The following is a 69,974-nucleotide window of genomic DNA, read 5'->3' as shown; positions in this document are numbered from 1 at the left end:
AGCACCAAGTCCTAATCACTGGACCACCAGGGAAGTCTCCTATGTTACATAGTATAGAGAAGATCAGACTTGGTGTTCCAATTACTACGACCATAAACGTTGTACCAAACTTGGCTGGGTGGGGGGTAGGAATGGAGACAGCACAGAACGGGGTGGTGGGGATGGCCGCCCTCCGCTGTGGGGAGTCTGGGCCTCAGGCTCATCTGAAGGCTGGTTCTCTTGAGCATCTGGTACCTGATGCTGGCTGTCACCTGGGGCCTGGATTCCCCTTCCCGCGGGGGTCTCATCATCTCTGCGGGTTTCCTCTGACGTGGTGGGTTCCTAGGAAATGTTGAGCATCAGGCTGCTGTCTCCTGTGAGGAGGCTGCCTCCAGAGTCCTGCTGGGTCACTTCTGCCACATTTTCTGTCAGAGGCAAGTCCCTAAGGCTGGCCCACATTGAGAGGAGGGAAATGAGTCTTCCCCTTTGGTGGGAGGATGGTTCTAGATGAGCTAATGAGAACCATTCATGTCTCTGTGGCCCTTTTTGGGCAACGAAATCTGCCGTCTACAGCAAGGACGGTGGGACAAGGGAAGAGTGAGGCATGAGGGAAGACAGAAAAGGTGGGAGTTTTGGTGTTTTGTGTTGGGGAGGTGGGTGGGGACATGTGGCCTAGAGAAAGTGAGGGCAGAGAGGAGAGCCAAGGCCGAGGCTGGGACAAGCATGTGCTCAGTTCAGCATGTCTGAGAGCAGGGGCTGAGGAGAGCTGGGCGAGTATAGACAGGTCAGTGAGGTGGGGCAGCAGAAGGCCGCTGCAGACCGTTGCAAAGACGGCAGCTTTTCTTTTGAATGAATTGGGAGACCATTGAGAGTTCTGAGCCGAAGAGAAAAGTGATCTCACCGAGGTTGGAGCAGGCTGGTTGTGGCTGCTGTGGGAACAGATTTGGAGGCGGGAGGCTTGGGTGGAGGTGGGGAGACCAGCTCGGAGGCCACTGCAGAAATAAAGGCAAGACACGAGGAATGTTTGAACCAGGCTGATGGTGGAGGAGGTGGCGAGAATGTCCAGATGCCGGGTTATGTTTTTCAGAGTTGAGCTAACTGGGTTTGTTGATGAAATGGATGTGGGTTATTGTCAGACCATACATCTTTCTTTGTCTGGGGCAGTTCCATTTTAAATATGAATGACACGATCATCACCCTGGAGTCAAGAATGATTCCAGAGCTTTTGTGCAAGAGTCAAAATGCCGTTTACTGATCTGGGGATGACCAAGCATGAGGAGTTGGCTCCGGGGAGGTCTGGAGTCAGGAGTTCCGGTTTGGATCTTTTCAAGTTGATGAGATGTCCAGGAGTCTGGGAAGGTGAGAGCTCTGGCTCGAGATTGGAGTTGGATACGGGAGCCTGAGCCCTGCTAGAGCAGAGAGAGCATGAAGACATGAGGCTAGATGCCAGCGTTCCAGGGAGGAGAAGTGTTATAGGTTCATGGGCATGTTGGCAGGCCAGCATGGTGGTAGGGAGTGAAGGAGGGCCCAGCGACAGGGAATACGAAGGAGCTGCTATCGGAAAGGAGGGACGCGGTGGGGTGGGCACAGCTTCACAGGTATTTTCTGTCACAAGCAGGTGAGCACCTGTTTGTCCCTTCAAATGAAAATCTTTCCCAGATGTGTGTACTTCCTCATCTTAAACAGAAGATGGTGAACACAGTCTGATCTGTTATGAGTGACCCGGTCCACACCGTTTGTGGGCAAGGCTTCCCGAGACACCATGGCCCACAGGCTGCTTGTCTCCATGCCCTGCAGCTCAGGAGGCCACACCTGCGCTGGCCTCACTTTCTTCATGTCCTCTCACCGCCCCTCTGCCTTTAACCCAGGACTCTCTAGGCTGTGATGGTTGGTCTGAGGACTGGCTTGTGGGGCACACTGGGGTCACAGGTGAAGTGGAGGCTGTCCTGTGACCTGCAGTCTTCATTGAGGCTGTTTCCAAGGCTATCTTCTTTACTTCTTCTTTCTCCCTGGATAATTGCTTACTGGAAGGTGACTGAGATAAACAGAGTGAACTATTAATATAAGAGCTATTCTGTTGCCAAGTTAATTTAGTTGTTCATTATTTACTAGGCAGTCCCGCCCCATATGTCCCAAACATTGTTAGATCAGGACAGGGGTAGGGGCGCTGCAGGGAGTGACTGATTAATTTGCTCACACAACAAGTATTATTCATGGGCCTGCACACATAGCCGACCCAAATCCCTGCCCGTCTGTTCACAGTACATTTTAATTTACAGAAGGTCAGAAAGATCCCCTGGAGGAGAGCATGGCAGCCCACTCCAGTATTCTCGCTTGGAGAATCCCAATGGACAGAGGAGCCTGGTGGGCTACAGTCCATTGGGTCGCAAAGAGTCGGACATGACTGAGTGCACATGCACACAGGACAGAGGTAAGATAAATGAGTAAAACTTGGGAGTGTGTAGGTGGTGCTCAGAGCTGTGGAGACATCATCCAGCAGAGGTGGTACATGCAGAGCTATGGAGGGGAGGCTGCAGGTGAAACAGGGTGGTCCTGGGGCCTCGGTGAGAGCGATAGGGAGTCTGGACCCAAAAGCCCAGGATCCAGCAGCACTGAGACCAGAGGACTGTTGTGGGTCCTGGCAGGTCACAACTCCCCTACCCCCTACCCTGGCCTGCAGACACGGCCCAGAGCTTAGCTCCAGCCACAGTGGACTCTGCTTTCCTCTCACAACCCAAGCACATCCCTGCCTCAGGGTCTTTGCACGCCCTGGATAGCTGCATGCTCACCTCTTCACTTTATTCTGGTCTCTGCCCAAATGTCACACCATCATCAAGGCCTCTGGGTGACCAGTGCCCAGCGAGCCATGCCCCTCAGTGCTCTGTCCCATCAGCCTGCCTCCTACGTGGAATCTGAGTTGGGCCTGTGACTTACTTTAATCGACATGATGTGTCAGAGGTGATGCTGTGCCAACTCTGGACCTAAGCCTTAATGTGGCCTGGCAGCTTCTGCCTTTTTTTTTTTTTTAAAATAAAAGTTTATTTATTTTTAAAATTTATTTTGTTATTTTTTGGCTGTGCTGGGTCTTCATTGCTGTGAGGGCTTTCTCTAGTTGTGGTGAGTGGGGTCTCCTCTCTAGTGGCAGTGTGAAGGCTTTTCATTGCAGTGGCTTCTCTTGTGGTGGAGCATGGACTCTAGGGAGCTGGCTTCAGTAATTGTGGCACACAAGCTTAGTTGCTCCATGGCATGTGGGAACTTCTCAGACCAGAGATTGAACCTGTGTCCCCCTGCACTGGCAGGCGATTCCTAACCCCTGAACCATCAGGGAAGTCCTGGCACCTTCTGCTTTTGAATTTGGGGAGCCTTGAGCTGCCACATAAGAAGTCTGACCACCCTGCTGGAAAGGCCTGCAGGAAAGGACAGGCCAAGCGAAGAGGGAACAGCCCTGAGACTGCAGGCAGAGGGGGCTCAGCCTTTTTGACATCCCAGCAGGGCCTGGGCTTCTCACCATCCAGCTGAGATACATGTGTGTGAATGAATCACCCTGAATGTTCCCACCCAGCGAAGCCTCATACAACAGCAGCCCCAGGAAAACTCTACAGGGAGCAGAAGAGCCACCCAGCTGAACTCAGTCAGTCCACAGAATCTTGAACAATAATGAAGTGATTGTTGTTGCCATTACTCAGATTTGAGGAGGTTTGTCATGTGGCCCCGTGGAACTGGAGCACTGGAACACTGCCTGATTACCACTCAAGATGTAGCCTCTATCTCTGTTTCCTTTCCTCTAGGCTGTTTTTCTTCACATCACTTAAAACTTCCTGACATTTATACATACATTTGTTTACTATCTGTCTCTTTCACTGCCCTGCAATCTCCGCGAGGTGGGCACTTTGTTTGTTCTGCTCACTGTGTTATCCCTGGGGATGAGGACACTGCCTGGCTCATGGTAGGCTCTCAGTACATACTTGTTGAATGGATGAATGTGTAAGGACCCACTCTTCTGAGATCAAAACAGCCTAGGTGAGAATGACCCCTTTCCTCTGAGGAAAAAAAATCCAATCTCCAGCTCGCAAGAACACAGAGATCTTAGTTTGGTCCGCCTGCAGCCCACTGCAGTGGAAGCATGGAGTCCTAACCACTGGACCACCAAGGACATTCCAAGAATCCACACATTCTTATTGTACTCCTGCCACATGGAAGATTGATTGGAAAACTAATAGATAAACATATTTAATAGCAGCTTTAAACATATCCAGTTTTATGTCTGGGGGATTGCCTCTGTTCCCAGAGAGGAGACAAGAAGCAGGAGGGAAAGGAAGTTGGAAGAAGGGCGGAGGCACCAGGCACCAGGTAGATGAGTGGAGGGAGATGGCCCAGCTGTTCACACCTCCCAGGGCCTTCCCTGCACCCCACACCATGGAACAGTCCCCCTGGAGAGGCCTCCTGGGCCCCGGAGTCCGGCCTTCTGTGCCGAGGCTTGAGCCCTGCGGCCGCCACGACAGTCCACAGGGTTGCTATTTTGGGTTTCTCCTCGGTTCCATCCGCCTGACGTTTTCTCAACTGGTTCCAAGCCCAGTGCACCATTTTAGCTGACGTGGGGGAGTGTTTCGTGGGGACAGCAGATGGATGGGATGACAAATAGCAGGCTGGTGGGGACAGCTGAGAAGCGCTTTTCCTGTGCACGAGCTGTAGGCTGCGCACGTGCCCCGTGTGGTCTGGACGCGCTGGGAGCAGCAGACTGTGTGGGGTGGTGGGCAGGCTGCACCCCTGTCCTTTGCTGCCAAGCGTCTTGTCCGTTCATCCAGTTGACCAGCTCACGACTGTCCAGGCGGCAGACAGGGCTGTGATGTGGTCCCAGGGAAGTTAAAGGGAAAGAGAAGACAGCCCAGAGTTAACCAGGAGCAGGTTACTCAGGAGCTGGGGATTCAGGACACCCCAAGGGCTGGGAAGCTGGCTCTTCATCCACCGCGTGTGATCTGTTGGTGGAGGGTGGCCCCAGGGGCATTTAGCCCCATGGAGCTTTGGTCCACCTGCAACACCATGAAACCTGCAGGCTGAAGTTCTCAGCTTCTTACTAAGAAGCCTTAGCTCAGGCTGCTATAACAAAGTGCCATAAATGGGGTGGCTTAGAAACAACAGAAATGTATTTCTTCCAGTTCTGGAGGCCACAAGTCCAAGATCAGGGGTCAGCATGTTCTAGTGAAGGTCCTTTTCCAGTTGAAGATGGCCACGACATTCTCATTGTGTCCCTGAGAGGCGGGAGGAGAGCAAGCCAGCTCTCTGGCTGCTTCCTGTAAGGGCACTGATTTCATCACCAGTGTGTCCACGCTTGGTCATCTATCTATACCAGCGGCTAGCAGGCAGGCTCTCCCTTCCTCTAACTTCACCCCTTTGCCCCCACTTCTTCATGCCTGACCTCAGGGACTATCCACACGACCTGCTATGTTTATACAGTAGTTTACAGATTAAGAAGCAAAGTATATTGTAAAGTAATTAGCCTCCAACTAATAAAAATAAATGGAAAAAAAAAAAAGAAGCAAAGTGACATACAGGTTTGTTCACAATTGGGTGTTATGGCCACTCCATGAGGCACGTGAGAAGTTACCAGCTGCATTCTGCCGTTGAGGAAACCAAGGTTTCCTACATACCAATGGATGGGCCCATGGTTACGTGGCTAGGAAGTGATAGGTTCAGGAGGCACACCTGAGACCTTGTCCCACGTGTGTCCCCCATCTTAGAGCCCCTCAGAGGCTCGTGGTCGTCACGAGGGTGGGAGGGGGCCAGACAGGCCATTCTCTCCCTCTGGTCTCTGGTCTGGACTCGGTGTTTTCCTAACGACTCGAGACCATTCTGTGTGCTGCTCCAAATAACCTGAGCGCACTATGAAAAAGGCCTGTTATCTCTCCAATTATACTAAGAAGAAAACCTCTGTAGGCTGTAGATTTTGGTGCTTCTTTAACCAAGAGAAAGTGGGGCTCAGATTTGACCTTCAGAAAGCAAGGGAACTGAGTTAGAACTAACAGCACTGTTTTGTTTCTGTTGTCTTTATTTTACATTGCCTTCTGTTTACAGCAGGTCATAGCTCTTTTTCAGAGTGGTGGTGAGATAGTTTGCTTTTGAAATAAATTTCTTCAAATAAGAAGAGCGAGAGTGTTGAAAGAAAAACATTGTGTAAATAATTGTCTAAGTGGTCCTTGGGTATGGTGAACGTCCTGGTGGTGGTACAGGATTGACAGAAGTTTAGGAAACACTCGTGCCCAATAGAGATGAAACGTCTTCATTACTCACAACAATAACACAGCAACTATTGAGTTTCGGTTATGTGCAAGGGACTTTACATTTGTTATTTCTAATCTCTATAAAAATCCTACGGAGTAGTTATTATCTTGCCCATTTACAAACTGAGGCTCAAAGGCTTTGTGTAACTTGTCTGGGTCATGCCATTAGCATGGTGGATTGTAAAAATAGCCCCATTTCTTCCCTTCCCTGGACTCACGCACCTTTGCAAGGTAACTTTTTGGCCTTTCTTTTCAAGAGGTGGAGTTTAACACTGGTATATTTAGAATGGATACCAAAAACGACCTACTGTACAGCACTGGGAACTCTGTTCAATGTTATGTGGCAGTCTGGATGGAGGGGGAGTTTGGAGAGGAATTGAATACATGCGTATGTATGGCTGTGTCCCTTGCAGTTCACCTGAAACTATCACGATGTTATTAATTAATCGGCTATTTGCCAATACAAAATACAAAGTTTAAAAATTAAAAAGTTTAAAAATAATAATAAATAAAACAGCAACAAGAAAAGAGGTGGAGTTTATTTCTGTAGCTCTAGACTGTAAACTCCATGTCTGTCTTGCGTCCTCGGCGTCTTGCCCAAGTTGTCACAAAACAGACACTCAGTAAACATTTGTTGGGTGAAAGGGTGAATAAACCTCTAACTCACACCCTGTGCTTTTCTTGTCACCCTGTCCTCTATCCTGCCTCACAAAGCCCACTCTACAGGCCTGTCTCTTCTAGCCTAGATCTATAAAATACCTTTCAAATTGCCAAGCTCAGGAGTGAAGCCACAGCCTCTCAGCAAAGAGCTGACCAGAACTAACCAGAATGTCTCTGGGGCCACCCTGACCCCCCAGGTCTTTTCCTGCTCTTCTCGGGCAGGCTAGTTCACTTTTATTGTTTGTCCTTCCACTCATCTCTCTTAAAATTGTTCCGCGTGACTTTTATCAGCCTCTTTCACTTTCTTGACCTTGCATTCAGGATGCACCCAGGTTCACAACTTGTGCCCACCTGGCCCTTGGGTCATGTTCTGTGGTGGTCACCAAGTCTTGGATTTTTAAAAAATTCCCCACCTTGTGTGTAACTGCTGATTGTGGTGATGGATAAATAAGCATTCACACATGGGGCAGTTTGATGAGCACATACACGGATGTACTGAAGACCCCGCATCTGTCCGGCGCTGTTGATGTGTCCTGCGAATGGGGAGGTGACACAAACATCTGGAAGGGGAAGTGAGAGAAACAGTGGGACACGACTAAGCATGCAAACAGGTGGTGACAACAGTGGCCCCAGAGGAGGCCAGAGGAGGGTGGGACCGTCACGTGCTGACCGGTGCCAGCTCCAAGGAGGATGGAACGGATGCTTGTCCAGTACCCCTTCCATCTCCAGCATCATCACACGTTTCCTTGAATTAATTTTCCCGATAGCATGGGGGTCAGAACTGTCCCCAAGTTACCTGATGAGGAGAGAGACACAGGGGAGGGGAGTGACTCGCCTGACACCCGATGCTGAGGCTCCCTGTCTCTGTTCTGTGCTGGTCAGGGCAGGCTGGGGCTCAGGTCCAAGCACTTAAAGAGCCAAGGCTCGGTCAAACAAAGGGATGAAGGGAAGTTGTTTTCAGCAAAGGCTTCGGTGCAAACATCAGCTCAGAGACGCGGGAGCCCATGCTATAGACAGGACTGGCCCGAATGTATGTTTCTAATCACAGTTGACCTTTGCTTGTTGTTTAGACTTTGTTTTCTTTTTCTATCGTTTCCTATCCCATTCATTTAGTGACAGTCCTGACTTACAGACATGTTATATGACATCTCAGCATCATTGCTTTTTTTAAAAAAATCATTTAATTAAAAATTTTATTGGAGTACAGTTTCTTTACAGTGTTATGTTAATATTTGCTTTTTTAAAAAATAATTTTATTTATTTATTTTTGGCTGTGCGGGGTCCTCGTTGCTCTGTGTGGTCTTTCTCTGGTTGCAATGGTTTTGTGTGTTGCTGATCATGGGCTCTAGGGCACATGGGCTTCAGTTGTTGCAGCTCCCAGGTTTCAGAGCACAGGCTCAACAGTTGTGGCGCACAGGCATAGCTGCTCTGTGGCACGTGGAATCTTCAGGGACCGGGGATTGAACTCAGGTCCCCTGCATTGGTATGTGGATTCTTATCCACTGTGCCACCAGAGAAGTCCCAGTCATTGCTTTCTAACACTCTATTGTTCATGGAACATTTTTTTAGAGATCTTTTAATATGTATCTCTAACTTTGATAGTATGGATTAATATTTTCGTGTTGGAAAGTGTCAGATTTCATTTTCTTGGGCTCCAAAATCACTGCAGATGGTGACTGCAGCCACGAAATTAAAAGACACTTGCTCCTTGGAAGAATAGCTATGTCAAACCTAGACAGTGTTTTAAAAAGCAGAGACATCACTTTGACGACAAAGGTCCGTCTAGTCAAAGCTATGGTTTTTCCAGTAGTCATGTATGGATGTGAAAGTTGGAACATGAAGGCTGAGCACCTAAAAATGGATGCTTTTGAACTGTGGTGTTGGTGAAGACTCTTGAGAGTCCCTTGGACTGCAAGGAGATCCAACCAGTCAATCCTAAAGGAAATCAACCCTGAATATTCATTGGAAAGACTGATGCTGAAGCTGAAGCTCCAATACTTTGGCCACCTGATGCAAAGAACTTACTCATTGGAAAAGATCCTGATGCTGGGAAAAATTGAGGGCAAGAGGAGAAGAGGGTAAGAGAGGATGAGATGGTTGGATGGCATCATCGACTCAATGGACATGAGTTTGAGGAAACTCAGGGAGTCGGTGGTGGACAGAGAAGCCTGGTTTGCTGCAGGCCATGGGGTCGCAAAGAGTTGGACATGACTTAGTGACTGAACAACAACAACATTTTCATGCACTCATCTTTCTAAGCTGTGATCTTAGAAGTCTTCACAGCAGACTGTCCAAGGCCCTGGTTTGGAAGGAAATTGACTGGGGCTCAGCTCAGCCCTGGGAGGCAGTTTTTCGGCACAGCCCTGATGACTGCCTGCTCCTGAACCTCCCCCCATGGGACGACGTTTGCTCAGGGAAAGCCTCCCTGGCTGGAGCCTCAGAAGCCTCCGTTCTGTAAACAGCTTTGTTCCTAATCTACCCCACTGCTCTTGTGAGCCAGGGACCCAGAGTCATTGGCTGGAAGAGGCTGCCCAGCACTGGGCAGTCAAGTCTCCACACTGTCATACCAGAAAAAGTGAGGAATCACAAGTTGCCTCAAATGGGAAGAAGAGAAGAGCTCTCACATGGTTTGCTTCAGTTCAGATGTGTGTGAATGACTGAAATGCCCAATGAGGGACGCATGGGTCCACCTGTACTTGGGCTTCTTGCCCTAACTGCAGGCCATCTTCTCCCACCACTAGGTGGCAGTCCCGTTTTAACACAGATTTTAGAGGAGCCTGGCGGGCTCCATTTATTGGGGTTGCAGTCGACACAACTTAGCGACACAAACAACAATTCATGCAATAATGCTTTTGAAGCTATAAAGTAAAAATTTTCACCCCATCATGTTGGCATGTTACACACTCTTAATAGTAAAGATGCAGGAAAGCAGGACATTTCAGCAGCACTGGTGGGAGCAGGAAGGGCTTCCCAGGTGGCGCTAGTCGTAAAGAACCCGCCTGCCAATGCAGGAGACATAAAAGCCAAGGGTTCGATCCCTGGGTCGGGAAGATCCCTGGAGTAGGAAATGGCAACCCACTCCAGTATTCTTGCCTGGAGAATCCCATGGACAGAGGAGCCTGGTGGGCTACAGTTCATGGGGTCGCCACGAGTTGGACACGACTGACAAGACTTAGCATGGTGGGAGCGGGAGCTGACATCACAGTGGTGGGGGGACTGGGCAGTGACGCTTACGCCGGGCACGATGGGGACCTGGCGGACATGGCAGGCCTCATCTCGATGGAGATGAGGATGGCCAACAGGTACTGGTTCCTGCCGTGTGCCAGGCATGCAGCCACATTTAATTTGCACAGCTCAAAGAAATGCTCTCATTTCCCATCAATTTACAAATGAGGAAGCCAGCCACAAAGAGATCAGGTAACCTGCCCAAGGTCACGGAACTGGTAAGTGGGAGGGCCAAGACCCACACCTGCTTCTGCTGCACTGCACGTGCCCTGCGTGTCCTGTGAACAGGCACACGTGGGGTGCTCACTGCAGTGATGTCGGCAAGAGAGAACAGTCGAACAGTCCACAGGTGAGACTGTGAAGCGGGAGGGGACATGCAGAGAGGCAGGGGGTCCTGTGCTGGATTTAGGGGCATCAACCTGGATGGTCTTGAGACTTGTGTTGAGACACAGAGGTAGAAACCAACACAGAAAGCAGAACTGCCTGTTACTCATGGAGACCAGCACATGTGTAAGTTTTAAGACTGTAAAAGGACATGCTAGAAAGAGAACGCACCAAATTTATGATGGTGTTTATTTCAAGGGAGGCTCTCCTGGTAGCTCAGATGGTTAAAGAATCTACCTGCAATGCCTGAGACCCAAGATCTATCCCTGGGTCAGGAAGATCCCCTGGAGAAGGGAATGGCTACCCACTCCAATATTCTTGCCTGGAGAGTCCCCTGGACAGAGGAGCCTGGCGGGCTACAGTCCATAGGGTTGCAAAAAGTCGGACACGACTAAAGTGACTTAGCAGGCACACACACATCTCAAGGGAGAGGGAAACAGGATTAGGGAGAAGGGCTTTTATGTGTAATGCCTATTATTTTTTCTGTCTCCCCATCTTCCTCCCTAAATCTCTTGAGCAAAAAGGAAAAAAATCTCAAACCCCACTCTAACTTCGAATAGCGTTTTATGATTGATCTTCACAAATGCATTTCTTAAATCTGACAGCTGTGATCGTCAAGGCACCAGGGAAGCCTTTGCTCAGGTAAGGCGGTCTCCCTAGGAAGCCTCTTTAGTGTAAATAGCTTTCAAGTTCAGCGGGTTAGATGCCAGCCAGGACATCTTGTTAACCTGGAAGGAAAGGAAGGAGGTGGTGGGAGCCCAGGAGAGTCACTTGTCTTTTACTTAGTAATTAATTGGTTTGGTTTAAGACAGTGTTTCTCCTTAGGCACCAACTCCAAACGACTAAGGTGTTTCTTTAAACATAAAAGTTCCAACCTTCCTTGCTTTAGTTTTTGTGTAGGAGGATGGTAGGGTAGGTTATAATCAAATGTTTAATTGCTCAGGTGGAAAGATTGGTGATTAAAACAAATTACCCCCTCCAACTCCTTCGAAAGCCTGTAGGCAAATTAAGTAAGTAATGAGTTTATGTGCACAGTTGTGTCCGACTCTTTGTGACCCCATGGACTGTAGTCCTCCAGGCTCCTCTGTCTATGGGATTCTCCATGCAAATGGGTTACCTGGAAACACAATGACTTAGGACAAACCCGCTTCCTGTATTCACTAGGGTGAATGCTTACAAAAATCGTATGTTGGATTTTGTTGACAAGCTTTCCTAGAACTGGAAGAGGTTTATAGAGGTTAATGGTCCCAGATTAATGGGGGCTAATGGCTCTGAGCGAGAAGCCAAGTCTGAGGGGGAAAAAACTGAAAATTGGCTTTCAGTGCCACCATGGAGCTTTTGCTAGCTGCTAAATGCATTAATAATAATAATGCATAGGGAGTTTCCTGGTGGTCCAGTGGTAAGGACTCTGCACTTTCAGTGCTGGGGCTTGGGTTCAATCCCTGGTCAGGGAACTAAGATTCCACAAGCCACACTGCCAAAAAAAAAAAAAGGTGTAGGATTGCAGAGGGAAAAGGGGAATAGTTTTTGAGTAGACAGCTTTGCATCTACCGGATGCTCTCAAAGCTCAGGGCAGTTTGGCTGTTCTGCACTTTTGTGAGGAAGTCTCAGTAGAGCCATCTGCACCTCCTTTTCAAAATGTTTGAATTATCCTCAATTAGACTCTCTCCTTGTTGCAAATCCTGCTTCACTTCACTGGAGGTTAATACGCCAAGTCACATACAGGAGCAGGAGGAATCCAAACACTGGTAACAGCCACGGCAACTCTTGAAAAGCTGTGGCTCCTTTAGATGTGCTCTTCTGAGCTTGGCAGTGAAACAACTGCTTTTCGCTTGAGCCCCGCAGACCCCCAGGGCTCAACGTCCATCACTGGGAAAGCTGAGGGGTGGGGGCTGCAGGGAGGCTGTAATTGTCCTTGCTCCAAGCAGGGCTTCCTGGGTGGACTGAGGGTCCTTCATGGAACAACTGGTGCCACCTTAGCTTGGGAGCAAATTGCCAACATCTGCTGGATCATAGAAAAAGCAAGAGAGTTCCAGAAAAACATCTGCTTCATTGACTATGCTAAAGCCTTTGACTGTATGGATCTCAACAAACTGTGGAAAATTCTTCAAGAGATGGGATTACCAGACCACCTTACCTGCCTCCTGAGAAATCTGTATGCAGGTCAAGAAGCAACAGGTAGAACTGGACACGGAACAACGGACTGGTTCCAAATTGAGAAAGGAGTACGTCAAGGCTGTATGTTGTCACCCTGCTTATTTAACTTGTATGCAGAGTACATCATGTGAAATGCTGGACTGGATGAAGCACAAGCTGGAATCAAGATTGCAGGGGGAATATCAGTAACCTCAGATATGCAGATAACACCCCTCTTACGGCAGAAAGCAAAGAGGAACTAAAGAGCCTCCTGATGAAAGTGAAAGAGGCGAGTGAAAAAGCTGGCTTAAAAGTCAACATTCAAAAAACTAAGATCATGGCATCTGGTCCCATCACTTCATGGCAGATAGATGGGGAAACAATGGAAACAGTGACATACTTTATTTTTGGGGGCTCCAAAATCACTGCAGACAGTGGCTGCAGCCATGAAATTAAAAGACGCTTCTCCTTGGGAGAAAAGCTATGACCAACCTAGTCAGTGTATTAAAAAGCAGAGACATTACCTTACCAACAAAGTTCCATATAGTCAAATCTATGGTTTTTCCAGTAGTCATGTATGGATGTGAGAGTTGGACCATAAAGAAAGCTGAGTGCCGAAGAATTGATGCTTTTGAACTGTGGTGTTGCAGAAGACTCTTGAGACTCCCTTAGACAGCAAGATCATACTAGTCTATCCTAAAGGAAATCAGTCCTGAATACTCATTGGAAGGACTGATGCTGAAACTGAAACTTCAATACTTTGGCCACCTGAGGTGAAGAGCTGATTCAGTGAAAAAGACCCTGATGCTGGGAAAGATTGAAAGCGGGAGGACAAGGGGACGACAGAGGATGAGATGGTTGGATGGCATCACCGACCCAATGGACATGAGTTTGAGTAGGCTCTGGGAGTTGGTGATGGACAGGGAGGCCTGGTGTGCTACTTGTCTCAAAGAATCAGACATGGCTGAGCGATTGAACTGAACTAGCTCTGGGTGCAGACTGACAGGTCCAGGGTGTGACTATCTGCACCAGAGAGAACTTGCTGGGTCTGGGCTTCTGAACTCCAGGGTGGTGCTTGGTGGGGCTGGGGCCACACCAGCTGGGACACTCCAAATATTTTCACCTGATCCCTGACTTTGGAAATTACAGGAATATAGGATGCTTGAAAGGGTTCCCTTGTGGCTCAGCTGGTAAAGAATCTGTCTGCAATGTGGGAGACCTGGGTTTGATCCCTGGGTTGGGAAGATCCCCTGGAGAAGGGAAAGGCTACCCATTCCAGTATTCTGGCCTGGAGAATTCCATGGACTCTATAGTCCATGGGGTCACAGAGTTGGACATGACTGAGTGACTTTCACTCACTCACTCACTTACTCACTAGGCTGCTTGAAAAGCACGCGAGGTGTGTGGAGTCATCACAAGGTCTCCCTCAATCCTTCGCCCCACTCAAAGCTCACTTTCCCTGTGAGGTGACCTTGTGTGCATATATGTGTAACACACCCCAAAGCTACTGGGTCAAGATTAAGGTGGGTAAGATACTGAATTTACAAACAAAATCTAAACAATTCCAGGTTTGTGAAATCACCCTGTAAATGCACACATTTAAATAAAAAGCAAAACCAAAAGCCTTTACTTCATCTTTTATTTCTTATAATTAATGGCTAATGAAAGAAAAAAGTGACTGTAGCACCTACTATTTTAAAGATAGCAACTGTAACTTAAGTGCTAACCTACACCATGAAACAGGGAGCCATCCCCCAGGCGGGTAGTGGGCGTTTTATTTAGGTTTCCCAAACCCAGTGACTACTAATCAATTTTATCACTGATCAAACACAGAAAAAAAAAAAACCCAAAGATATTATTGTTCCCCGTAGCTGGAAAATTCCATAAACAATTTTCTCCATGTACACGATTCCTTGACTCAAACCAGAAGATAGCTACCAAAATACCCAGAAGTACAATTCTCAGAGGGGGCCCAGCCGCTTCCAAGGATTATCTGGCGGAAGGCCAAGGGGCAATGCAGCGATACAGGGAGTGTGCACAGTCTTTCCGGAGAGCAATGTTTATTGGAGGCTAAGAGATCACATGTTTATTCTTTAAAAATGGTAAATGGATGCTTTCTCCCTCAAATGAAATACAGGGAACCCCAAAAGCTAAGGCATGATTTAGGAATCTCCACTGGCATGCTCACTGCACACACACCCTGGGGGTATGTGGCCTGCTCCCGCAGTGTGCCCCAGGGAAGCGCTTGGCACACCAAGCCTCACTGCCCTGAATGTCTCAGGGCAAGGACTGAGCGTACTGCCCTGGACACAGAAGGTCCGAGAGTCAGCAACACTGTGGCAGTCCAGTGCTGCCTGCCCCTCATCCAGGGAAATGCCAGCCAAAGGTAGCAGAGCTGGTCTTTCATGGGCGCGAGTCAGATTCTTTGAATTTAACTTTTCTGGCTTCACCTTTTTGGTTGCAGTAATTCCAACAAGTTACTGGTTGTGCCTGTGTTGATGCAGCTCTCAGACCCTGTGACACCTCATCTCAGGTCATAGCAAATAGCGACACGTCTTCCTGACTGTGAACAAGCGCTTCCTGTTCCAATGCGGCTTCCTGCCCCTAATCTAGTTTCTGGATATTCTGGCTCTTTTCCTTCTTTGTATATTCTTCCAGTCGAAGAAGCCACTTTGCCCAGTACTGGGAGCAGAGCTCGGCGTCCATGAAATGTGGGTGGGCGGGGGACCCGTCTTTGTAGGCCACCACGATCAAGCCGCACTGAACCTAGGAAAGAGCAGGGCGATTCCAGAGTTTGCAGCGGCACCAGGACTGAGGCTCGTTCCCTTCTCACTCCAGGGCAAGCCCAAAGCAAAACAATTAGCAGTGAGAGCTCCCACCTCAGTTTCTAAGACGGGCTGATGATACACAAGAACAGAAAGAAGAACATAAAGAACACACTGTGATCATTAAAGAATTATTAACAACAAAAAGCCCAGGAAGTGGGGAAAGTGCTCTGTGAAGTGTAGAAGGACAGAACAGAGGAAGCGGTAGGATACACACAGGATAGAACTTGAAGGAGCTATGACCTGGCATGGGCAAAGCCTGAAGTAAGCCAGGCTCTGCGTCCTGACCTGAAAGCTGTAGTTGGCGTCGTGGTTCACGGCACCAACATACGCCACGACTTGCAGTGGGTTGTCAAACGTGTTTCGGATGAAAGGCTTTGGCTTCTCTGATGTCTTCCAATCAATCACACAAAGCTTGCCCCTAGAGAGAAACCAAAGGAAGCCCTTGAAGGTGACAGCTCAAACTGAGACTCTGTTAGGCTAACCCTCTTCTTACTATAGTTTGCTGCTTGTCACCTGATGACTATGGCTTCCATTCCCCCCAGTTCCAAGCAAGACAGCCCTCCAGAACTTTACTTGGAACTGAAGAGGTGTTGAGCCCCTCATTCAGGTCAGTGACGAGGTGTGAAGGGGTTCACCACAGGGCTACAGTGAGGGGCCAGGTGCCAGGGCTGGGAAACAGTCTCCCCAGAGCAAGCCTCTCAACTTTCTAGGCTTCTCTTTGGACCTCCACGGTTTAACAGTTGACAAGGGAATTGAAACTACATCTGCTAGTATGTTAGTTGATTTTGCTTCAAACGTCTATCAGAATGAACCACAATAGACCAGCAGCAAAGTCCCCATTGTAAGGGACCAAGCATCAGGGCGCCTCAGAAACCAAAGCTGGAGTTCAAGTCCATCAATACTTAAAAGGTAGCAGCAATATGTAGAAAAACAAATGAGAAGACCTGCTTCCTGTCCTAAAAGTTTACACACAGGGCAGGGATATATTACTTTCTATTAGGGATCTTGGGAAAAGAAAAAAGTCCTGCCACATTTTTTTTTTTTTAGTAAAATAACCAGTACATTCCTCCCTCTCCCCCATCCTGGTGGGGTTTTACACGTGCCAACCGCACATGTCAAAAGGACTGCAGGGCGGATGAGTTGAGAACCAGTGACTCTCAAGCGCTCTTACTGCTCTGTCTTGACTTCAGGTTCAAAACCAGCTGTTCAGAGGGAGATCTTCCTGTTAACATAACCCTGAAGTTAGAACCTATGCGAGGTATTTATAAAACCAGGCTAGAGGAACACTGTCTAAAAGAAAGAAAATGTGAGCTATACACACCATTTAAAATTTTCCAGTAGCTACATCCAAAAAGAAACTGGTGAAATTTTAACATTTTATTTAACCCAATATGTCCAAAATATGATCATTTCAGTATATAATTAACATTAAAAAGTTGTTAATGAGATATTTTACATTCTTTTTTGTGCAAACTCACTGTTATCTAGTTTGTGTATTTACAGCACACGTCAGTTTGGACCAGTCCCAGTCAAGTGCTTAGTGGCCTGTAGGGCCCACTGCTACCCTACTGGATGGTGCAGATGTAGAGGTAGTATATCATCTTTGTAACTGTTTTCCATCCCATAAAGCTTGACAATCTCTGCAAATGAAGAGAGGCCTCAGCATCCCCAGGGGGCTACCATTCCCAGTTCTCTCCCTTGATAAAATAAAAATATCCTACAGTATCAAGTTCTGCCACGTACCACTGTTTCCAGAAATGTACTATAACTTATAGAACTTAATACTATGGAAAAAAAAATCTTAATAGTATAAACCCAAATTAAAATTGCAATAAGACAGTCCACAAATAGCTCTTTAACAAATGAAAAGGTGCTTAACCTAATTTATTTTGAAACGCAGACTGAAATGACGAGACACAGTCTTAAAATACCCATTCCCTGTGACCCCACAATTTCCCTTTCAGGTCTGTACCATACAGCAATGGTTTGATATCCTGGGTGCAAGTGACAAGTGCCTGGAGAATTTAAGAACCATTCATGCCCAGGCCTACTTCAGATTGACTGGATTTATTCGTATCTCACAGGTCACTCACCAAAACAAACCGATGACCCTGGGCACCTGCCGAAAGAAACTGTCAGGACAGGACACGAGGAGACCTGGTCACTGCTGGTTTGTGACTGCGAAACTCTAGAAATAACCTGAGAGCGCCTAACATGGAAGTGGATACACTTCATTCACACTAAACAGCAGTTAAAAAGAGAAGAGGGTCAAAATAACAAGGCTAGCACTTTCTGAGCAGATAGTATGCATTTTAAGCACTGTACCAGGAATGTCTCATTTAACCTCTGTAACAAACCTGTGAGGTAGGTACTATTATTTGCCCTATTTTACAGACGAACAAATGGAGGTACAGAGAAGCTAAGTAAGTAGCCCATAGTTAAGAAGAAAAACCCAGAAACCAAACTCAGGCAGCGTGTCTCCAGAGCCCAGTATCTTTTAACTAGAGTTCCATGGGTTATACTGACAGATTTTGCCCCCACCCTCTTTATTGCTCGCATGCTTTTTTGGGGAATACGGATATCTGCAGGTTATATCTACCCTTGAAATCTGGAGTAAGTGGGGAAAACAGTAACAGCAGCAACTTAAAGATCACAGGAAGTTTTAGTGAGCTCAGCATTTCTCTGCATGTCAAACACTGCATGGAAGCCTTGAAGAAAGTTGATTTTCAGGGCCAATAGACCAAGGTGTCATTTTTAACAAAATAGGAAAAACAATGCAGGAATCAAATTGGATCTTATGGCTGGTACCTTGCCTGAGGGTGGGGAGCGGGGGGACATGCTGGAAAACAGGCCATCCTAGCCATACTGGACAGTTACACCTTTCTTCTGCCAAACACCCTGACTTGGGCACATAGATTGACAAGGATGACGTGGCTCTCACCTGATGTGACTTTGCACAAGCTCTACCTTGAAGCAGGAGTTGAGAGGAAAAACTAGTGCTGGATGGGAACCATGCGTCCCATCCACAATTAATTCGTCCCATCCACATTTGATGTGAAAAACCAAATATACTTACTGATAATCAGCCACACAGTCCAGCAGACCCACATACTGTAAGGTCTCATGTTTAACTGCACTTTCCAGGGCCCGCACTCCACTGATGTCTTTCAAAACATGCTGCACACTTTGGACATAGCCAGATTCAAGGAGACTCTCATCTCTCTCTTTTAAGTTCCCCTGGGGTGAAAGTATGCTTTCCAAGGCTCCATGAAACTGCTTCCCTTGTAAAAACATGTCTGAAAAGAAAATCAGAGGAAAGGGATAACAACAAAAAATACCCCAAACAAAGCTAGTACTAAAGAACAAATACTCTATAAGACTCTGAACAGTGAAATTAAAAATCACATGAATTTCCTTTAAGAGATAACCTCTAAGACACCATATTTCAGCCTCCTGTGAAACCTAAGAATGCACTTTGAGAACAAAAGGGACTAGAAGAGTTTAGATAATACAATGGATTAAAATGAAGCATTTCTAGTAGAATTAGGCCAAAGCTAGAATTGAAGATTTGGGGGCTGCAGGATCATACCTAGTGAATTCACATAGCACTGTGAATTTTAGAATTCATTTAATGTAGGTAACCAGTAAGTTAACCAGCTGTGATAGTTGTTAGACATTTAGAGAACTGCACTTGTTTATAGTTCTTTTTACAACCAAATCTGACTTATGAACACTGGTGGAGGCGTCCTTTACCAATAGGCTTAGTGACAGGAAAGGCATGAAAATCAAGGCATGCAGGAATTAACGTTATGGGGCTTGGGGGAGGGGAGGAAAACATGACATTCTGCACCTGCGCTTGCTTTTAGGATGAAGGCAGCCTGAGATAGTGGCTCTGTCCTCATTTTTTTTTTCCTCATACACTTTTAAGTTAAGAAAAGAGAACACAAACATATTCAACAAGTTCGAGATACACTATATATTCACTTGACTCTTGATTAAGGAAGGAAAGACAGAGGGTGTTGCTATACTAAGCGCTAAGTTTGGCACTTTCAAACTGTTAACTTTGAAACACAGCAACCTGGCAAGATAAGGATCTTCTCCCCCATTTTAATGAGGCCTAGGCAGTGCTATTAAATTGCCCAAAGCAAAAAGCGGCATGGGCCTGGCCCCAGAGTCCATGCTCATTCCAGCCCGTCACCCAGTAGAGCAAGAAGAAAACTCAGGGGCCATCAGGTAGAGCGACACACAGAAACAGAGGAGCAAATATATGTGCTTGGAGACACGCCCACAGAAAATGGGGAAAGTCATCTCAGCTAATGAGGCAATGGCAAACCATATTACCTTTGCCAAGTAGTTTTTACAAAGATTTTGAAAGGTCAGTTTTATTACTGGCAAAAAATGGAATTGCTTTGGGGACACGACCTAGAAAGTGAAGTGAAAGTCAGCTGAGGACCTAAGTTATTCCACTCCGAATTTACCTGCCTTAATTGGACTTATCAGTACATAAAAGGCCTACAAATGTTTAAGACTTATGGAATTAAAACCCAGGGAAAAGAAGTGTAGTTTTCATCTACAGATTAGCTTTAATGAAGCAGAACACAAACACGTTAAAAACAGGAAGGAAAAAAACAGCTTTATCAAGAGCCAAGCTAAGAGACAACCCATTCTCCACTGCAGTCTTTACTCCCTGGCGAGCTCTTCACATGTAAGGTGCAAGGCAACAAACATGAGGATCTGGGTTACAGGATCCCTTAGGATTGTAAAGCTAAGAACATTAAACATGATTCAACTTGTGAAAATAAATTCTAAAAGATTTAAGAGTTATTGCAGATAGCAATTAAGTTACAGTGTTCCTTGAATAAATTAAAGGAATAAAAGTGCAGTGTTTTCAAGTCTTATATTAACAACAAAAAAATCATGAATCTCCTATATGCTAACTGACAAGCATGGATATTTTAGAATTAAAAAAAATTCAATGTAGCAAAAAGAAGAAAAAAAAGGAAAATATAAACCCCAGCTTTCCCACTAGGATCAACACAAGTATAAATCAAAGTCAGACCTTCTTATCCTCCACAATCTTCAAAAGGTAAATTGGTGCTTGGGAAACTGACCCTATGTTTTGGGGGTTTTTTTGGTCACACTGTGCAGCATGTGGCATCTTAGTTCCCTGACCAGGGATGGAACTAGCGCTGCTGCAGTGGAGCCACTGGACTGCCAGGGATGTACCTTCCTGCTCTTTTTCTTTCTTCTTTTTTTTGGGCCATGACATGAATCTGTACGTGACTGCCCCATTATTAAAAAAAAAAATTAATTTTGCCTGTTTAAGGTTGATCCTAAATTGACGGAGAAATCATATCATAGTAATCTAGATCTATAAAGTTGATTTCATGGAGTCAACCAGTTTTCTCTCCGCCTGGGATAGTGGGCTGGCTCAAACCAAATAACTCCTCTCCTTTATGAAGGAGCCAGCAAAGTACTTCCTTCCTTTGTGCCAAGAGCTACAGACCTAGGTACGCAACATCCCAGCAGGTTTCTTAGATTCCCACAAGCTGTGATAGTTCTGGTTTAAAGAGAATAAAACAAACCAAACCAAACTTTCCATAGGAAACAATATCCATTTTAAATTCTAGTGTTTCAGATAAAAAACTTAAAATGCCACTAAAATATTTTTTAAAAATGTTGCTCGTTTAACAAGCTGAGAAATTTGGTGGTTGTTACTACTTAACTATATTAAGAGGGCAGTCAGCCCTGGCATGTGGTCCTTGGCTGAGGCAGCTGAGGAATTTATATGGGGCTTGATAATTTTCACCATATCCAAATGCCACCTAAATACTTAACATTTTTCCTTTAAACCACATGTGACCACAGGTTTAATGTGTTACGCATACACATATCTTTGTTCTAAGATGCCTCAAAATAAGTATTACTCCTATATTAAAGTGCTTCTGGACCACTACGGGTGCATGTCCTGCTCTCTGGGAAGTGTGGACTAAAAAGGATGCTCAGTGTAAACTTAGCTTTAACAACTGTGATCCTGCTGGGGAGCAGCGAATTCACCTGTACTAACGGTCTCTTCTTTCATCTTGCTTTTGGGTGGAATCTATTTTATGAAAGCTATTTTCCTTGGTTGTCCAAGTTAGTGAGTTAGGACAGGAGTTGTAGGCTCTGAACATCTACCTCAGTTTACTAAGATCTAAATACAGATCACATGTTCTGACTTATTGCCAGTCTTTAAATTTATGAGTAAGCAGAACAAGGGGGCATTTACTAGATACTGAACAGAATGCCTATCAACAACTAGAACTCCATTATGTGATTATCGACTATTCCATTAAAAAAAAAAAACCCAGGAAATTCTAATACTTAAGTCTATAGCTTATAAAACAATGAATTTTATACATCTTTTAGTCAGAGAATTTGATCTCTCTGCTTTAATTTTATCTGTAAAATGGGGATAATGGTATCTGTGCTTCCTAGGGTTGTCGTGATAATAAGGTGAGTTATAAAAAACGCTGTTAATACTATCATCTGAAAGCAGCTCCTCACTAGCTATAGTGGTGCCTTCTACTCTGGGAAACATAATAACCATAAGAATCAGGATTGAGAAGATTACTTGAAGTATATTCGGCAAAGCCATCCTCTCCCAGTTCCAGAATCATGCGCTGCCTCCACTTCTCCAGGTAGAAAGTCTGTTCTGACGTCATGGTCTGCTGCAGGACTCGGGTCACGCTTGGTATTGCATTCCTTTGAAAAGGGATTTTCAGAGGAACTGAAGGATCCCTTGCTGGGTCTGGTTTTATGCTTTTCTCTGGATTGAACAGAGGAAACCAGTTTTGTGGAACTGCTTCTTCTTCTTGCTTTGGGGCCTTACTCTTACTCACCGGTCCATAGAGTAAAGCGTCTTCCTCGAACAGAGACTGTGGAGTCCGAGCATGGCCTTTGAACGACAAGACAGACCTGACCAAATCAGAGTATTTTTCCTGGTCCACTTGTTCATAAGGGTTCACTCTTTTCTTCCGGCCACACAAATAAGAGGAAGTGGAGAAAACAACACGGGGGGCTGTTTCTACAAAAAGCCTCTTTGAATTTTGAAGCTGCCTGCAGATGGTCTGAAATACCTTCATCTTTAGACTTTTTTTCACTTCCCTCTGGTATACTTGTAATGTTGAAGGCCTTTTTAATTTTTGCTTTCCTATCAAAGAGAAAGTGGTATTAGATATTATGTGTTAAACGTTTGAAGCATCAAAGTGAAAGCTGCAACAGTATGCTATTGCTCTTTAAAATTGTATTCAATAAGCTTTTTCAACATTTTTTTTTTCCCCAACATGTTTAACAGAACAAACCTGACTTTTCTATTCCTTTAATTCTAACCTTAGTTCCCTGCCAGGGCTTAATGCGGGCTTTGCACCTTTTGTAGGAGAATGTTATGCCTACAGCCTGGAATATACAGGAGGGCCCATTCTCAGAATTCTGATCTTTAAAGGTACTAACACTTTTCCAAGCATAAAAAGTTACAGAACAGAAAATAATTGTCTTGTTTGAGGTTTTTAGGAGCATTGTGACCAGACCTCCCTGGGCAGCTACAAGAACAAAGGATTCCTGCACCAAGAAGTTTGCAACAACCAGCAACACTCCCTCTTCTTTTAGGATAAAAGAAGTCTCAATTCTAACTCTGGAAAAATGGCTCTTTGGGGCACTAGTCCACCATCCTCTGGGTCTGCTGGCTTTCCAAATAAAGTTGCTATTCCTTGTCCCAAAAGCTTATCAGTCAATCTCTTGTCTTGTCCTGCAGCTGAGCTTGGAATTGGTACTATTTGTACAAAACTACTTCTGAAGAACCAGCATTTGTTAAATGTGAAATAGTAGACAGCATAGCACAAGGTGTCCCTAACATTCACTATGGTGCCAACTGCCGCCTGTGAAGGGAGCTCTGTGTGATACAAAGAAACACAGGACAGGAGGCTACAGGAGCCTGGTGGTCACACTTAGCAGTTTAACCACTAATCCCTAAACATCAGATTTCTAAAAAAAAATTTTTATTGGAGTATAGCTGATTTACAATGTTATATCAGTTTCAGGTGTAGAGCAAAGTGAGTCAGTTATACATAAACATATATCCCTTATCTTTAAGATTCTTATCCCATAAGGGCCATTGCAGAGTATCGAGTAGTTTTCTGTGCTTTACAGCAGGTCCTTGTTTGCCTATGTGCTGTGGTGTCCGACTCTTTGCGACCCCATCCATGGACTCTCTAGGCAAGAATACTGGAGTGGGTTGCCATTTCCTTCTTCAGAAGTAGTGGGGTATGTGTCACAACCTTTTCAAATTGTGGTGCTGAGAAGACTCTTGAGAGTCCCTTGGACAGCCAAGAGATCAAACCCAGTCAATCCTAAAGGAAATCAACCTTGAATAGTCACTGGAAGAGCTGCTGCTGAAGTTCCAATAGTTTGGCCACCTGATGTGAACAGCGGTCTTTCCAATAAGACCCTGATACTGGGAAAGACTGAGGGCAAAGGAAGCAGGGGGTAACAGAAGATAAGCCGGTGAGATAGCATCACCGTCTGAGCCACCAGGGAAGCTCACGTCACGAACTTGATGGGCATGGATTTGATCAAACGCCAGAAGACGGTGGAGGCCAGAGGAGCCTGGCGTGCTGCAGTCCACCGGCTGGGCTGCAGTCCACGGGTCGCAAAGAGTCGTGCACGACTGAACAACAGCAACAATATGTCACTCCCAAATCTCCCATTTATTCCTCCCCCCTTCTCCCCAGGTAACCATAACATTGAAAACCAGACTCTGAAAGTAGCATGGAGGGAGAGCTCTTATCTAACCCCTCACACCCGCTACAGCGGGAGCCGCTAGGATCCACTCAAGACTGGGCACTCGCGCTCCCGACCGGTCTGAACCACCAGGGGCGGTCAGTAGCGCCCCGCCGCCCTGTACGCGCTTCGGCGGAGCCCCACAGGAACAGGCCGGCGGCGGCCCCTCGCGCGAGAATCATGGTAGGGAACAGCCGGCAGGTAGGTACCTCAGAAACCGGTGCCCTCCGCTAGCTTCAGCGCGCGAACGACCCCGCGGGCCGGTTCTTTCGTCCGTCCCGCGCTTTGCCCTCAGGCTAGGCCCCGCCCAGGCACGGCGGCTCCAGCAAGCATTGCGGCGCTCATGCCCCGCCCCATCCCTGGACCCCCCCAGATCCGTCCATTTTCCAGCGCTCAGTGGGGAAACCCTCCCTCCGGCGGGAGCGCGGGCGCCTCCAAATCGCGCCGTTTCTTTCTCGCGATATCTCGTTGACGTCAGAGCTTGTCGCCATATTGGGCTCTGGCTGAGTAATAAATTCCCCCGGCACAGGCGTGCGCGCCCTTTCTTGAGACGCGCCTCGGTATCAGAGTGTTTGGGCTTCCGCGTCCCCAGGGCGGCCCTGCGGTTGGCGGCTTCCGCGTGGCCCGGAGCGAGGGTAGGCCCCCGCGTCGCTTCTTTGCCCGGCTCCAAGATGGACGGCAGCGGGGACGGGGGAGGCCGCCCTGGGGGAGCACGTGGGGGCGCCGCTCGCCTTTCCCGGGGCTGCTGGGACGGTGGCGGAATCTCGAGGCCTCCCGCAGCCGTCGGGCAGGGAGGCTGGCGGAGGCGGGGCCGCGGCCGCCCCTTCCCCTGAGAGGCGCCCCGGCGGCGGCGGCGGCCCAGCCTCTTCTCTCCTCGCACAGCCAGGCGGCTCCGCTCGAGACCCGCGTCGCCATGGCCGCGGTTCCCGAGGTGTTGCAGCAGCAGGAGGAGGACCGCAGCAAGGTGAGGCCCTGGCCGCGCTCGGGCTCCGAGCCGGGAGGCCCCGCCGGCCCTCTGGGCCCCACGCTCCTTCCCCGGGCCCCCAGGGGACCCCGCTGCCCTCCCTCCGCGTAGTCCGGGGCGCTCCCGCGGGACCCGGGCCGGGGGCGCACGCTGCGCCTTTGTGGTACACAGTTCTCCCACGGGGAGCCCGGCGGCGCACGTGAGCCCCACTTTGCATGGTGCGACGGAGCTCCGAACCGCCCCCACCCCTCCAGAAATTCTGGGGAGATTCCGCCCAGGCCGAAGTCGGACCCGTGTCCCCCCCCCCGCCCCCCCCCCCCGCAACTTCACTAAGCGCTCAGTACGCCGCTGCGGGACTTGTGTCATTTTATGAGGTTCTCAAATAGCTGAACTTTTCGCCCTTTAGACGTGTGTGGATGTTAAATTATCCTTCCCTGCCACCCGAATCTTTAGATCTAAAAGGTAACCAGTGCAATAAATGCGTGTCACCGTAGCCGATCAAAGATAGAATTGGGTCTCCGCTTTTATTGGTCCTGTCTCCAAAGCAAGTTGTTTGGAGAATACAGGGGTTGGTGTGAGCCACCGCGGTTTGTGCAGAACCGTCAACAGAAAAGTTTTTCTAACAAAATTGAAAAATGGTAATCTAGAAACTCGAGGTGCTCTCAGATTTGGTCTGGAAGGCATCGCTTTAGAAACCAAAGCACGTTTTTTGGTCCACAGGTCTTTGGAGAGAGACCTTTTCATCTAGTAAGTGGCGAACCTCCGTACGGCTGGCTGGGTTAGTTACTGAAAGTGTGAGGAGAGGGTTTTCGTTGGCGGGGGGTTTTATTTCTTTCAAAGTTGAAAGAAATTTTTTTTTTCCTCCCTAAAGCCGGAAGTGGGAACTTGAGAAGACTTTTGCTGGAAGATTCCAAAGGTAGTTTTCTCTCTAGAAGTTTAGATGGCCGCATAGAAATTTTGATATCCCCCACCTTGCATCTCCTTTCTCGACCCAGAATTAGTTTTACACTGCTGTTTAAAACTTCACTCGACCTTTCTGTTTCTTAGTATTGTATAGCCCTGCTTGGTTTTAAGTACCTTTACCACCCTCTGACCCTCCAGCACGATAGGATTGTGAAGGCTACTTCCTTCTGGTTTTAGTGACTACAGGAAAGGACTATATAGAATTATTTCCCCGATTTTCTTTTAATTGCAGAAGTAAGGAAATAGGAAACTTAAATGTTACTCTTAACACATAGCTTCATTTTTCTTCCTCATCTCTCATATTGGTCCTGTGATGTGGATTAAAATGGTTTTTTGAAGTGAAAGTTCAGGCTTGTTGGACTCTTTGACCCCATGGACAGTATAGTTCACGGAATTCTCCAGGCCAGAGTACTGGAGTGGATAGCCTTTACATTCTCCAGGGGCTCTTCCCAACCCAGGGATCGAACCCAGGTCCCCTGCGTTGCAGGCAGATTCTTTACCAACTGAGCTCTTGAGGTTTTAAAGAAACCAACATTAAGATGGTTTTTAATGTTCATCAGAAAAGGGAGTTCCAAATGGGACAAGAGTGAAATAACAGGAGGACAGATCTTGGGCAGACAGTTATATTGCTGTAATACAGCTTTATTAGTTAACTGAAAAGTTTTGCTTTTTTGCTGAAAATATTAGAAGTTCAAACTTTCGGATTGTCTGCTTAGGGATTTCCATGAGGGATAGGGGTTCTTCGAGGTTGGCCCCACTAATAAGACAGGGAGCATAGTTGATCTCGAGGATTTTTAATCCATCTACTGAACTTTTGGCTCGCAAAACAGGAGAATTGGCCTGTATCCAGTAGCCTGGTGCTTCCATTTAGTGGTATCCTTTTGAGCTGACGGTGTTGGTTTGTCCCCTTCCCCAGAAAGCAGTTGCATGATTAATTTGGTTTTTAACTAATCCTGTACTGATGGGAAAGATTGTGTTACGGCCCTTTAGGGACCATAAAAAAAAGTTTAGAAAAGTAAGGTTTTGCCAAGTCTAGCTCCTGAAACAAACAGTTAACTAAAACTCTGTTACCATTAGGTTCATCTCCAAGATGAATTAGTGCAGTACTGAGGCACCGGCGCCGCCCTCCCCCCCCCCCCCCCAACACATACTGGCTGGATCAACATCCTAAGGTGCCTGTAGATTTTAATGGTTTGAGGGGAAAATTGGGTTAGGCAGAGCCTTGTTCCCCTAAGATATTTATTCAGGTGTCTAGTCATTTGCATGTTCTCCAGGTCTCCTGTTCACCTCAAGGTCCTTTAAACATCACACTTAGGTTCCCACCCATATTGTGAAGCAATTAGCCTCCAACTAATAAAAAATAAAATAAAATAAAAAGAAGGTTCCCACCCACAGACTCAGTGTGTGTCTGTTGTGATCCTGTGAGTCTCGCCAACCTGTGGCAAATGGAGTGTGGGTCCTGATTGTCTCCAGGGGTGTTTTTTGACTCTTGTTAGTGAACTGAAGTCAATGTGCCAGTGTACACAGAAGCTTTGTAAGCCCACTCCCCACTGCAGCCTAGCCTTGTTACTTTCACCTTAACTTTTCACTAGTTGGTTACCTGGGCTTTGGATGGTGTTTTCCTTTTCAGAGCCAGTCATTAATGTTTTACCTGCTACTGCTCTGGTTTGCCTTATGACCAACCTAGATAGCATATTAAAAAGCAGAGACATTACTTTGCCAACAAAGGTCCGTCTAGTCAAGGCTATGGTTTTTCCAGTGGTCATGTATGGATGTTAGAGTTGGACTGTTAAGAAAGCTGAGCGCTTAAGAATTGATGCTCTTGAACTGTGGTGTTGAAGACTCTTGAGAGTCCCTAGGACTGCAAGGAGATCCAACCAGTCCATCCTAAAGGAGATCAGTCCTGGGTGTTCATTGGAAGGACTATGCTGAAGCTGAAACTGCAATCCTTTGGCCACCTCATGCGAAGAGTTGACTCATTGGAAAAGACCCTGATGCTGGGAGGGATTGGGGGCAGGAGGAGAAGGGGACGACAGAGGATGAGATGGCTGGATGGCATCACCGACTCGATGGACATGAGTTTGAGTAAACTCTGGGAGTTGGTGATGGACAGGGAGGCCTGGCGTGCTGCGATTCATGGGGTCATAAAGAGTCGGACCCGACTGAGCGACTGAACTAAACACATGTGGAAGTTGTCTGTAGGGACACCACTCTACCAGCCTAGATGGAGTGTCCTATAACTTATGTTACAAGGACAACCTGAATTTTCACCAATACTTCAAAGTCCAGAGTAACTGATTGTTGTGGGCTGAAGTTTTCCACTGTGTTTATGACATGACTTTAAATTCGAGAAGTATGACTTCTCAGAGTTGCCCACGCCTTAGTTCTGGATCAGCAACTTGCACAGAGTGTCTTAAGATCTTTTGTGAATACTACTGTGACAGATCACGATCTGCCCACTTGATCTGCTGTGGGAAGAAATGGCCCAGGGAGATTATGAGGGAATTTTTTGGATTCTGAGATCTTAAGTTCTTTGGTATGAGACCTAGTAAGAGACTAAGATCTAATAATGTAGAGCTTCAGCTTGAACCAGTGTTTCTTAATCTGAGCACTACTGACAGACATTTTGGGCTTCCTTAGTGGCTGTCAAAAATAAATGCAGACATTGTCAAATGTCTCTTGGTTGAGAATCCCCAGTTTAGACTTTCTAAGATGGTATGATGGGGTAGGTCAGATTATGTTAGAGGCTAATCTTTAGTGTGCCAGTTTGTTTCTAGTTTTTTTCATGTGTTTGATAAATTCTAAAAAAACAGCATAAAACATAAGCATTGTTGACTCTCTTTGACATTGATAGAATTAGCCTTCACCCAGTATTGAGGAACCTGATCGAAAGATGGTAAAGGGTTCCAGGTAGTGGAGGGTTACAAAGGCTGCTGCGCTTACCGTGTTGGAGTTCACCGGCCACTTCGGACAGTGGAAACGAGGCTCTGATGCCAAAGTGGTGTGGGGCAGAACTGAAGTTGAGTGAGACTGTGCTGCAGGGTAGAACATGGTTTAAAAGCGTGCTTTTTAAATATGTTGCTCTCTGTTGTCCTGATTGCTTGAGGAAATTAGGATATAGTTCTGTAGGTCAGCAGTACCATTGACCAGTGGTGAAAGGCACATGCAGTGAAGTTAGGTAGTATTTACGGAAACAACATTTCAGTGAACCCAGCTTTATAGAGGGAAGGGATGGTGGGGCATCTTGTCTTGCATGAATAGCAGATTTGTTTTTTATGGGTCTAAATTGAGAAGTATCTTCACATGACTGTGAGAAACTTGCTCCTTCTACCCCCACCCCGAAAAGGATACTTCACCCCCAACACCTGTATGTTTTCTGATTAGCCATTGAGTTGCTCCTTTAAAAAAAAAAAAAAGATTACTTGTGTATTTTAGCTGCCCAGTTGCCTGACCAGGGATGGAACCTGCCACGCGCACAGACGCCCCCACCCCCGCACTGGGTAGGGCAGTCTCAGTCACTGGACCATTAGGGAAGTCCCCACCGAGTAACTCTTAAGAAGAGATTTCCCCCCTCTAAAAGGGGAAAGTGGAATTTCTCAACTGTCTCGTACCTCAAAGGCAAAACATAATTACATAGGTAAGAGTGAAAGTGCAAGAGCAACTGACCTTCAGTACAGATGTTGGGTCCTTGGCTTGACTTCCCCTCTTTTTACACATTTGGTGTACATTGTTCAGACACTGATACCTGCTCTGGAGAGAAAACTACTTTTCTCAATAGTTGCTTATGTTAATCTGTGGTACGTGTTTTCTGTCAGAAGAGTTTATGGTTTACTTGTTTCTGAGGGGTAGCTCCACAAGCCCTTGGGTCTAGTTATTTAGTGCCTGTGATATGGGGCACAAATGCAAATTTTGCCAGCCCTATCCTCAAGAGCAGGACATAAAAAGCTTGCATGTTGTGGTGGGGGGTGCCAGGTAGCTGGTGAGTGATAAAATGAGGTTAAAATACTTAGTATCTGAAAGATCTGGGAAGTGTGGTACCTTTACTAAACACAAGAATCCCACCAGGAACGGGCAGCCTTCTCTTCTCTCTGTTGCCTTTTGTGTCTCAAACTCAGAAGACACAATCCTAAGCTCAGGCAGCTCTGTCCATGTTGCTGAGTAATCTTTGTTGGTGGTAAAGGTAAATTTTTTTTCTCAAACTTTTCTCTTTGATCTTAGGTTGAACATAAAGTAAGACTGCTTTGTAGTAAAGAGTTGTGGACTTGATAGAGTGGGAACTTTTGGTAGGGAGACTTCATGAGATCAAATAGTAGGTGAAGTGAAGGTCATTCAGTTGTGTCAGACTCTTTGTGACCCCATGGACTATACAGTCCATGTCGTTCTCCAGGCCAGAATACTGGAGTGGGTAGCCTATCCCTTTTCCAGCAGATCTTCCCAACTCAGGACTCGAACCCGGGTCTCCTGCATTGCAGGCGATACTTTACCAGTTGAGCTATCTGGGAAGCAGTAGATGAAGCACTTAGCTGTAAAAGGAAGAAACTAGTCTCTGTTTGTGTGTGTATATGCGCGTGTGTGGCAGCCACATCGTCTGTAGCAGTGGTATGTTGATTCTCAATGGAATTTCTGTGCTAGGCGATGTTTATAGATCTTGTAGTTCAACCTTTCACCTTGTGAACTCTTGAAAATAATCCAGATATCTTGTAATTAGGTGGATTTCTCAATGAATTTCATTTTAGCCAGTGATTCATCTTAATCTCTTCTTGGTTCCATGTTGGCATCTGACTAGCTCATGGGCTTGCAGCCTTGTGAAATGATGATTCAGTTTATCCATTCGCTGAGTGCGCTGCGCTGACCTTCTTCCAAGCCTGGGTTCCTGTTCTAGGAACTCTGGGTTACGTGGTTGCCAAATGCCCTGCAGTCTGCTGTGTTCTACTGTGGACGGCTTGTGTGTTGGTGGACTACTGGTAAGAATGGCTGGTGTCAGCAGGGATGGGTCCCTGTGGGCTCATCTCGCCAAGATGAGTGGTGGAAATCTGATCACTTGCTGCAGCTCTTTACCTAGTTTTTCATTAGTGACTTTCCATAGCTGTTATGTTTGTGAGCAGACAGATCTCGAAGTCTTTGGTTCTGTGTTCCTTGAAGACTGAGGTACAATATTGGCAGGGCTGGAATTACAGGGAGGGGAGAGGCAGTAGTGGAGGGAGGAAATAAACCACAGATACAGTGCTACCTGGAAGGGCAGAGCTCTTGTGTTGCTCACAGTTCAGTTTTTCCATGTGCCGGTGCTCCAGGGGTAAGCTGGCATAGAACACAGACAGGTTTCTGTTAGCTTCAGGGCAGAAGAACTTGAACCATAAAGAAAAATTCAGAGAAAGATACGATACTAGAATTTCTTACAGAACACTTCCTTCCTGTGAGGTGAAACAGTAGCAGAGTAATGTAGGTTTCATAAGTATGCATCATGTTAATCTGCTTTCAGAAACTGCTGCAAATCCAGTAATTTGGATTTTCTGCAACAGAGCGTTTTTGGATTTCCTTACTGAAGTGTATTGGACTGGGCATGGCATCCCTCCCTTTCCAGCTGAAATAATGGTTCCATGCTGCTTACAAACCATGGGTTATCTGTGGTTTTGGTCCTGTCCCCGGTAGGGGTCTTGGGTATGTTAGGCAGTCAGGTGAAGGGGGATAGCAAAAGAACATCCTTTGGAGAGCATCAGTTTGATGGGAAGAACCTGGTGTAGCCCGTGCTGGCTGGGTGTTTTCTGCTCTGGAACTAGAGAAGGGAGAGGCACTTAAATGTGAAAGGCAGGCTTTTCCTCTGCCTGTGGCAGTTTCCATGTAACATTCATGTTAAGCTGGAAATACCGGGGCTGGCATATTCAATTTCTTGCATGTATACAAAACTGGTTAGATTTAAGTAATGTTCAGCTAGACCCCATTCTAGCAGATGAGAGTCACCATGAATATGGTTTCTTCCTATTGTGGCTTGTCATTTGGCCATATGGCAGTATTGTAAACGAGTCTGTAGCCAGTGGTAACATTTATTATACTTATATCTTCACCGAAAGTTCTGAATTTCTGAATCTAGCTTTGTGTGTTGTCCAGCCATAGAGGTACTCTTTACCATCTCTGAACCGCTTCACCTTTTGAAGAGGGGGTTTTGCAGATGGTGTTAACTTAGCCTTGTACCAAAGTGAGTCCAGTGCGAGATCTGGACCCCTAAGTGTCCTTAGCAGCTCAGAACTCTACAGACCATCCTTTGGCCAGTGTCAGGTGCCCCAGCGCTGATGAACAGGTGAGGGAGTGCATGGGGGTTTGGTTTTACTTTTTCTCCTTTTCAAGTTCTCTTATCAAGCATTCATATTCCCTTTCTGGGGGGTTGCGAGGCATATGAGATCTTGATTCCCTGACTAAGGAGCACGTCTGCACACCCCATAGTGGAAGCACCAACTGGTACCACTGGACCACCAGGGAGGCCCCCCAGATTTCTTAAAACAGTGAAAGTTTTGTTTTCCAAATGAAGAAATGCTTGTTTACTCCCTGTTCTGTTCCCTGATCACTGTGGTCCTTACTGTAAAGGTTAATGTGATAAGTATTCTGGGGCCTGAAATTCCACCTAAAACTTGGTATGTGATGCAGTGGTTTCTGTAAAAATCTGCAAAAGAAAGTCTTTTTAAACTTGCCTTCCACATAGAGTAAATATGTGATAAATTTGGTTCTCACAAGTGGCCTAAGGGAATGAGAAAATTAACAGGCCTAATGGTTCTGAAGCCCCCCTTCACACGGCTGCCTACAGGGCTGAGGCAGCCCGGGGATGCTTGCTGAAACCAGGGGACGGGTGGTGAGTAGGGGCTTTGTGTGGAGGCCTGCCACCCGCTCCTGTGCCCTCCACCCTGTTATGTATTTAGCAGGGACTGTGGCATGGGACTGTCAGAGCAGAAAAAGGAGTGCTGAGCTTTTAATCACACTGGATACTTCCCGACTGAGGATACAGTGCTGACTTAGAAGCTTGAAACATTTCGCAACTTTTTACTTCTTTGTGATTTATCTCTTCCTTGTCTGGAGAGCTACAGTACAAGGAAGTTTGTTAATGACTTGTGAATAGGGGCCGTTTTTGAGTTGGTGAGGGTTTGCCTACTCAGAATTTTGCACCTCATCTTTTCAGGCAATTCCTTAAGGCCCAAATGCAAACTTCTCGTGTTAATCTGGTTTTTTTTTTTTTTTTTTTAATTGTTGATTGTTTTATTTGTGGGAGAAGGGTGTTATATCATGTTTGGGGTGAGATTGTTCAGACTCCCTTCCTGGGGTGGTGACAGCTGGTGAAGAAGCTAGGTGCTTGATGATGTCTTGTTAGGGTGCAGTCTTTCCAAGCGCGGGTGGGTTTTGTTAATTCTTTTGTGTCCTTATCACACTATCTTACACTAAAAAATGAAATACCTTTTGCTGGCCAGAAAGGAAGACAGGAAAGCAGTGAAAAGTCTGGGGTTACCTGTGTGGTTGGAGGTGTGGGAACAGGGCCGACCTCAGCGTCCACCTGTGAAGCCCATTGCAGCTTTGGCTCCTGCTGTGATGAGCCCATGTTCATCCTCCTGGGTGCTCCAGCCCTAATTCCAGAGGCAGTGCAGTGGTGCTTGCTGGCTTATGGGGCTTGGCACTTAGATGGAGTTGTCAGCATGTTCAGAAATTGAGAGGAAGCCAGGATTTGTGACCTCTCAGGCAGCAGAGTTTCAGGAAACATGGCTCTTGTTGCTGAGCTCAGGGAAATGCTCCTTAGTCCTGGCCCTCGGTCTGCCCCACCTTTCTTTCCACCGTTAACCAGACCAGCTTTATTCATGTACTGATTCTGACACATAGAAACGGAAGATCAGGTGGGTGGCCAATACTCTCTGCAGTCAGACTGTTGTGAGTTGTGTGTGTGTTGTGAGGTCTTTCTGAATGCTGTATTTGCCCAGTCATGAATTATCAGGAGGGAGGTTTTATCAGAAATGTATCAAGAGCCAGAGTCACAGCTCTGAAGTGAAGTATCCCTGACCTAGAAGCTTTATCTTTGTTTGCAGAGATTTCATAAATGGACATGTGAAAATTAAGCCAAACAAGCAAATATTTCATAGGCATCATCAAGAATTTATTTGAAATATGTGTTTAGGTTGACATGGCAGGAACTGTTAAGTATGTTGTAGTCTCAAAAATACCTGATGTTAAAATGAAGTTCTGGTGGCAAGAACATGAGGCTTAATTCTAGCTAGGAAAGCTGTTATAGGGCTAATTCTGGCTATTGCAGTCAAAATTTTTTTCTCAGTCACAGTGCTGAAGAAAAACGGGACGTACTGACTCTTCCTGAGATACTACAAAGAAGTAAGAAGTAATCCCATGCGTTTTTTAAAAAATCTATTTAATCTTTTTATACCCGGTGGAACCAATTTTTCTGTCTTTGGTGGTTTTATTTTGAAGAAAAGAATTCAGAGGGAAATACTTGGGATTCCCTGTTCCCTCATCTTCTTAGGTCCAGTCTCCACTTGGCATCTCCATCTTTCTGTGTTCAGTAACTGAGTGTCCCGGCAGCCTCACTTCAGCTCTAGCTTACAGTTGTGGGCCTGGGGAGGGGTGAGATGCTTAATCCATGCAATTTCTCATCTGACAGGCCTTCAGATCCACTGTCAGCCTATCTTTCTTAAGAATGAAAGAATTTACCATATTTTAGATTCAGTAGGAATTTCTTTTTTTTTTTCTTTTAAGGGAAACCATTTAGCCACTTTTTCCCCCAGTAATCCACTTCTTTAAAGAATTCTTTTAAAACTGGCAAAACTGGAGTTGAGTGTTATTTTCCTCTTGAATTTCCAGCTCACAAAAATCAGTTATTTTTGTTTCCGTGGTAGTGCTCACCCTTCTGCTTTATTTATATGGAATCACAGTGGAATTCTGATAGTTTATGCCTTTGTTGGTTTTTACAGTTCATCTCCTGTTCTAGATCTCTCATCTCCTTGAGACAGTCCCTGAATATACATAGGTCCACTCTGGAGTGGATTTTTCTCTCCATCCAAGACCTCATACCACATGACTGTTCTTTGTACCTTCTGTCTCTAGGTTATCCCAGCCTCTAACTTTGAACACCTCTTGACTGTTTTTGTAATTTGGGCACATATGTAGGAAGTTCATGATTTCATTTTTATCTGTTTGAAGCCTTCTTAGTACAGTTCTTTAAGTATTTGGTTAAATGTATTTTTCACACAAAGTATGTAATATACATGATATTAGAATCATATAGTTGCTTTGTTTAGGTTATAGGAATTCACTGGACCCACCTGTGCACTTAAGAGCAGTTGTCCCCACAGTTGCAAATAGATACCTCAACTGACTTTGTTCTAAATGGTCATGGATAGATTGCTAAAAGTTATTACTAGCTCCCCATTTTTGGATGGATGCTTTTTAGGACTAAAGTGGACTTGCGACTAATAGCTAAAAAATGTATTTCAGCTGAGATCTGTGTCAGTGGACCTGAATGTTGATCCCTCGCTTCAGATTGACATACCTGATGCACTCAGTGAGAGAGATAAAGTCAAATTTACAGTGCACACCAAGGTAAGTGACAGAATGACTTCAGTAATGAAAACAGTGCCAGATTACATCTCTGCTACAGTGGGTGTGAGCTGAAGTGCTACTGAAGGGTTGCACTCCTGAGTGAGGGCCCTCCTCACTCACTCTGATCGCATACCTGCTCCTGTTACAGCCCTCTGCTCTGTGGGGCAGCCTTGGGCCCCGCTGCTGGTGTGAGTGTGGCTTGTGTTCTGCCTGGGAAGCTCACCAGTCCTGCGCAGCTCCACCTTTGTTTCTAATTTGCATGTGTGGCAAGTGCTTGCTTTTCCCATCTTTGCTCAGTTCTTGGCCATCACCCAACCTATTAAGATTTAAGACTTTTTCTCCAAGTTTTAAAAATTTTATTTTCAAGTGTAACTGATTTACCATGTGTTAATTCTCCTCCAGGTTTCTAATTTGACAAAAGCACTATGCCAGTCTGAAAACTACAGGAAGTTTAACTTCCCAGAGCCCTTTCAGGAACATTTTTAGCCGCCTTTCTCCTTCCATGCTAGTTAAGTGTACTCAGTGCTTGTCTTATGCCAGGCACTATTTTAAAGGGGTTGCATGGACCTGATTTTCTGGACATGATTTCCATTGTGATGTTTTCTGATGGCCATCTTACAGGTGAGGGACTGAGGTACAGGTCTAGATAAAGTAAGTGGTGGAGACACAGTCTGAGACAGGATGTTTGGAGTGAGAGCTCTTGGCGGGTGCCTCCCATCTGAGTCGCCCTGAAAGGTGGAGCTGTGTGACTAGAATTCCTTGAAGAACACATTGAATCTTATCTCTGACTTTGCTAGTGGTAGGGAGGTCATGTATTGCCACTTTGTTCTTTATTAGATCTCTTAAAAACCGGATGATTTGTTGTGCATTTTTCCCACTGTGCACTGCATGAAACCCAAACCACTTTTTCAGAAAATGGTAGTTAACTGTCACTTTGTCTTTTCTTTACAGACCACACTGCCCACGTTTCAGAGCCCAGAGTTTTCTGTTACAAGGCAACATGAAGACTTTGTGTGGCTACATGACACTCTTATTGAAACTACAGACTACGCTGGGCTTATTGTAAGTGCATTTTGAATAATCAGATAATTATCAAAGCCAGTTTCTAATACCTTGCTATTCATTTTGTTTTGAGAGATTTACCCACATTGTATAATGGGTTGTGAAAATAGTCTGAGTTCATCTGTCAACTAGCGTATATGTTCGCTGTTACTGGTAAAGTCTAAAGTAAGTGAAAACAGTGTTAGAAGCACAGTCTTACAGTCCACAATCTAAGAGGGCAAGCAGCTCCGTGGTGTAACGTCTTGTCTCCTTTTTGGGTGTGGCGTTTCCTTTCAGCCATCAAGTTGAATTGATTCCTGGTGGTGGTGGTGGTTGGTGTGTGTAGTCTGCTGAGAAGGCAGTTGTCTTTGTGCTCAGCTGCGGAGAGTTGATGCCTGGCTACAGAAAGACACTTAGCTGATTTTAAAGGACAGAGAAATGTGGCTTGATCTGCCAGGCCAAGAATCTGTCCAAATAGTTAAAACAAAATCAGTACTGAAGCTTATGTTTAAGAATGTTCATGCAAAATTAGAATCTTTTGTCCTGGAATAAAAAAATTCCTTGTAAGTCCAGAGGTTAATACCTGGTTAATACCAGAGGTTAATACTTCATTGGTTTCATTTTAGCATTGGTTGTAATATATAAATTAGATAGTTGCAGCAGAATATACAGTTTGCCTTATAAATTGTTCAGTTATTAACCGAACAGATGTCAAAGTGAGTGCCCAGTTATAGGAAGGACCCTTCTCTTTTAAATTGCCAAAAGGAACGAGGGTGAGGGAAAGCACAGTTGACTTTCAGAGCGCCCCCTCCCCCGCCTCCTGAGGGTGAGGGTGGGGGTGGGCCGGGAGGGTGCTCAGGAAGTCAGTGCGTTGCCCGCAGATCCCGCCAGCGCCCACCAAGCCCGACTTCGATGGCCCTCGAGAGAAGATGCAGAAGCTGGGAGAGGGTGAAGGGTCGATGACCAAAGAAGAGTTTGCCAAGATGAAGCAGGAGCTAGAAGCGTAAGTGGCTTTCCTCGATGGGGCCCTGTCTTCTGAGGAGAAAAATGATGAGAATCTGACAGATTAAGTTTTTCAAGTGTAGCAGTTAATGAATTGCATGGCTACTGTCAATGAGTTGCATGGGGGTGTGGAGGCCTGGTCTTTAGATGATTCCCTGGTGATACTTGGAGAAGGAAATGGCAACCCACACCAGTATTCTTGCCTGGAGAATCCCATGGACAGAGGAGGCCTGGCAGGCTACAGTCCATGGGGTTGCAAGAGTCGGACACGACTTAGCAACTGAACCACCTGGTGATACTGGACAGACTAATTTTTCTCTTTGTAAACCATGCTAGTTAGGGAATGTTGGTCTGGCAAAGTGAAGAACTAAACCTTTGCCTGTAATGTACAAAAAGCTTTCTTCCCTAACATTTGTTTACTGAAAATACAGTTGAAACTAGATTGTAGCAAGTGCTGTTAATAAGGAACCATTCTAACAATGGCTACATTGATGGCTTGAAAGAAGTCCAGGTCTGCAAGAAGCTTACTTTAATCTGATTGTAATTCTTTCAAACAAAAATGGATTCTTTATGCATAGTTGAAGGTTTGCACGAACTATCCTCCTGCTCCTTCCTCTTGCCCTTCCCCTATTCATCGGGGTCCATTTCAGCAGTTCTTGCCAATATGCTGCCACAGACCCAGGTGAGCTAGGCCCGGGCTTACACTCCTGCCAGGCCTGCCTGGGCAGCTCTGAGGACAGAGCACCACACTTGCAGACGTGGTTTCTTGCTGTTGAGCATGGAGTGTGTAGGTTGAGATAAAGCCACTTTGTAATTTCTGATAGTTCCCAGCTTTGTTAGACTCCTCGCTGTGTACATGGCTGCAAAATTAAGGGCCTGTCATGGTTTTGAAGAAGCCATTGTTGTGTGCTGTAATTGCACGTGGGTTTGGGCTTCACAGATGTGTCCATCAACTCTGGTTATGTCACTTCCCCTTCCATGGCTATTTCACAAATTCCAAAATGAGAGCTGCCTCATTACCTAACTGGATACTGAATTATACCAGGCTGCTTGGGTCCAGTTCAGGTATTGTGTGTAGCTCTAGGACAGCACAGTGGTGTCCCGGGAGTGGTACTTGGAGGTGAGCTGAGCTGAGCCTTGTGCCTTGTATTGCAGTGAGTACCTTGCTGTCTTCAAGAAGACTGTGTCTTCACACGAAGTCTTTCTTCAACGGCTCTCTTCTCACCCTGTTCTCAGTAAAGATCGCAACTTCCATGTTTTTTTGGAATATGATCAAGATGTAAGTCATTTTAATTTCATTTCCACAATCTAATTGCAGTGTACAAAAAAATACATATTTTCTGAAAAATTGACTTTCAAAGTTGGATTTCTTATCAATGCAATGGAAACCTTTCTTAGCCCCCACCCCCCCGCCACATGCTCACTGCCTCCCACAGGGCAGTAAGTCCAGTGTATATAAAACGTTGCATGCAAAGATTTTGACCCTTTTCCCCCTCAGTTAGTTTTGGGATTATTTGAAAGTTGATCCACATTCATTTTTTTCATTGAAAGGAGACATATGGTTGCCTTAAAAGAATACATTCTTTTTCTTATATATGAGGCAGGCACTGACTTACACATTTCCTCATAGTCTTCTAACCAGTGAATAATAGCATAACAACAATTCTACCCAGAATTTAAGGACACTAAGACTTGATGCCTAGATAGTTTTTCAAAATATCTCCTGAGTCATAGAATTTGCAAGAGACTCTGGTTCAATCCCTGGGCCAGGAAGATCCCCCAGAGTAAAGGATGGTAGCCCACTTAAGTATCTTGCTTGGAAAATTCCATGGACAGGCGAAGCTGGTGGGCTAGAGTCCATGGGGTCGAAAAAAGTCAGACGTGACTGAGCACACACACACAAGACTTGATACATAGATGGTTTTTCTAAATACTTCCTGAGTCATAGAATTAATCACCTGTCCTCAGGTTTAGTTGTTTTGTCTGATATTTTAAATGTGGTTACGATGGGGTTAAAGGTGTCTTGGGTGTGCTTATACTAGTGAACAGTTACTTGGGGTGTGTTCAGAACTTGATGGAAAATATATGTACCATTAACTATTTTGAATTTCTTTTCAGCTAAGTGTCAGGCGGAAAAATACCAAAGAGATGTTTGGTGGCTTTTTTAAAAGTGTGGTGAAAAGTGCTGATGAAGTTCTTTTTTCAGGAGTTAAGGTAAGTGGTCTTTAGCTGTTTAAGAAAATTCTCTCTGTGTGAATAGGTGACCTTTTCTTTCTTCAGAATAGATATTTGTGAAACAAATGGTATTAGCTTCTCAAAAATGGAAGTATTTTCAAGTTTTGGTTATTTTTATCAACTTACTGAACTTTCGCTCATTTTCCCAAAAGATCTGTTCTTTCCCAGGAGAAGGGATGAGAGCCTCACTCTTCAGTTTTCGTTGTCTCCTTTTCTGTAAGGAAATGATACTCAGTTATTCGTAAAAAAATAAACCATGTGACCAGTCTTTGGTGCTGTTCTCCACAGCTGCACTGTCCCGGTAGCCCCAGCCTTGTGTGGAGTTGAGCACCTGACCAGTGCGGTGCCCTGGTGTAATTAAGGGCATATTTTGTCTACACACTGGATTTGTAGGCCTTTGGTAGTGAAGAAAACATAAAACATGAGAAGTAATTTTACCTGTTTCTTTTTATACTGTGGCTACTAAGTAGAAAGTTCTAAGTGGCACGTTTGGCTCACTTTATTTCTGTTGGACTGTGCTGTTCTGGAACATAAATAGATGTCCCAAGTTTCTCAGTAGCATCCTAGGTGTGGTTTATTTCTTTGCTCCCCAGTTACTGTCTGGTGTCTGAGTTTGCCACTTGTGGTCTTGAGTAAGGAGACTAGGATGTGGGTAATGCAGGCCTTGTCAGAAGTTTGGAAGCTCTCGGGCTGTCTCCGGGTGGCGGTGAAGGTGTGAAGTGGGGGCATTCGGCATCCCTGGTCAGTGCCCCCCAGATGCCAGTATTGCGTCCCAGGCCATGTTTCAGAAATGCAGGTATCTGAGACAAGGTAGCAACCCACCTGGCCAGACCACCACTTTGGAATTTTGGAATTGCTGCTGGAGGTCAGCAAGCTTTACTGGGCTGTGCTAAATGGCTCTTCAAAATGGTTCTCTTGATGTTTCTTGCCAGCCTTTCACTTTTCACTAATCCCTGATGTGAAATGTTAATTTAAAAAATTATTTAAATTTCCCTGGTCCTTAGAGGTTAAATTTCTTATGCCCGAGCTTATTTCTTTGTTTGTTTTTTTCCCAATTATTTTCAAGCTTATTTTTAAAATATAAAATACATATTCATATGTAGAAGTTTTGTTTGTTTGAAACTTTTTTTCCTTCCCTTTTAGGAGGTAGATGACTTTTTTGAGCAAGAGAAGACTTTCCTCATCAACTATTACAACAGGATCAAGGATTCCTGTGCAAAGGCTGACAGGATGACCAGATCTCATAAAAGTAAGTGCACTCACCCACTAGCCCCCTACCTCTGCTTAAGTGCCAGCTCTGTTCACATGAAAGGACTGTCCTTGTTCCCACAGGTGTCGCAGACGATTATATCCACACCGCAGCCTGCTTGCATAGCCTGGCTTTAGAGGAGCCTACAGTCATCAAGAAGTAAGTTTTCCTTGGGAGACATTTTCTCTCATCCCGTAATTGAAAACTTGTGCAATTAAGAATATAATGAATAAGGGCTGCATAGTTCAGTTCTGTCTTGAGTACAAGCTCATCGAGGGTGGATGGTCTCCAGCATGCGTTTTATACACCCTCCAAACAGGAGTACTTCTAAGCCATCTATAGGGAATTCAGGACACTTCTGTACCAAGTGTGGTAGCTGTGGTCAAGGACTTGATTGCTGTGTCTGTGTCGTGTGTTTGTTGTTGTTGTTAAGTTTTGACTGCTCTGGGGCTATTCTCATTATGGTGCATGGACTTTTTGTTGTGGAGCTCAGAGCTCTAGGCATGCAGCCTCAGTAGTTCACAGCATGTGAAATCCTCCCAGACCAGGGATTGTCTCCTGTGTTGGCAGGCAGATTTCTATCACTGAACTCTACCAGGTGGTTTGATTAGTTTGATTTGGAGTTGTCACTGAGTGAGGTTTTTTAGCGTCTCCATTCAGGTTATTTCTGGTATGAGATGGTACAGTTGACCCCCTCCATATCCATCTGCATCTGCAAACTAGAAGAAACTGAAGATAGAAAAACATTTTTTAGAAAGTTCCAAAAAGCGAAACTTGAATTTGCTGCACATCAGCTATTATTTGCATAGCATTTACATTGTGCTTAAAACTGTTTGCATCCCTTTACATTTTATCATGCACAGGAAGTAATCTAGAGATGATTTAACATATATAAGAGGGTGTGCATGTATTATATATATCAGGGGCTTGAGCATCTGTGGATTCTAGGGTCCATGAAGGGTGTGGCTGGGTTCTAGAGCCAACACCCAGCTGTTACCATGGAATGACTGTTCTACTAGGCTTGGTCTAGTGGGTGGTAGTATATTTAAGACCTTAAGTCAGAATCATGTATATTTGCAGGTACCTGTTGAAGGTGGCTGAGCTGTTTGAAAAACTTAGGGTAAGGATTTTTATGTTGGTCTTCATAGTATATATTTTATAATCTGTAGATTTCTGCTTACATGATGGTGGCCCTTTTTTTTTTTTTTTAACAGAAAGTGGAGAGTCGAGTCTCCTCAGATGAAGACCTGAAGCTGACGGAGCTCCTGCGCTACTACATGCTCAACATAGAGGCTGCCAAGGTGAGGGCTTCTCCTGAACCAGGCCTGGTGGTGCAAGTGTGTTCTCTGGGTTAGAAATGAAGGGAGATGGGTATTTGTTAGCATCATTCATGTAAGTTATATCACCCTAAATAAAGAAGTAAACTGAGGCAAGCACCTGTTTATTCAGGAAGAGCAGAGGAATTGTATGCCGCATGGGAAGCCACAGGAGATTTCATTGAAGGTCTGGAATGGGCTGTATTTTGGGGCAAGGAGTGCAAAGACAAAGAGTCTGGGAAAGCATGTCATTGGCATGAGGGCGCTGGTCCTGAGCAGAAGCTCATTGGCTGGGCGCTCAATGCTCGGAAGGGGAGGTCAGGCTGGGTCTTCTGTGCATCAGGTATTTGTGGAAGTTAGTCTCTCAGTTCCTACATTCTGTTCTGAGGGTGCGTGTGTCCCCCAGGTCCATCTTCAATTGAGATCTTCTCAGTGACGTGCCTTCTTAGGTCTGATACCAAGTCCTTAGTGTGTGTTCTTCAGAGGCCTGAAGCAGGAGGGCTGGTGCCAATAAGAGTTTGGGGAGTTATACGCTGCTGGATGGGGACATAAGTGGACATACACCTAAGGGGCTCTTTCTGAGGCAGTTATCTGGGGTTTGTTATCTTTTATTGAACTGTAGTTGTTACTGCATCCTTTGAGTCATGAAGCATTGCTTAACCAAAAGCAAGATGAAGTGTAAGCAGAGTAACATTTGAAATGGAACACATTCTTCACTGTCTACACTGTCCTGACGACATGTTTAAATTATTTTTATGTCATTGTCTTTCATTCACTAAGTCATGTCCAACTCTTTGCAACCCCATGAACTGCAGCACACCAGGTTTCCCTGTCCTTCACTATCTCAAATTTGTCTGTTGCTCAAACTCATGTCCATTGAGTCGGTGATGCCATCCAACCATCTTATCCTGTTGCCACCTTCTCCTGTCCCCAGTCTTTCCCAGCATCGGGGTCTTTTCCATTGAGTTGGTTGTTCACATCAGGTGGCTAACGTATTGGAGCTTCAGCATCAGTCCTCCCAGTGAATATTCAGGGTTGATTTCCTTTAGAATTGACTGGTTTGATCTCCTTGCTGTCCATGGGACTCTCAAGAGTCTTCTCCAGCGCCACAGTTAGTATCAATTCTTTGTCTCTCAGCCGTCTTTATGGTCCAACTCTCAAATCTATACATGACTGCTGGAAAAATCATGGCAAAGTGGTGTCTCTGTTTTTTAATATGCTAAGTTCATCATAGCTTTTCTTCCACAGAGCAAATATGTTTTACTTTTGTGTCTGTATTGATTTTGGAGCCCAAGAAAACAAAATTTGTCAGTGTTTCCACTTTTTCCCCATCTGTTTGCCATGAAGTGCTGGGAACCGGATGCCATGATTTTTTAATGAGTTTTAAGCTAACTTTTCCCCTTTCTTTCACTCTCATCAAGAGACTCTAGTTCTGCCATTAGAGTGGTATTATTATCTGCATATCTGAGGTTGTTGATAATGATTTTTATATGAAATATACTAAATTAGGCAGCATAAAATATTAAGCTAATGGGAAAAGGTCATCAGGAAGTAGAAATTCTTTCCCCCATAGTTTAGTTTTATTATAAGTGATTAGTCTTTTGACATGTTTTCTTTTGGGAAATAACCCTGTGGTCATCACTGTTTGGTTCCTTCTCTTGATGCATATTGAGATCTTAAGGAGTGGGACTACATGAGGTGGCTGCTGTCTGACCTTTCAGGCAGTAAACCAAGGTACTTGTCTGGTTCTTAGACTTCAGATGGTCTTCCTGTTCTGTTCTAGAGATTTTTCAGTATAGGTATAAGTACCATGTATCATATCTGTCGATTTTCCTTCTAGGATCTCTTATACCGACGCACCAAAGCCCTCATCGACTATGAGAATTCAAACAAAGCTCTGGATAAGGCCCGGTTAAAGAGCAAAGATGTCAAACTGGCCGAGGCACACCAGCAGGAATGCTGCCAGAAGTTTGAACAGCTCTCTGAATCTGCAAAAGAAGGTGAGTGAGGCCGCTTCTTTCTTTTTGAAAAATATTTTTATTTGCTCTATCAGATCATCATTGCAGGATGTGAGATAATTTTGTTGCTGTGATGGACTCTAGTTGTGGTACGCTGGCTAGCTTCGTTGCTTCTTGGCACATGGGATCCTTGTTCCCTGACCAGGGATCAGACTCATACTCCCACCATTGCAGTGCCGATTCTTAACCCACTGGATCTCCAGGAAAGTCCCTACTTTCACTTTTTATTGGGAAACAATTTAAAAAGTTTACAGAGAGAAGTTGTCCAAATGGTGCAGAGGATGCCCACATGTCCTCTGTCACCTGCACACGTTCATGTGTTTCTGCTGGTGTAATTTTATAAACACATCTGGGTGTTTTTTTTTTTTTTTTTAAACTGCTTAAGATTAAGTTATATCCTTCTTAGTTGTTTTATCTGTAAAAACTTGGCTATGTTTCTACAATACAGTTACCAATGAGGGTTGTATTTAGTTTTCGCTCTAAAATCTCCCTTAATCTGGAAGGAACACATCTCAGGTTTAGTTTCTTTCTTTTTTTTTTTTAAACACATTTGTCTTTTGGAAGACCGATTTCTTTTTGCAAATATTAATAGATGTCCCTCACTTTTGTTTGGTCTATCTCCTCGCGATTGGATCCTGGATGCTGTGTAATTGTGGCCTTTTGAGGGCATCACATTTGAGGATATGTTGTGTCCATCTTCCCCTCATATCTGTGTGTTTTGATGACACAGTCAGGGGTTTGTCCACTGTGTACTTGACTTCTTTTTTCTATGAGCCGCTGATGAACAGACTGTAGGAGACAGTGTGAGACCAGGCATCGCCCTTCCTCCCTGGATGTAGCCAAAGGCAGTTGTCTCTCCTCCACTCCAGCCCTCCTTTTCCAGGTCAGCTTTCAGTGCTACCTATCCTTTATTAACACAAGATTTCCCTTCTCTCCCTTTTTTAAAATCATTTTTACTAGAATTCTGGATTCCTATTTTCCAGAAGTTTAAAATTTTTTCAGTGTATTAAGTTATTTTGGTGTTTATAGTGTCTGGAGTGAGCCCATGGCATGGCTTTAAGCTGGTGTGTCCTACGACACCCCATATTTTTGAGTGTTTAGATACTCTGTTTTAGTCTTAGACTTCTCCTACTCCAGCCCTGAAAATCACCATTTCTTCCAGGAGCCCATATTGAGTACTCTCTGTGCCCATTGCTTCTGGGGTGCTTCTGCTCCTAGACCCTTCCACTGACAGTGAGGAAGTGTCAGGGTGTGTGCATACACACCTACTCCTTAGGGATCATGAATCCATGATAGTGACTCAATTCTGGTCCATCTCCAGGGTTCTTTCTTGCCCTCTACCATTCCAGGATAATGGGCTTTTTAAAATAATTTAGGACTTCCCTGGTGATCAGTGGTTAAGACGCCACACTTCTAATGCAGGGGGCACAGGTTCAGTCCCTGATCAGGAAACTTAGATTCCACATGCCAAAAATGAGAAGATAAAATATAGTTTTATAACTTTATTGGGAGATGGCATACCATTTCCGTTAAACATGAGTGTAGTAGGTAGTCTTTTCCATAGGGGATCTCAACTGCCATGAAGCTTTTAGGGGCCGTGGAACATACCAGAGCAAAAGTTGAAGACTGTGGTCTTACAGAATGTGAATGTGCATTATAGTGGATTCTGTACTTGATTCATCCTCAAGACACCCTCCCCCTTCAAAACTCTAGGTTTCCGTGTGAAATGCATATCATCATAAGACTGTTATCTCAGAACGTTTCCCTCTTCTGTGATCCTGAAGTCTTGGTGGATCTGGAGGGTTCTCCTTTTTTTAGCTGAGTCTGGCCAGGACTATGGGGCCCTCCCTCGGAGAGGGACTGGGCTCCTCTGTGCAGAATCTCTGCTCATGGCCTGTGGACACGCCCATGTGGCTGCCCTTGGGATTCTTTTAGAGAGGCACCTCTTCCTCACTGCCCTATACTTAAAGTAAAATTCTAGCTTTAAAAAAAAAATAGCTAATTTAAATGTATAAGGAAAAAGACTTCAAAGCTACCACATTGAAATCTCAGGTAATTATATAGACCAGAGTTAGTGGCTTTGATAATTTTGGTGTTTTTCTTAAAATAGTGCCAATTTAGCCCGAACTTGGTTGCGGAAGGGTTGTGCCCGTGGCATTTGATAAGCCTGGGTGTGCTGCCTGTAAAACTGCAGTGTGCTGTCGGATGCCGAGATGAGTGGCTCTTGGCCTCACGGCCCCAGGGTGAGGCTCTCAAGTCGTGGCTGACTAGATGGGAGCTGTTGAACAAGCACAGCACCGCGGGCAGGCGTCCTGGGAGACGGATGGGTGGTCCTGGAGGGGAGGAGGAGAGCTTATTATGACATCCCACACGACCAGCCTGATAATATCTGAACTGTCATTAATGTCAGTATATGTTTGAGTTTTTACTTGGCTCTTAACATGACGTTTCTTTTCTACTCAATGCTGTGTAGGTAAGGTTCGAGAGGGTGAGTTTGCTTCTCAGACCCTCAGCACCCGCTGAGGCTGAGGGGAATTTGATCAAAGGAAGTTTAAAATAACCCATAAAAAGATCCTTGCTGCAAGCCTGCAGTCTTGGAGGGGAAAGGCCAAGCAGCTCAGCTCAGGGGACCCCAGGTGTTCAGGAGCGGTTTCCATGTCAGGTGTGTGTCCCGATGGCAGAGAGAAGTGAAAGGTGAGGTGTAGTGGGAACCAGAGCTCTAGAGGTCATTTTGTTTGTGAAAATGAGGTATGGAAGTTAAAGATGGAAATTGCTCAGTTTTTCTTGGTAAACTTTGTTTTGTAGAGCTAATCAATTTCAAACGGAAGAGAGTGGCAGCGTTTAGGAAGAATCTAATTGAAATGTCTGAACTGGAAATAAAGCATGCCAGGGTAAGTCTTATCTTTACACAAGTCAGCTTTGGAGGGTGTTTTTCAAATTAACTTTGCAATTCACTATTCCAGTATGTCATGCAGTTGGGGCTGGCTTTGTGGTCTTAATCCCCTGTGGGTGGATGGGAACCACTTGATGGAATATTTTTTTCCACTGCAAACCAAAAATCTGAAATGTAGTCTTGATGAAAAGCTGCTTTGTGAGAAGAGCAATCTTGGTGGCAGTTACCCTGCTTCCCTCCTGACGCCCTGTGGGCCATGCTGTGGAGGGCTTGTCCTAGTAATTTGTTAGCAGCCATTATAGCAATTGAAAGCTCAAGTTTGCCAATTTGCTAACTTCAGATTTCTGATACTAATTCCTTTTTGGTTTAAAAAGGAGGGAAAACGTCCTTATAGATGTAATGTGTGTAGGATAATTTAGCCCAGAAGAGATGGAGAGCAATGGTTCTCAGTGCTTCAGGGTTTTTCTGCCCACGCCCAAAGCTCTTTGGGCAGTTCCTGGGTGCAGCTGATCCTGACCCCCTCGGGTGCTGTCTAGTCCAGGGCGGTTGGGTCAGTATCACTACTCATCCGCACTGGTTCAAGCAGGGAGTCTGGACAATTTGTGTGTGTTTTGAATTCCTTTATTTTGACCACAACAGAGATGTTTCCTCACTTGGTTCTTTAAGTCCTACCATATCTGACCTTCTAAATTGGAGTTCTGAAGTATCGTTTGTGTGTCATTTATACATAATGTTCTGAGTATTCTGTTAATGTGAATTCCTTTAAAGCGAGAACTTTGTAAAACATATCCCGCCAAGTCCTATGTGAATATTTATCATTTATAATCTCACCCACAACTGTTTTTAGCAACTTTTTATCCAGTCTTCCCAAGGCCTTTGACCTCTCATATCGCGTGCAGGTTCAGCCACATCAGTGGGATTGGCGTGGCTGCCGTGGGAGCAGACCTGGTGTGGTGGTGCTGACTGAGGGCAGTGACCGGGGCGAGGGGTCTTGTGACTCAGGTGTCACTGCGTGAAAAACAAGCACCAGCCCAGATGTCTGGGTGTGAGGCCTGAGCTCAGGTGACTTGGAGGTGGGAGGCCCGGAGCATTCACTGGATTCCTTTTTCCAGAACAACGTGTCGCTCCTGCAAAGCTGCATCGACCTGTTCAAGAACAACTGAGTGAAGGACTGAATGTGAAGAAAGCCAGCATCACTTGCACTCAAATCATTACCACAGAAGATTTGATTTATCTTGACTTCAGTTTAAAATTATGTGAATACGTATTTTGATTTCTAAAGATCTTAACACTTAACCATGTTGGTTTAAAAATATTTCTATTGCATGCTCCTTGGACATAACTAATCCTGATGGCAGTTAATACCTCAGTGGGTAGAATCTTAAGTACTGGGTTCTCCTCTAATTTGTAGTGACGAAGAAAGGGTGCGGAATCACGTGCCTTCTGGAGCAAGTGTAATCAGCAGGGGCCCCACACATGTTGTCTCAACTTTCATGTGCCCGGGTCGCTGTAATTTAGGGTAGGTGCCTGTTAATAGCAGATGAGTCAGCTACTTGTTAAGGTAACAGACATTCCATCCCTTTGTCAAGTGATTTTCCCCTTTCTTACTCTCACGGATCAGTAGTCACCTTCAGTTGTTTGTACTATAACAAGAGCAAGAAAAATATCATATCTTTATATATACCCTTTGCAACTCCATTTTTATAGTTGGGATACAAATATTTGTGGGGAGAGGCTTATCTTGAGGGTATAAGAACAAGTAATGTGAACCCCTCCCTTCCTGGTGGGGGTGCAGTATGTGTGTGCTTGGACTTTTTATAAAGCATCCAATAAAATAATCCATGCTGTCCTGTCTGGAGTGATTCTGGGGGGAAACAGGCCCAGTGCGCTGAGGCTGCAGCCCAGCTTTGGGGTGGTGGGATAGCGCCTGGCGCTGTCTTGGCCTCTCTTCTCATTCTCACATTCAGGGGACAGGCCTTTTCATAAGGGTCCATCTGCCGCATCATCCATCACTGAGCCTTGAGGTGGTATCCACCAGATTTCCAAGTTTTATTACATCTTTTATAATTATTTGAAAGATATACTTTGAGATGTAAAAAAGTTCACCCACCCCACTGCTTTTAGCAGTCTTAATCAGTTGTAACTGGTGTGGGGGTTGCAAAATATTGGTTTTGAACAAATGTTAAACTGATGTTGAAGTCTTGTCTTCCCAGCCAGTTAAGCAGCTAAAATTTACTCAACAGGCCTGGACACAGTTGTTCCTGCTCTCGTTGATTTTAACAGTCTGGGTTCCTGACCGTGTCTCCGTCTTGCTCACCTGGCGGCCCGGTAACCAATACTCGCCCCAGCCACAGTAGCACAGGTGTGTTTGGGGTTGCACCTGGACCCAGGAGTTGTGGCTGCTGGCCACCTTGCCTCAGGGCTTGAGAGGGGCACTTGGTTTGGACAGCATGGCTGGGTGTGGTAAAGGTGGCTGGGATACTGGGGACCAAGTTCTGGACCTGCTTAGTGGCTCAGGGGCTCCCCTTCTGAGCCAGCCAGGTCTGTAGTGCAGCAGGGCTTTAAACTAGGTGTCCCTTACGGTCATGTGCTTGTGTTTACCTTCTGATCATGATCTTGCTGGTCATGAAGCTCCATGGGGTTCTGGGTGGGTGGGGGCATTTCTAGTCCTATCGCCTGTCGCCCCATGTCTGTCAGTGGAGCAATCACTGCCTTTCTGCAAACCTGGGCTCTTCCCCAGGGGCCAGGTGAACTGGGCTCCAAAAGGACAGGCTCCCCTGTCCCCACACCCTTTAGCACGGGCAGACCTGTTCAAGCAGAGTGAAGTGATTCCTTATTGCCATTCAAAAGGTGTTCATTTTCTGTTTATAATCTTTATTTCTGACTACTAGAAAGGAATTCAATTTATAAACTAGGAAAGAGAAATCCTCAATCATACTGCATCCCATGAAAGTCAGTTACTGAATGTTTCTGATTTCCTGTCTACCTATGTGTGTAGTTGTTGGTATTTTACAGAAAACTATCCAGGGCTTGGTCTCTGGAGCCTCTGGAGTCCAGAAGCCTGAACACTTCTGCATCTTTTTGTCTGGACTGTCAGTCCCACCAGAAAGGGCAGGACCCCCTGCAGTGTGGAGGAGGTGAGGGTGGGCCACACACACACAACCCCACCCCAGCTCCAGCAGCTGCCTTCTCCATGCTGCAAAGGCTTCACTTAGACGGAAAGATTTAGCACAGCCATTTTAGGAGGATTTTAATTTTAATTGGGTCTTACTTTCATGCTTTACAAAACCTCTTTTTAAAGCTTGTTAAATTGTGAGACCTGTAATCTTGGGAAAAGAGAGCCCGTAATCCCAGCCCACAGCCACTTCATCCTACACCTGCCTTTCAGCTCTTGAATTAATTCATGTGGTGCACCCTCAGCCTAAGGAGGGTTTTTAGCATCAGTTAGATGGGTGGGGGTTTTGAGGGGGTCAGGAAAGACGCCTTGTTTTTTAACTACCATGTTGCAGACTTGTCATTTTGGTAGAGTTTGAAGATGGGTGGAAATGATGTGTCTGAAGCCTGGTGTGCTACAGTCCCTGGGGTCGCAAAGAGTCGGACACTCTGCACTGCAGGTCACGGGAGGGGACTGTTCCCTGCTCTGATACCTAAAACCAGGCGAGATTCCCAAGCAGCAAGTTAAAACCCTGCTTGGTTTAGGCTAGGACCAGTTTTTCCCAGATTCAGGCTTAATATGCTAATTCCTGGCCTAGTGATGGAATGCCCAGCTCCCCACTGGCCTGGCCTGCCGGGGAGGGGAGGTGCCTGCAGACAGCTGAGCGAGTCACTCAGAGGTGAGTCACTCATCTCTGCTCTGGGCAGTTGATTCTATCATCAACCTTTTCAGTCTCTAGCAGGCAGGTGGCCAGGCATGGACTTAGGGGCAGGAGTGGGAGGAAGAAGAACCCAGGAAGAGGCCTCTCAGGACCAGGGGAGATGCCCACTGAACACCCACAGGCAGGGGGTGGATGAAGTCCATTTGTTCTGGGAAGCTGCCCTGGCCCAGAAAGTGGCAAGTCTGGGTGGATTTTTCCAGAAGGAAACTGCTGTGAAGCCTGTGGGGCTCACACAAGTGTTTCTCATTGTGTCTTCAGTCCTCTGGAGCTGTCTGCACTGTCCACAGAGCTCTTGTCCCGCAGAGCGGGGCTGGGACAGAGTCAGGGCCCCAGACAGGCCAGTGTGGGCAAGCTGAGGAGGGCAGCAGGGGTCAGGACTGTCGGGAAGCCCCTGCGTCGCCAGAACTTTCAGCCCGAGTTCACTCTGGCCACGTCTGATCGTGACCCTCTGTCTACAAAAGACCCTTCTGATGTGACATAAAGGCCCAGCCCTCCTCACAACTGCAAAGCCCCACCTGATTTGCAGACGCTGCCCTGATGTGGTTTGCTCCCAAGGCATCCATACCCCACATGTGCTTCTGTAATGGGACTGCGTGGCCCAGGAGTCTGATCTCCCCTCGAATCCAGGCTGGCTTTGGTGACATGTTTGTAATCCATGGGATGGGACAAAGTGGCCCTGTGGATGGGTGCGGGTGGAACCTCCCTGCAGGGAGAGGAGGAAGCCTTGCTCTCTGCTCCCTCTAGTTTCTCCCAGGGTCGGTTGGTCTGTCTCCAGCTGCAGTGCTGGGAGAAGCCAAGCCATGTGCAGGAGGGGCCAGCTGAGCCCAGCCTTGAAGCCCTCCTGGCCCGGGAGCCAGGCAGGTGAATGAAGGAATCTCCAGATCCATGGTGACCAATAGGACCCTATGATGGATGGGAAGGTTCTATGTGGTCCAGAGGGGTGGACATCAACCACGTGGTAGCTCTGACTCAGAGCTACTTTGGGAGACTTAAAATGCTGAAGCCCAGGGACTCCCTTGGTGTCCAGTGGTTTAGACTCCTAGATCTACATGACCCCCCACCCCCAAGGTTCTAATTGCAGTGTAGGGGGTTCAGTGGACAGCACTCACCACTGGTTCTGATGTAGAGGCAGGATCAGAGCCCCTTGTTTAGGTGAATCCAGTCATTACCATGAGCCAGAGTGCTCATTAGACCCATTTTACAGATGAGGAACCATGAGTCTCAGCTGGACACAGGTCAAAGGGTGCCTATGGGAACCCTTGGTCCTCCTAGAGTGAGAAGCCAAGCTCAGAAGGCTGTGGCTCGGACCCCCCTGGGTTTTGGCGAGGAGGCCCTCAACTCCCCAGGAGATGGGTTCTGTCTCCCCAGGGCCTGGGCTGGGACCGCATCTAATCAGCCTAATGAGAGACTGAACCGCCCGCTCCTGCCCTGTGAGCGGCTCACTGCCCTTCCCTCTAATTTTGTCTCTTCAGCAGTCTCCCAGGACCTGGGGGCTGCAGTGGGAGTCCCCCCCCACCTTGCCTTGATGAAGGGGCTGCTTTTTCCAGTTGGCTGACTCTGGGGAGCGGGGACGGTGCAGAGCCCTGAAAGGGGAGGGAGAACCTATTGGCAAGTGCTCTAGCGTACAGCAGGAGGCAGTGGTCCACATAGTGCTGTTCTAGGTGCTTTTCCAGATGCCTTGTAGAATCATCACGACTGGAAAGAGAGCAGGGGCATGGCAGTCGGATGCCCAGTGTCTGACTCTGGGTGGTTCCCTCTCCTGCATCCCTGCCTTGTTTTGGGGTTTAATTCTGCTCATTTTCCTCCCGGGCTCGTTCCTCTGTGTCTCTTGGGGGTGAGGACTCTGATGCTTTCTCATCACCCAGTGGGTTGGCTTCTGCCTCCCTCCATCAGCCACTCCCAAAGCTCACACCTCTGCATATTTGCATGGGGACAAGGGTGGGGTGGGGGTGGGTGAGGTGCTGCGGTGGTTGGGGGGTTGCTCTGAGCACAACAGGAGGGCCAAGATGGGGAGCTTTGGGGCCTTTTGTGTGTACCTAAGGGGCGTTGGGACATCAGTCTTGTCCTGGGTAATAGTTCCAATTAGTTGGAGGAGCTGTGAGGACTGAGGGAGGTGGTCCAGGCAAAGGGTTTGGAAGCACAGTACTCAGCGCATAGTAGGTGCTTCTTGAAAGTGACGTTGTCCCCTTATTTGTCCCCACTGGCTCTTGGCTGAGGGCCACGCACGCAGCAGACTCCCAGTTAGCGCTGTTTGTTTCACTGGTTTGGAGCCTTTTAATAACAGGTGCTCAGACGCTCAGTTGTGTCCAAGTCTCTGCAGCCCCATGGACTGTAGCCGGCCAGGCTCCTCTGTCCATGGGATTCTCCAGGCAAGAATACTGGAGTGAGTTGCCATTCCCTTCTCCAGGGGATCTTCCTGACCCAGGGATCAAATGTCTTACATCTCCTTATTGAGTGTGAGATAGTGAAGGACAGGGAAGCCTGGCGTGCTGCAGTCCATGGGGTCGCAAAGAGTCAAACACGACTTAGCGACTAAACAATAACAAAAATATCTGGGAAGCCATTTACCTGGGAGCTAATTCTAGGAATTCCATCTCTGCCTGGGTTCCTATCTCAGGCATCCACAGGGCAGCCAGAGGTTGACAGGCTGTGACTTTTCTCTGGCCAGGCAGGCAGCCCCTGCAGCCCCTAGACCCCGCCCCGGGGGTGGGGGGCACCCCAGAAAACCCAGCACTTGGCCCGAAGGGGGCGAGTCAACCACATGAGCCCTCCGCTCCCCCTGCCCTGCTCTGTGGACACCCCACCCCCTGGGAGCCACTCTGGTCTCTGTCCCCCTGGACACTGCAGGTACCCTGGGATCAACACTGACCACCAAGGCTGCCTGCTGCTGCCCCTGCACACAGTGGGCCCTCTGTCCTGGGGGCCCAGCTGCTCCGCCAGGGAGAGACCCCACCCAGAAAGGGGCAGGAGCTGGGGATCCTCGGCCGTGGTGGGATGAGTTGGAGGTGGGGGTCCACAGGCCCAGACTCTGGCCCCCTCGCCTCCGCACCCCCTGCCAGGCCTCCTAGGCCAAACCCTCCTCCCTGAACCCCACGGGTGCTCTCGGGAGCACCAGAGGCTCGCACTTGGTGGTTTTCCTCCCCAGTTACAGAGGAGTCTGGCAGGTTACAGCCTGTGGGGTTGCAAAGAGTCAGACAGGACCAAGCACGCAAGCACTCGTGAATGACCAGTATCTACTTCAAGGGGCCACAGGGGCGAGAGGGAGGTTGAGGGGCAGGAGGCAGCTGCCCAGAGGTGGCAGGGCACCCCCTCCTTGCCCCTCTCCCTTAGACTCTGAAGGTCTCAGTGCAGAGGGGCCCCAAGGCCAAGGTCCAAGAGCCCTGCTGTTGGCTTCACACTGAACAAGGCTGAGCTAAGGTCAGCGTCGTGAGGCGCCAGGGATACTGGAGCTTCTACTGCAGGGAGGGCAGGTCAGGCGCAACCTTGAGCAGGAGAAAGGGTTCTGGTGGGGTCTCCCGGCTGGGGGTCCTGTAGGACCCAGGGCCAGGAAGCAGGAGGCGCCTCTATCCAGTGGTCTGAGGGAGCGCTGGACAGGGCGTGCCTCCAGTTACCCCCATCTCCTTGGACAAGTCACTCAGCCCCTGGTTTCCCGTCTGAAAAGTAAGAGTGGAAGTGTCCCCAGGGGTGGAAGCATCCCCAGTGGTGAATGGAGGGAAAGGGGACCACTAGGCAATATGGAGACCCATTCACACTCTAAAGGCATCAGCGTTCACAGGCAAAGACCAGGGCAGTGAGTGTCTGGAGTGAGGCAGGCCGAGGTGGGGATGCCCAGAATGAATCTACCCAGTGTGGTCTACAACTTGATGAACAGGAGTCACAGAAGCATGAGGCAAACCCATCACTCACTCTACCAACAGCCTGAACCACATGCTGGGCGCAAGGGACAGCAGGGGATGAAACACACACTGTCCTTGCCCTCCTGGACTTTATTCTGCTTGTAAGTGTGGGGGTTAGAGCGACGGTGAAAAAACGAGCAGGTTCATAGAGGTGTTGCGATGCTGCTTTGCTGAGACACATGTCTGGGAGGGTGAGCGGGGCTGGAGCCGATATTTTACCTGAAATTGCCAAGGGTGGCTTCACTCAGCAGAGGCCTGAGGGTAATGAGAGGCTGGTGGGTGTTTGCGAAGAGAGTCCAGGTGGAGGAAAAGGAAAGAAAGAGCAAGGATATTCAAGAGGGAGGGGACATACGTATACCCATGGCTGATTCCTGTTGATGTTCGGCAGAAATCAGCAAAATTCTGTAAAGCAATTATCCTTCATTTAAAAAATAAATTAAAAAAAGAGCAAGGATGATGGTTGTCCTGTGGGGCATTTTTAGTGTCTGTTAGCTAGTGCTGCGTAACAACCACTCCAGCACCTAGTAGCTTAAAATAACAGCTCTTGATTTTTAATGGCTAGACCCAGCCAGGCGGTACTTCTGGTACGTGGCATCACTCCACCAGCCAAGGTTGGCTGCCAGGCTGGCTGGGGCAGGGGCTTAGAATGACCGTCCCTGGGAAGGCTGGTCTTGGCTCTGTGGAGTCCTGGCCCCCAGCAAGCCTCACCCAGCTTATGCTCATGGCTGCTGGACAAGCTTCCCGAAGAGTGAGTCTGGGCTCGGAACTGGCACTGTCACTTTATTTTTTAATTAATTTTTATTGGAATATAATCGCTTTTACAATGTGCTCTTAGTTTCTACTGTACAACAAAGTGAGTTAGTCAGACGTATACATTTATCCCCTCCCTTTTGGATTTTCTTCCCATTTAAGTCACCACAGAGTACTGAGTAGAGTTCCCTGTGCTATACAGTAGGTTCTCGTTAATTATCTATTTTGTGTTAATACACAGTATCAATAGTGTATATGTTGATCCCAATCTCCCAATTCATCTCACCCTCCCAGCACTGTCACTTCTGATGTATTTTGTTAACTTACAAGATTCAAGGGGAGGGCTATTTGACCCAGCTTTTTGATGGAGGTGCTGCAAACATCAAGGCCACATTTGCAACTTCCTACAATCTCCTGTGTTGCAGGTGAGCAGCCAGGGCTCAGAGTGACCCATCCGAGGCCACATGGCCACGGAGACTGTAACTCAGCCTGGTTTATTTATTTTATTTTTTTATTTTTTACATTTTTATTTTATTTTATTTTTTTTAATTAGTTGGAAGCTAATTACTTCACAACATTTCAGTGGGTTTTGTCATACATTGATATGAATCAGCCATAGATTTACATGTATTCCCCATCCTGATACCCCCTCCCACCTCCCTCTCCACCTGATTCCTCTGGGTCTTCCCAGTGCACCAGGCCCGAGCACTTGTCTCATGCATCCCACCTGGGCTGGTGATCTGTTTCACCATAGATAGTATACATGCTGTTCTTTTGAAATATCCCACCCTCACATTCTCCCACAGAGTCAGCCTGGTTTAATGTCACAGTATGTGCTTTTTTCATGAAGACTTCTTGTCCCCCAAGTTTCTTAAATTGTTTCATTTCCCCCAAATTACATGTTAAGGGAGAAACTACAGAGAAGTAAGTGAAGTCATGGAGTGGCAGGACAGAGAGGTGAGACACCTAATAACCTTGCAGGCTTTCCTTCTGCACAAGTGTGACTCCCCCTTCCCCTGCTGACACCCTAACCCCATGGCCTCCTTCCCGGGCTAGAGATGGGGGTCCTATAGGCAGGGATGAGACCTCCCAGCCAGAGGGATGGTCTGGTCAACCTGGTAGAAGGAGGAAAAGGCATTCCTAGCCAAAGTGGTGGAAACAAGCTCACTGCTTCTGGGGGCTGGGAGAGGTGAGGTGGACGCCTGGCCCCTCCACCCTCCCTTGCTGCCCTCCCCCTGCACTCAAAACCAAAGGAAGCTGTGCCCGCCCACTTCCCACTCTGGGTCTCAAGTTACTTTTCTGTGAAATGGGTCTAATGGGCCTCACACCTGAATGGGCATAGGGTCACCGGGGAAGGTGCTAAAAATGCACAGTCTGAGGCTGCATCCCTGAGTGAATGGAGGGGTGTGGGGGTGGGAGGGCTAGAGGGAGGAAAGCACATTTTTACCCAGTGCCCCTGGGGGGCCTCTGATGACAGCCCCACTCCCATATCAAGAAGTTCCTTGTCCCCCGAGGATGCTGGCAGGACCCATGGCCCCAGGACCCATGAAGCACCCGCTGAAGCAGGATCATATTTACCTAGAATCTTCCAGACGTGGCACTTGTCATAGACCATGGGTGGCCCTTTGGGGCTACGCCTTTGCCAAACACCATCCACCGAGTCCCTGTCGTGGCTCCCGTCCTGGCCACTGACCCCAAGTACCCCAGCAGTATCTCAACCAAAAAGCCTTGAGGGCGACATGTGTAAGGGCCCCTCTCTCAGGCCCTGCGGAGGGGAGCTCCGTGGCCTGAGGATCTCAGGGCTCCCTCCAAGGACACGTTCTCAGCCTTGTGCTGCTCCTCACTCCGTCAATATTTGTTTCTCCCCTGGCTGCAAACAGCCCAGTATTTGCTTAAAGGGCTGAGCAGACGTGGCAGCCCTGGGGGCTCCCTCCTGTCTGCAAACAGGCTCCCCGGACAGCCCCGCCTCTGCCGGGCCCAGTCCAGCTCTACCAGGTCACTTCACGTTGAACCGGTCCTCTGGCCCCCCGCACGTTGGGTCTGGTCCCAAGCACATTCCCCCAAATGTCCCCTAAATGCTCCTGGTTGCAGCAGGGCTCCTGATCCCAGCTTGAACAAGCCACATGGAGGCTGTGGGGACAGGATGTGGTCTTGAAACAGATTTGCACGTGCTTTTCTAGGAAACCAGCTCCTGGCCTGGGCGGGTGCAGCACACAAGCCTAGGAAGCCCCAGCTGGGACCCCAGAGTTGTGAAATGCTATTATGAGTGTGTGACTGGCCCTCGGACAGGCCACTGAACATTTTTTTCTGCCAAATTTAATCATATTGGTGTAGTTCAGTCGTGTCTGACTCTTTGCGACCCCATGGACTGCAGCACACCAGGCTTCCCTGTCCTTCACCATCTCCTGGAGCTTGGTCAAACTCATGTCCATTGAGTCAGTGATGCCATCCAACCATCTCATCCTCTGTCATCCTGTTCAGATGGGATCTTGTAATTTTTACCTCCTCGGAACCTGGGGACCTTGACTCTTACCTCCCTCCCACACACAGCAGAATATTTTGAGGTCCGTTGCCCTAATTTTGAGCATTGCTCACATCAACACAGGTGTGGCGATTGTTCCTTTCCTAAGATGGACTTTAATGGCAAACTGGACATTTGCTGCTTCTTAAAAAACTTTTTCATTTTGAACTACATTTCAAGAAGTACTGGTAGTAAAGTTGCAAGGACAGTACAGAAAGCTTCCCATCCTCCTCTCCTAGCCTCCCCAAACTTAAAAACATGTAGCCAGTGGTCAAGTCAAAGTTTAACTCTGACACTAACACCCTGAGTCCAAGACGAGACCCTGCATGAACCTCGCCAGCTTTTCCACTAAAGTCTTTGGCTCCAAGAACACATCCAGGACCCCACATGTGCGTCTGCTTGTTCTATGTCCCTGCTGTGTTGCCCTTGGCAAAGGTTCCCAAGCTGTTCCTTGTCTGTCCAGACCTGAATACCCGCGAGGAGTGTTGACCGGTCACCTGGCCAAAGGCCCCTCAGCCCAGGGTTGATGGGGTCCTCACAACTGGGTGGAGGACCTGCGCCTGGCCAGGGCACTGCAGACGTGGAACCTGGGATCCCAGGCCACAGGGTCACCGTGTTGACTTGTGCAATGATGAGAGCCTGGCTCTCTGGGCTCCCCCAGTGGCTCAGCTGGTTAAAGAACCCGCCTGTCAGTGCAGGAGATGCAGGAAACGAGGGCTCAATCTCCTGGGTCTGGAAGATCCCCTGGAGAAGGGAATGGCTAACAAGTCCGATGTTCTTGCCTGGAGAATCCCATGGACAGAGGAGCCTGGTAGGCTACAGTCCCCGGGGTTGCAAAGAGTTGGACATGACTGAACTCACACATGTGTGCACACACTGGGCTCTCTGGTCAAGTGGTCCTAAGGGGCTTTCCTTCTGTGAGGTCATAGTCACTTCTCACCCCTGCCCCGTGAACAGACACCTCAGGAAAGATTCCTGGAGGCTGTTCTGGTGCATTTTCTCCTCAAACTTTCCATGGTTCTAGCCTCCATCAGCCAGCAGATCTTGTCTTCAACATTGCTCTGTTTTTCCCTCCCTCCTTACCTTCTTTTCTCTCTGTGTTGATCAGATTTACACAGCAAGAAAGAGCTGTCTCTTCTGCTCCATGGACTTATTTAATCAGGTAGCTATTTCTATCAAGGTGGACTTAGGGATCTTCTATTTTGTGAGTGATAATCTGATAGAATCATTTTTTATTTTATTCCCAGTTCTGCAGCCCTGGCTGCTAGGAGTGCCGTCAGGACTCCTGTGTCCTGTGAACCAGCCCCCATGTTTTCTGGCTCCTTATGGTTTCCCAGGATTTTGCTGCCCTTCCTTCTCACTTGGCTAATCATTAGATATTCTGCTCGGGTTCCGTGGGCCTTTGAGAGCAAGGTCACACCTTCTGTTTGATATCCATTATGGGCTAGACTATACATAAAACTTTTCCTTTGTTGACTGGTATGTATTGGCAGAGCTATGTCTTTGAAGGAATCCCTGCCACGTGGAGTTGGAAGTTGTGGTTTTTGTATGGGGAGCTGTTCAAACCAGGCAGAGTCCAAATCAGCTCCAAAATGACTGCCTTTTACAGTTTCTGTCCCTTCTATCTTGGAGTCCCCCCAGGGAGGCCCCTAGGGTCTGAAAGCTGGAGGACACCAGAGTCACCCGGACTAGGAGCTCCGTTTGTGCAGCACACGGGGTCGTGCCAAGAGGTCATGATGTTAACCTTAACCTTTGTTTACAAGCTTCACCTGATCTTACCAACTCCTGAGAGAGCTGGGAAGGTCCTTAGTTTGGGTTCCCTCAGAAGTTGACCTTGTTGCAAGGATTCAAGGGCAAGGGCTTTCTACTGGCAGTGATCCCTGGCGGGGGGCGGGGGGCGGGGGGCGTGGGGAAGGGAGACAGAGCTTAGGGTTAGAGTTAGTTCTGGCTTCTTATTCTGACTCCTCACAGCCCCACCTGCGTTCCCAGCCTGTTCTCCTGCTGAGTTCCTGGGCCTGGGCTTTCCTTCTGGGTCTGGAGTGAGAATTTTGGGCTGGGAGACCTGGGCTTTGCCATCAGCTGTCTGTGGTTCGTTGTGGGCCCCGGGTGCAGCCCTGCCTACTTGCACAAAGAGGGAATCATCCTGGTCTGGCCCACCTCCTGGAACCACCTCGGACTTCAAAGCAGGCGAGGTAAAAAAAGGGTTGTCACAGTCCAGGGCCTGGCTGACTTTCTGGGCTCCAAGAAATGGAAAGAGACAATGAACATATAAAAAGAAGTTCTACCTTCCTGGTTTTCGGGAACATGTGAGTTAAAAGTTCAACTGTGGGAATTCTCTGGTGGTCCAGTGGTTAGAACTCTGCTCTTACTGCCAAGGGCCCAGGTTCCATCTGTGGTGGGGAACCTAAGATCCTGCACAGGATGGCAAAAAGAAAAGAAAATACTAGTGATTGGTGTGGGTGTGTGGAGGTGGGGGGAGGCTGTCTTAGCCCCTTTGAGGGGTAAGTTGACACAGTCTATTATAATACAAAAATGTCCACATCCTATAACCAAGAGAATCACTTCTTTGAATCTGCAGAAGCGTGACATCGTGGGTGTGTGAGGCTGGTCACAAAAGCACTACTTCTCCATGATCCTGAGCAAGCTCCAGCCTTCATTTCCAACCTGTCACAAACTAGTACAATTTTACTCTTACAGTAGAAATGAATTGCTAGAGGAATAAAGTTTTTAAAACACAAAAGGCTTACAAAATACAAGCCCATATTGTGAGATTTGACATAGCATCACTCTACCAAACTGCTATAGAAGTTTCTCAGTGTTTATCCCCAGCCTGGGGCACAGGACCACAGACCCTGGGCTGTGATGCTCAGCTGTGCTGCCTGCAAAACAAACAGGAAAGAACCTAAATATTTATTAATCGAAGAATGACTATATAAACATGTTATGTCCACAGTATAAAATCCAGGTAAGAGTAAAAAAATAAAGATGAGAAATTTATCAGACCTAACATGGAAAAGTGGCTCAGACTCAGAACTGAAAAGATGCAGTGTTCTTATGTGTTAAATGTAAAAAAAAAAAAACAGGAAAAAGCAAACAACCCACAATAAAACAGCATTTTATGTGTCCTATGGGCTTGTGAATACATGTGAAAATGTATAAAAACGGGAGTGGAGACACGGCTGTCTGGTACAGACCCCTTGTTTGGTCGCACGTCACTTCATTGTGCTTTGCGGGCATTGCTTTTTTTTTTTTTTTCCACAAATTCGGCGTTTGTGCCAACCCCACGTTGAACATGTCTGTTGGTGCCACTTTCTCAGCAGCAATTTGCTCACCTCATGTCTCTGTCACATTTGGGTAATTCTTCCAATATTTCAGAATTTTTCATTATTATCATGTTTGTGATGGTGATCTGTGAGTGGTGATCTTCAGTGTTAGTACTGCAAAAGATTATGACTCCTTGAAGGCTCAGATGATGGCTATCATTTTTTATCAAGAAAGAACTTTTTTGGGGAGACTGCACCACGTGCATATGAAAATTTATTACTATTGTGCTTTCATCATCAGAATGTATGAGCTTGGTCTTTCCTTCTTACTTTTGTATAAGGTCAAAACAGATACATTGGCTACTTTGATAACCTTAAAGTGGACTCCAGGAATGTCGCCAATAGCATGCTCTTTGTGACCAAAGCCAGCAACCAGAGCTTCATCATTTTCTTCAATAAAATTTAAGCAACCATCACTGAGTACAAAGGCTGTGTTTTTTTTTTTTTTTTTTTTTTAACCGTTCTTGATTAGCTGAACCCTGGCACACTTCCTGATGGCAGAATCTGGCTGTTTGGTTTCAACCCCTACTTTTTCGAGCACAATTCCCTTGACATGAGACGCGCCTCCGAAAGGGTTGGCCTTCAGTGTTGTGCCCACAAGGGCTTCCTTGTACTGTTTATCACGCCACTTCTGGACTTGTCAGTGGCTACGGAGCTTCCTGGCAGTATGAAGACTGTGACTCTTGCCCATCCTGCCAGCATCACAGGCCTGAGTGAAAAGGAAAGTACTTTATAATTAAGGTATATACATTGTCTTTTGGACATAATGCTATCACACACTTTATAATAGACAGTGTGAACATCTTTATGTGCCCTGGGAAACCAAAAGAATTAGTGTGACCTGCTTTATTGCTGTGGTCTGGGACCAAGTCTGCAGTATCTCCAAGGAAGGGCTGCCTGTATTGGGAATGGTGAGTAAAGGGGGAATCTTTCATAAGGGCTTAATGTTTATGAAAAGAATGCATCCAAATATTACTTGCATAATGTAAAAACTATGACATCTGAATTGTGGTGTTGGAGAAGACTCTTGAGAGTCCCTTGGACTGCAAGGAGATCCAACCAGTCCATTCTAAAGGAAATCAGTCCTGAATATTCATTGGAAGGACTGATGCTAAAGCTGAAAACTCCAGTACTTTGGTCACCTGATGCGAAGAACTGACTCATTTGAAAAGACCCTGATACGGGAAAGATTGAAGGCAGGAGGAGAAGGGGATGGCAGAGGATGAGATGATTGGATGGCATCACCGACTCAATGGACATGAGTTTGAGTAAACTCCGGGAGTTGGTGATGGACAGGGAGGCCTGGTGTGCTGCAGTCCATGGGGTCTCAAAGAGTTGGACATGACTGAGTGACTGAACTGAACTAAACTGAGGCAACGTTGATCTAAGGCAGGCAGGTTACACTTCAAAGTGAATTTTCCAGACTCTGCCCTACCTCCTAACAGAGGGATAAACTACCCACTCTGCCATGCAGTGAGATGTGATTAAATGAACAGTAAGAATCAGGTGCAGATTCATGAGAAAGAAGGCACAGTTGCAACCTGAGAGGCTGGGAGGAGGAGACTGGCTGGCTGGTTGTAAACAAGCCTTGTGTGAAGGGGCCAGTGGTCGAGGAGAGAATTTGGGTTTTAGGTTCGAACAGAGAGTAAAATTCTAGCGCCTGCCTTCTGAGTTGAGGGTAGGCTGAGCACAGGTATTAGTCTTGGCTCCTTCCTGAATCCCAGCTCATGTGAAACAGTAAAGGGAGAGAAACCCTCAGAGGTGAAGAGGGTGCAGAAATTGTTGGCTGGCTCAGCAGCCAGGGTTAGGGTTAAGTTGAGTCAGTTCCTCTCTATTTCTATTTTTCTGAGAGTTTTTTTTTTTTTTTAATTATAGATGGATGTTGAATTTTCTCAAGTGCTTATGTCAATCCCTTCATTCGATCATTCTGGGGCCCCACGACACAACCACCCCCCACCCGACCCCTGCCCAGCAAATTCAAAGACATCATGACCTCCTTCATTGCTCCAATCCTGCCCCTCCCCAGCATTGTCCCTGATTTACTGAATCATTTACATCATTCAAGTAGGTGGAGTATTTTTTTTCCATCTTTAAAATCTCTCCCTTGAGAAGCTCACATCATCTATGTGGTTATCCTGCCAAAAAATGTTTAACCTGAGTCCAGTCATGAGGAAACAATCAGACAAAGTCCCCAGTATTTGGGATGAGCTACGTGACAACCGACCCGGACCCTTCAAGCGTGTCAGTGCCATGAAAGACAAACAAAAAAACCAAGGATTGTTTCTGATTAAAGGAAAGACCAGAGACGTGATAACCAAAGGGAATGCGTGAACCCCGATTGGCTACAGGATGGGGAAAAAAGCAAGTGTAAAGAATGCGTCTGTTGCTGGGGCATGTCCACATGGTCTGTGCGCAGGATGACATTATTGATTCACTGGTCCGTTTCTCTGAGTGGTATGTGGCATTGAGTTCACGGAAGAGAATGGTCTTGTTCCTAGGAAAGCACACTGCGGTATTTAGGAGTATCTGTACCCCAAAATGACTATGTGTGTGTGTGTCGGGGGGAGAGGTAGTAAATGAGGCAGAATGTTAACAAATGATGAATTTAGGTGAAGGGTGGAGAGGTGTGTGTTATACTCTTCTTTCAACTTTTTGCAGGTTTGACAGTTTTCATAATAAAATATTAAGCAGAAGAGGCTCTTCCCTGGATCCATGTCTGCCTACAGCTACACCCAGTTTTTCTACCGATCGGCGCAGCCGACCTTCTGCATAGTCTCTGACGCGCGGGCTTTCACTCCTCCCCCGGCCCATTCGTGCGTCTGTCCGTTCCTGGCTGGTTTCTGCCCATCGCCACACTGGACCTGCCTTGCCCAGATCCTCACTGCCTCCGTGCTGCCTGCGGTCACATTCCACACGGGCGGCCACTCCTTCTCCTCCAAACACTCTTGTCTCTCAGCCTCCACAACACTGGCTTCTCCTGGTTTTCCTTCCTCCTCGCCAGACTCTTCTCCCTCTTCTTCACTTTGTCCCCTTTCTCTACTCATCCTGGAAAGCCTGGGTTCCTAGGAGCTCATACCATTTCTTTCATTAGGTCTTTCTTCAGGTGGTTCACTGATCCCTATAGATTTAAAGAAGGAATTTGTTCTAAAGATGCCCACACTTGACAGCTTTTTTTTTTTTTTTTTGGCTCATTCTCTTGGTGTTTTAAAATTAATTTTTTTTGCTTTTGAAAACTTTATTTCAACATAACTATACTTATAGAAATTAATTTTAGTTAAAGTATGTTTGATGTACAATGTTGTGTTAATTTCTGCAGTACAGCAAAGTGCTTCAGTTATACACATATTCACCTTCTTTTTTTTTCATATTCCTTCCCATTATGGTTTAATCATAAGATATTGAATATAGTTCTCTGTGCTGTACAGTAGACCTTAGACAGTTCTCATTTGACATTGCTCCTTGGATATTTCGCAGACATCTCAAGTTGAACTTTACTCATTTATTCATCCATCCATTGAGCACATACTGAGCACTCACTGTGTGCTAGGCACTTGCTGGAAACACTGGGGAAGGGGAAGAAGGAGCCAATTTTGGCTTCACCATTGGAAACATTCTTATTGGGAAACAGGTGATGAACATACAAGAAAGAATTTGAGGGTGGTAAGGACTCTGAAGTTGGCGCTAGTGGTTAATAACCTGCCTGCCTGCCAATGCAGGAGACATAAGAGAACTGGGTTCAATCCTGGGTGGGGAAGGTCCGCTGGAGGAGAGTTTGGCAATGCACTCCAGTATTTGCCTGGAGAATCCCATGGACAGAGCCAGGCTACAGTGCATGGGGTTGCAAAGAGTCAGAGACAGCTGAAGCAACTTAACACACATGCATGCACATGGACTCTGAAGAGAGTAAAATGATGAAAGGGATGTGTTAGAGACTGCTTGGGTGGACTTATATATTTAGGGTGATCTGAGGTGTATTTTGAGGGAGGTGCATTTAAATGGATGAGCTCAGGATGAGATGCAGGGGCAATGTGACAAGATTGTGAGATGAGGGGTCTAGGTAGAGGGCATGGCTATTTCAATGCCCTCTGGATAGGAGTGGGCTTGGTGTGTTCTGGAAATGAGATGTGTCCCCAGAATCAGAACCTTGATCCTTTATTTTCCTATCTGGTTTGTATTTAAAATTTTCAGGGCATGTAAGACCCTGTCATCAACTCTATCTAAAAACCTTGATTTGACCTTGCATTCTTATTTTGGGGTCTTCTTCAGATCGAGAACAGTTCCCTCTCTGAGCTGGACAGTACCTTGATTCTTTTAAGGGCAGGGAGTCAGAATATCAGGACAAGATGCAGATGTTTGTCAGAGTTTCACCTGTCCCTTTACCCATGTGCAAAGTTCAAGGAATAAGCTGACATCTGCTTGAAGGGGGATGGTTTCCATTGTCGGCTGGCTCTTGGAGACCCACCACCAGCCCACCCCAGTCCTCTCCAGCTGGCCTTGTGTTCCTGGAGACCAGGAGGGACAATGAGGGAGAGTCCTGGGGCTGATAGCTAAGACATTGCTGAAAGTGTCCTTCCCGGCCAAGTGGAAAGGGTGACCTGATTCTTATAACCTTTCCCAGTAGAAGTTGCAGCAAATGATGATAAAATCTTTGCACCTCCCTCAGGGCTGGATCTTATTAGGCCTTGCTAATGAGGCAAAAATCCATCTTTTTAAAATAGGGAGTTGAAACTTATCCTTAAAAGGATCAGAAACACACTTAGACCTTAAATTTTTCTGAATGGGCAACACATTCATATCTTTCTGGAATTTAAAAGAAATTAAAAATGTGCCCCAAATATTTTCCTTTTATTCCTGTCCCCAGCCTCTCAGTTTCCACCTGGTCCATCTCCTGCCCTACAAACGCATAACCACTATTATCATTTTTCTGTGCATCCCTGTGTGAGACCCGCTTAGAGCCCCAGAGTTGATATAAGATTATTTTGTACTGAAGATATTTGAGATTCAACAGATGCAGAAAGAAGTCTTCTTGGAGCTTCCTTTATCTGACTAAAAGGAGAAATTTCTGAGAAATGAGGATCACCATAAATTTCCTCTTTGGGGCAGGAGAGAGACCAAGATTCCCCTCTCGGGAGAGTTTCACAGTGCATGAAGAAAATGGAAGGACTTGCATGAACAAATACCATCACAAATGTTCTCATGGTCAGTTTGTTTTCCTAAAATCCATTTGTCTTTCCTAAAGAAACCTGCTTGTTCTTCCTATAGAAGTCTTTTTCCTCCTCTTCCATTTCCCCTACTCAGTGAGGTGTGTAAGTAGATAAGGCCCAGATTCTAAGAACTACTCTTGTCATTGAGGACTCTTGCATGGATGAATAAATAAGCTCTGCTTTTTCTCTTGCTACCATGTCTTTTACAGCTTAATTTACAGGCCCCAATCACAAAGCTAAGCAGGTAGAGGAAAGTTTTTCCTCCTTGGCACTTGCAAAGACTTTTCGGGGGTGATATATATAAATATAACCACAAGTCTTTTTGGGGGTATTTGTTTTAATTGCACTCTGGGGAAGATCTGAGGGGATTTACTGGGACACAGGGTAGGTATATGTTTAATGTTAAAAGGAACTCCAGAATTTCTCCAAGTGGTTGTTCAATTTTCAGTTTCTGCCAGCAGAATATGAGAATTCCAGATGCTGTCCCTTCTGCCAACACTTGGTATTGCAAGTTCTTAATTTTAGCCATACTTGTGGTATTACATGGTATTTGGCTGTGGTTTTATTTTGCATTTCCCGGATGACTAGTCATGCCGAGCATCTTTTCATGGGCTTGTCAGCCGTCTGTGTATCCTTTGTGAAGTGTCTACTCATGTCTTTTGCCCATTTTTTTTTTTCCATTGAGTTGTCTGCCTTCCTACCAGTGAGCTGTGCAGCTACTTTCCATATTCTAAACGCAAGTTTTTTCCTAAGGTCTATGTGTTGTGACTATTTCCTGCCAGCCTGTGGTTTGCCTTCTTAGAACAGGAAGCTTTTTCCCCCCAAACTTATTCATTTTTAATTGAAGGAAAATTGCTTCACAATATTGTGTTGGCCTCCACTATACATCAACATGAGTCAGCCACAGGTATACACGTATCCCCTCCCTCTTCAACCTCCCTCCCACCTCCCACCCCTTCCCACCCCTCTAGGTTGTTACGGAGCCCCGGTTTGAGTTCCTTGATTCAAATAAATTCCCATTGGTTATCTGTTTTACACATGGTCGTATATATGCTTCCAAGTTACTCTCTGCATTCGTCCCACCCTCTCCTTCCTCCCCCTCCACCCGTGTCCATTAGTCTGAGAACAGGAAGCTTCAGTCCTCTGCCACTGACCCCTCCCCCTGGCCAGCTGGCCTCCCCGCCCCGTCAGTCCTTTCAGATCCCTCTGGACTCACTTCAATCCTTTCCTTTCCTGCTTTGCAGGTCAGCCTCTCCATTCCTCCCTCTAATCTTGCACAAAACCCTTCTTGGGGCTCATTTTTTTTTTCAAAAAGAGTCAGTTCTACTTGGAAAGAAGATGTATCTCCTCCCCCCGCCTCCCCGCCCCCTAGCTCTCTCTCTGCCGGTCCGTGACTGGCTCGTGCCCAGCCCCACATCGACTCTCTTTCTCTCTTTTTCTCCATCCCCTTTATTCTTCAGTTTTCCCACCCTTGCTTCCATATCCATCATGGACCAAAGATTAACCTTTGAGGATAAAACCAGGCTTTTCCCCCAGTTGAGGCTTTTGTACAAAGTGTTCTTCCAGAAACCTCTCCAATTCCTATCTTGCCAGAAGAAACTGGGGTGGGCCCCTAGAAAGTAAGTCCTACCACACCAAGAACCCCAAATTACAGTTTCACTGGATGAGAAGAAGCCCTCAGAACAAATTTCATTTCTTTTCCTGTAATGTACTCACCCGTAATGTAATGTGGGTCTCCTGCCACGTTCAATGATTACAGTCCAAGGAAGCATTTGTTAACCCTCACCTGGGTCAGAGTCACTCACCTGGATAGTTTTTAATCCCCACCCCTCAGAGCTGGGTCTGCCCATTAGACAGTTAGACAGTGATGGTTCCCAGAACATCAGTGTCTGTACCACCTGTGAACCCGTGAGGAATGCAAATTTCTAACCACAGGAGGGGGCCTCGCATTTGAGCGTGCATCAGTCACCCGGAGGGCTTCTCAGAACAATTATGACAGAGATTGCTGGGAGCAGCTCCAGAATCCAGGAGGTCTCTGTGGGCGTTTTGCATTTCTAACACGTTCCTGTTTCAGGAGCATGCCTTGAGCATCACTGTGTGGGAGGGTCTGATTCAGCCAGTCTGGGGGGGGGGGTGGGCCTAGTACCCTACATTTCACAGCTCCATGGGATTCTGATGTACAACTGAAGTTGACATCCCCCGGTCTGTGGGCTGGGGTGCAACGTGGCTGAAACTGTGAAATTTTAGCAGAAAAAAAGTGTCTGATTTATTTATTTAAAAATTAAAAAAAATTGAAGTATAAGTGATTGACAGAAAAGGAGTTTTAAATGCAGGACCCTCCTAAAGCATTTCTTCCTTTGTCTAACCTTCCCTTCCAGAGCAGCCCTGCGTTTCCAGTGTACTTGTGGCCCCGTAAGCTTCCCCTGAAGTCCAGAGGACCCGCTCTGAGGTTCTGAGCAAGCCTGGCTCCCAGGTCCAGGGTGGGGCTGGCAGCATTCAGGCCCAGGGGCTTGGGAGCTGTCAGAGGACAACTCCAAGAAAGGAGTCCCTGGAGACCTGCAGGAGGTGTCGCAGCCTGCTTGGCTGGAAAGAGACACGCCACTTTTGGTGCCAGGTGAGCGGTAAAGATGGAAACTGTTACCAAGGGCCTGGGGACTGGGTGTCTGAGACTGCCCTAGCAAACTCCCAGGGGATGGGTTCACACTAGTACAGGTGAGTTTTGCTGTCCAGCCACGCCTCTGTCAAGTGTGGTCACCAAGACCTTTGATTGTTTTTATTTACTCTTTTATTGAGGCATCATTTACAGATGATAAAATGCACAATTTTTTTTTTTTTTAA

The 69,974-nt window shown here is 46.6% G+C and overlaps 2 protein-coding genes, 1 non-coding gene and 1 pseudogene across 7 annotated transcripts; 2 read left to right on the top strand and 2 right to left on the bottom strand.

Moving 5' to 3' along the window:
* Positions 1–14,284: 14,284 nt before the first annotated feature.
* Positions 14,285–24,680, bottom strand: MGME1 (mitochondrial genome maintenance exonuclease 1). Its single transcript, XM_043882997.1, has 5 exons — positions 24,517–24,680; positions 22,104–22,682; positions 18,567–18,786; positions 15,776–15,908; positions 14,285–15,428 (listed from the first exon to the last, which is right to left on the bottom strand). The coding sequence occupies exons 2-5, from the start codon at positions 22,612–22,614 to the stop codon at positions 15,267–15,269; spliced, it is 1,026 nt and encodes a 341-aa protein (XP_043738932.1). The 5' UTR covers positions 22,615–22,682; positions 24,517–24,680; the 3' UTR covers positions 14,285–15,266.
* Positions 24,681–24,714: 34 nt separating this feature from the next.
* Positions 24,715–49,414, top strand: SNX5 (sorting nexin 5). Of its 5 annotated transcripts, none has more exons than XM_043882995.1 (14): positions 24,715–24,942; positions 25,194–25,271; positions 35,709–35,813; positions 36,765–36,875; positions 37,736–37,857; positions 39,012–39,135; positions 39,975–40,070; positions 41,235–41,340; positions 41,424–41,499; positions 42,421–42,460; positions 42,555–42,641; positions 44,497–44,656; positions 47,480–47,565; positions 48,680–49,414. In XM_043882995.1, the coding sequence occupies exons 2-14, from the start codon at positions 25,221–25,223 to the stop codon at positions 48,728–48,730; spliced, it is 1,215 nt and encodes a 404-aa protein (XP_043738930.1). In that variant the 5' UTR covers positions 24,715–24,942; positions 25,194–25,220; the 3' UTR covers positions 48,731–49,414. The 5 variants fall into 5 exon arrangements, 4 of the variants coding, with proteins under 4 accessions (XP_043738930.1, XP_043738928.1, XP_043738931.1 ...); XM_043882993.1 differs by having other exon boundaries at positions 24,805–24,942; positions 25,190–25,271; XM_043882996.1 differs by lacking the exon at positions 25,194–25,271 and having other exon boundaries at positions 24,815–24,942.
* Positions 31,040–31,275, top strand: LOC122682327. Its single transcript, XR_006337342.1, has one exon. It is a non-coding gene; the product is annotated as a small nucleolar RNA SNORD17 (small nucleolar RNA).
* A 12,619-nt stretch (positions 49,415–62,033) lies between the features above and the next one.
* Positions 62,034–62,623, bottom strand: LOC122681205 (annotated as a pseudogene).
* Between the last annotated feature and the right edge of the window lie 7,351 nt (positions 62,624–69,974).

Source organism: Cervus elaphus, chromosome 23, assembly GCF_910594005.1.
Source record: "Cervus elaphus chromosome 23, mCerEla1.1, whole genome shotgun sequence".
Lineage (NCBI taxonomy): Eukaryota > Metazoa > Chordata > Mammalia > Artiodactyla > Cervidae > Cervus > Cervus elaphus.
The sequence above is the reverse complement of the archived record's forward strand: the minus strand, read 5'-3'. Positions and strand labels throughout refer to the sequence as shown.

Bases quoted from the DNA above. Each gene is read 5' to 3' on its own strand.
- MGME1 (XM_043882997.1), bottom strand. From the start codon at position 22,614: ATGAAGGTATTTCAGACCATCTGCAGGCAGCTTCAAAATTCAAAGAGG. The intron at 15,909-18,566 runs GTAAGTATATTT...GTTTCTCTCTAG, and splicing joins GACTGTGTGGCTGATTATCA to GGGCAAGCTTTGTGTGATTG. The intron at 15,429-15,775 runs GTCAGGACGCAG...GCTCTTTCCTAG, and splicing joins ACGCCAACTACAGCTTTCAG to GTTCAGTGCGGCTTGATCGT.
- SNX5 (XM_043882995.1), top strand. From the start codon at position 25,221: ATGGCCGCGGTTCCCGAGGTGTTGCAGCAGCAGGAGGAGGACCGCAGC. The intron at 37,858-39,011 runs GTAAGTGGCTTT...CTTGTATTGCAG, and splicing joins ATGAAGCAGGAGCTAGAAGC to TGAGTACCTTGCTGTCTTCA. The intron at 41,500-42,420 runs GTAAGTTTTCCT...GTATATTTGCAG, and splicing joins GAGCCTACAGTCATCAAGAA to GTACCTGTTGAAGGTGGCTG.